The 72,089-nt window shown below is 39.3% G+C and overlaps 1 protein-coding gene across 3 annotated transcripts; it reads right to left on the bottom strand.

The window, feature by feature from the left end:
- Nucleotides 1–20,682: 20,682 nt before the first annotated feature.
- eng (endoglin) lies at nt 20,683–66,027 on the bottom strand. 3 transcript variants are annotated; one of them, XR_013936958.1, is made up of 15 exons: nt 65,937–66,027; nt 64,696–64,871; nt 47,933–48,075; nt 39,956–40,069; nt 36,472–36,649; nt 33,782–33,962; nt 33,594–33,696; nt 33,279–33,474; nt 32,912–33,078; nt 32,340–32,570; nt 32,027–32,093; nt 24,810–24,920; nt 24,687–24,734; nt 24,414–24,586; nt 20,683–21,795 (listed from the first exon to the last, which is right to left on the bottom strand). XR_013936958.1 is itself a non-coding variant. In XM_080510531.1 (14 exons), the coding sequence occupies exons 2-14, from the start codon at nt 64,751–64,753 to the stop codon at nt 24,465–24,467; spliced, it is 1,719 nt and encodes a 572-aa protein (XP_080366657.1). In that variant the 5' UTR covers nt 64,754–64,871; nt 65,937–66,027; the 3' UTR covers nt 20,683–24,464. The 3 variants fall into 3 exon arrangements, 2 of the variants coding, with proteins under 2 accessions (XP_080366657.1, XP_080366658.1); XM_080510531.1 differs by having other exon boundaries at nt 20,683–24,586; XM_080510532.1 differs by having other exon boundaries at nt 20,683–24,586; nt 32,912–33,063.
- Between the last annotated feature and the right edge of the window lie 6,062 nt (nt 66,028–72,089).

Raw genomic sequence — 72,089 nt, 5'->3', positions numbered from 1 at the left:
ATTAGGGCTTCAGCCACTCTCAGACCACATTTTCAGGCCACCTTAGAGATGGCTGCATCTGTGCGACCCAGAGTTTAGTTTTGATTTGGCACGGCCACACCAAACTTGGACCAAAAAGTCAACTATGTTGGCCAAATAAGGTCAGTGGCTAAGTCCAATAACTATAAGGCTTGTGCTATGGTGGATGATTGGTCAGCAATATGGAGATATGCTCCCTCCATTCTTCAGTCCTAAGCTGAATTGTACTACTACAAGAGTAAATAGAATTACCTCCCGATAAAACACGTAAACAGAATTACAAATAAAAGAATCCTAGGATGAATTACATGATGCCTCTTTATGCTTTAAATACTTAAAACTTAACTGACAGCATAGAGCCTCATATGAATCGTTTCTGTTCTCATACATCAACATTTCTATGTAACTGTCAGTGCTCAGGACAAGGTTCAGACATTCTGAAGCACATATGACTTCTTTTGACCTTCAGGAAAATTACTGGGCATACAGACACTTTTGTATTCTCCTATCAATTATCCAAATTGACTTGGATTTGCAAAAAGGCCAACGATGTCAATAATATATCTGCAGTATGGAGAATTTGAATTTATATAAACAACTTGGAGTCAGAATGGAAAGAAAAATCGATGCATTTCTTTTTTTTGACAGAGAAATGTGAAAACAAATCTCATTGCCACAGAAACTGGGCAGCCAGGTGCAAAGATGATGGAGAAGGAGTCAATTCCACCAGTATCTTATACAATCTCACAGCAGTAAACAGGAAATTTAAAACATTGTTCATTCTTGCTTTCTTGTATTATTTTAAGTACAAGACATGCTGTTATGTGATAGTGCCAACACAAATATTGGACAGTATGTACATACAGGGAATGCTTAATGTTTTGGTTTTTTTAAATGAAACTCTGTGCCAGACTAAACTTTATTATTTAAGGAGTAACACTGGAATACCAAAATAGAAATAATTATAACTGCAATATGTTTTGTACTTACAGCCATGGCCTGTAGACCAATATGAATCATGACTCGAAAGCGGTGGAGCCAATTGTTACACATTTGCAAAGAGAGAAAGAAATAGGCAGAGGGAAATTACTTCAAATTGAACCACACTGAACTAGTTAGTGAGGTTATCTTGGTGCATGTGATGATGTTGTTTTTTTTCCACTCAAGTAATTCAACATTTTCCATGCGAATAAGACACGTGATTGACGGAGAGGAGGGGACGACAATGTGGCTTACATCGCAGCACCCAAAAATTCATTAGGAGCAGAAAATACCCCAAGCCCCAATCCCACCCCACACAAAAATGACATCATAGGTAAACTGTGAAAGTGTGAAAAGGTTTTACACTTCAGGTGTTCTCTCATTCTGCAGACACAAAATCTCCATTTGCTGTGACAGTTATACAGCATGTTCATGTGCAAGTCATTAATTGGGTGTGTGTTGTATTTACATATTATTTGAAACTGTGAGGAACCTAAGATAACTAATATGTACAATACAGGAAGCTCAAAGTATATGCAACATCTCATTAAAACCTGTAAAAAAAGAAGTATTATGGAATACAGACTTGGAGTATTTCACAAGCACTGCTACATTTAAATAATAGGCAGTAAAAACAGTGTTAAAGATAATGAAACATGTATATGCAGTCTGTGCACGTTGTTTATTAGTTAATAGATGCAGCTTCACATAAAACTGTAGCACATCTAAAATGAGGTGGTGATGCAGTTGAATAATGGCTTTGCTAGTTGGCATTCTTCACTCTGTTTTTCAGTCACAAGCACTCACACACCCGCCTATCAGGTTTTTGGAAGCAGCTGGTTTTGGGGCCACAGAGAGATTTCCTCTGACTGGATTTTTGAGACTGTCTTCAAGGATTTGCTTTTTACAAACATGACGTTCTGTGACAGCAATTTTATTTTTTTATTTTTGGAGGGGCCGGACCATATCTACGGTGGAGTTGTTGAGAGACACTTTCTATTTCTTGGGAATTCTTGACAAAGTATCGAGTTTGAAGGCTTACTTTCGAACGAAACAGGCAGAAAACCTTGTGCGGCTGAAGTTTCTTCATGACAGATATGATGTAAAACTTTGCAATTTTCTATACTTTCAATGTGTCAGAAGTAGCATTCAGGAATGCATGTATTTGTCCCTGATTGGGACCAAGTTGAATTTTCCTAAAGGAAATTTTACTTTTCAATCTTCATGGCCTTTTCATTGTTAAAGATCAACTACAGTTTACCATAATTGAGGATGGACAGAGATGCTTTGGTGCAACTATACAGGCGACGCTTAAGCTTGAAGACCTGAAAACCTGCCAGAAGCTTAGGATGCAGGCTGACTTATGCCCTCATATTTTATTACCTCTTGATGAGCAGTCCTGTGGTGTCATTAATCAAACGCGCTATGGCAGACATATCCTCTTAAGCCTGGGCTCAGGCTCAGTTCCATCTTCTATCTTTCAGAAGCACCAACCTTCACTCTGCAATTTCCCTCTGAAATTAGTCTGCAGAAATATGAAATAATCTCAGCATTAAATTGTTTCACAAATTAGTCCATAAAATATGACAGCTACCAAGGCCAAGCATAGTAATCAATGCATTGGCTCATCAACAAGCAATATTTTATTGTCATATTAATTGCTACCGTTGAAATCTCTTCAATGGCAGAATTGAAAGTCACATAATCCCATTCAACAAAACAGAAGACACAATTAACTCAGAAAACAGCCTGTAACAAGAGTGCTGTTGTGCAGCTTGAGCGCTACAGAGGAAGAAAAGTATTTTCCTAGAGGATATGAAGACCATAAAAGTATAATGAAATTAACCCTATCCCATGAATGCTGCCTTTGCCCCACTTGAAACCAACATTGAAGGTCAACCTGTTTGAGATGCACACTAATTTCAATAATCATAATAATATCTTTAAACAATGTCAAAGAGCTACAGGAAAAAAATGTAAAAGATAAGAAAAGAAAGAAAGTAAGTAAGAAAAAGACAGTTAAAACTGTAGGTATGAGCTAGGTTTTTAGTTTATTGTTTAAAAGCATCTGTAGCTTTTTCATAACGCACTGCTCCTTCCAGCCCATACAACACACCTTTTAAAACCACCACTTGCCTTTATTGGTCATTCATATAAATGTTGCTGAAAATCAGCATCTATGCCCAAAAGTCCTTTTGTTTACTTTTATTCACCACTTTCAGTAGGTCTTATTTAAAGCATCTGGCACTGCTCTCTACTGCAGAATGGCCTCTCCATGATCAGTTCTTTCAGCAGCCTTCCATTTTGTCAATACATCTTACTGACCTCCATACAGTGGCATCTCATCTACATATCATTAAAAGTGCCTATTCTTCTTTCCTAACTCAATACTAATGAGTGTATTCTTTTATTTTTTATTTTCTTGGTCTTGGAAGAAACTGGAAATGGACAAAATCCCAAGGCTCTGGACATGTCATGAAGTGTAAAGGCATTTGTCACTCATTTGTCTGGTGAAAATGTCCTTTTAAAGACATTAACAGTCAGCGGCCATTGGCCTGCAGAGAGTCCTAAGGTGTCACCATTATGAGTGAGGAGTAATCTAAGAGTAATTCAGGAATGAGTAGAAATGCTGCCAAACTTGTCCCACTTTTCCTGTCTGCTAAAAACTATTTTGGGAAACGGGACAAACGTCGAGGGTTGTGTTTTTAAATGCAGACTTGGAATGTGCAAATACATGGACACATCAACCTTATGAATCAGCAGTCTCCAACCTGATGCAAAATGGCAACTATTGTATTGCCCCAAGCAGAAACACATAGCAGCAGTGTAGTGTTGGATCATAAAGAGGTACTTAATGGCAGATGTAGCACTGACACACCTCAAGCTTTTATCAACTGCTATCTGCACTCACCTAATTTTAGATGCAAGGCCTAAATCATCAGCTCTGAAAAAGACCAGCTTAAAAAAGAAATCATAGAAAACCCCATTGAGAGGAGCAAATGACAGGGAAGCTGTTTTAACAGGTGCTGCATGTCCATGTGATTTCATAAAACCAACGTGCTTGTGACAAACCAAGTGGGACATGGAGCACTCTTGATGGGTTTCCAGTGGTTTACCTCTTTCTGGTTCCTTTGTTTGATTGATTGGTGCCTCAAATAGTTTTAGTCGGCTAAAGTATTCTGCAAACTCAACCTGGCATGCAAACCTGGGATTGAAGAAGTCAATGACGGGGAGAAATACGTTATCAAGATGAATTGTAATGGAACGGTCATTTAGACATCGACTCGTCTTGACCTGCATGTCATCCCTGACTCCTCTCATTTGGACTCACTCAAAAGGATGCTAAGCTGTGTGAATCCCACCCCCGACAGGGTGCTGTAGCTAATATAAATGAATATAGATTAATACATCCCACAAGCCCTCTCAAAACGTATTGATTTATTCCTATTGGATAGATTTGCATGAATCCCAACCTATAGGGCACATGTGTCATGTTCTAATGAAATGGGGAGCAAATTAACACTCCAGGGCTCTCACAGAAATATTTACAAAGTGGAAATTTCAAGCCTCATGTGTTGATGAAGGATATTTCTACACTTCCAGACCTAAAAATCAATAACATGATGGGCCATTACATGAGAATTGTACTGTGAAATGTCTTGCAAAGCGATATAAAACTAACTAAGACTCTAAATTTGTTGAAACTTGTGGTTACAAGAAAGTTATCTGAATGGGCTTCAGCCCCCCCCATGAAGAAATACACAAACTATGACTTCCAAGATATTTATGGAGTCTACATTTAAAAATAGATACAATAGATCAAGTCCATGATACTGTGAGAAATACCTTTTTTTAGCAATGTTTTTGTATCGTCTTCACTTTAAAATTAAGACCTGAAGAAGTTGTAAGACATGGTCACTTGCCCAATAAAGGGTTAACAGTCTGTTAAAAGCAAATGGTATATAGAGGAGCAACTGCAGGTCCACACAAACTCCACCTTCCCAGCCAGACACACGGGCCTGGAGAGCCAGGGCCATGACAGAACACAACAGCAATATATGTTTTCCCTTGAACTAAGAAACCAAATCAAAATGTCCAGCATATGAACTGCATACTAACGGTTTTTCGCAGTGAAAGGAAAATCGTAACATGCCCATTATGAAGCGATGCGCCTATTTTCTTATAAAAAATAAAAAAAATGTTATAGAAATGAATTGAACAAGGTCTTTCAGTTTCATTGCTGTTGTCCAACATAATAGTTAAGTGCAAAATAGATCTTTTGTGCTTTCAAAATGAATTGATGCTCTAAATTCAGTATTATACTGGAGGGATTTTCAATGAGAGTAAACTTGAACAATGATGCACCCCCACACAATTCTTGAGCCTGATCAAGACATTATGGAGAGATAGAGATAGAGATAGATAGATAGATAGCTAGCTTTCTTTATTTGTCATGGTCCCGGGGAGTACAACGAAAATTGGGGGGTACTCCCGCAGAGCCACCGTGCACCACAGGACATACAGACAAGACCGGTAAGAAAAGACAGTGCAATACAGTGCTAAGAATATAAAGATATTGCCTGTGCTGGTTCGAGCTAATGACTTGGTGGAGCTGATCTTGGGGTTGTGTTTGAGAGAGCTGGAGAGTGGCAAGAGCTGAGTGGTGCATGAGTGAATGCTGGAAAACATGCTGTGGTTCCGAGCAACAGAAACCATCTTTTTAATAAAGTGTCAGTTTGCAAGGCAATATCTCGTTCTTCTTTTGGGAGTGACATGGCGGACACTACAAAACCAAACTCCCATGTGAAAATAGGTTAAGAACAGCACCATGCTAGCAGACACGATGCACAAAACAGATGGAAAGTTCAGTTTGAAAAACATTTGGATGGAAGTTTGTAAAATATGCAACAAAGAATTGACATTCAACCAAATCATTCAAACAATCAATCTTTGTAACACATGTAGGTATGAGCATGGATGCCTCTGCTATCGTTAAACAATGCACAATACAAAGTGTTGACATTAGAAGTTTAAAAAAAGATATTGTTGTCAATACATTGATTCATTTATCTACCAAAATCCGTTTCTGAAAAATGTTGAATAAAATATTCAGATGCGATTAAAATGTGACCAATTGCAAATTTAATGCGAAGGCTCCTGATTGATTTGATCAGTTTCCTTTTAAATAAAACACCTCAACTAAAAATCTCTTATGCCATTATGCACACAAGCTTACCGTTTTGTTTTCTTTTTACTTATCACTGAGCGAGTCCTGCAAGGTGTATGGTCAGTTATCCATAGCTGTCATTTGTCCAAGGAAGAAAACTATTCAGCGCTTGGGTATGAAGTATTTTAAGCATAGGTCATTACCACAGCAGATGAAGCGGTGTGAGCTATTGCTGGAAGGTAACATGATGAAATGGTGTAGTCTTCTGTGAATAATTTGAGGGCTATGTAGTGAAGTGAGTTAAGTTGACCTTTGAAGTGTCAGTCTGCATTGACATAGCATGATGTGAGGATTATATATCTGCATTTGCTGATGTTCCCTGGTGCATCATTAGGAAGTTCCTCGGTGGGTGTTGTAGCGTTGTGCGATGGCCATTTGTGATAGTTGCTACAGCCCTTCTGCATCGTTGCCAAGCAGTACTCTGTAGTTCCTCTGGTGCTCTGTGCTTCAAATATTTGAAGAATAATGGTGGTTTTAAACATGGAGCAGAACGGACATACAATTTTGCACTTGTGATTGTGGATCTGGACAAGGCAAAGTAAAACGCTGGTATAGTATTTCAAATTTTTCTAACTATATTTTAACAAAACGAAAGACCGCAAACTGATGTGCACACCAACTTCGATGTGACCAACTATGCACATTGATTAAACATCCAAGTATGATTGTGCAAGCTGGTCGATGCTCTATCTGATGCCAGTCAAGGGTTCACCGTCTCAATCACCTTCAGGCTGGAGGACCTGGCTGACACGCTCATAATTAGCTTCAGGCTGAATGCATCAGGGAAGGTCAAGGACTTTAACATTCAAGAAACCTGAAACAAGTCTATTATCAAGGTTCTTACAAAGGTGCTTTAAAAAAAATTAAATCCCATTCGCAAACTTTACTTGAACTAAAATCTCTTTTTATATGAAACAGCAAAGCAAACGTGTACCAACAACCCCTTTACAGTTACCTGCCATCAACATAAATACCAACAATCACTTTATTCCAACAGTGATGACTTAAACACAGTTCTCACACAATTTTCAGCAATCGTGAGAGAATTGTGGCGGTATCTTTAGTGACAGCCATTGTCATAGTTTGCAAACAATGACGACCTGCGATAAAATTCTGGAGGTCTGGGCGATCATGACTGTTGCTGCAACCAACTTCAACTAACCAACCAATATAAATGCAGTATGAAATGACATACGGATCAGCATCAGACACGGTCACTAAACACAAATAGACGCTTCGTAATATGGCAAAATCTTTTTTTTTTTAAAGGATGTGGGATGTAAACAAAAACGTTATGGCGATTTCTCTCAAAACACACAAATGCCACAAGGGCAAGGGCTCCATTCATGTTTCGGTGGTTTCTTTTTCGCAAATGGACATTTTATTATTGCACAATCACTTCGACTCACGGACATCATTGGCATGCAATTCAGCTCCCGTTTTCATCATGAAATCTGCACACAAACGTGAATTCCTGCCCAAAGACTCATGTCGAACAGTGTGGCTAGCTGTGAACTTAGAAGATTGTTAAAATCACATAGTGTGTCGCGTGTTTAATGCATCTAATTAAGTGAAGTTATCCTCAAAACTGAATGTCTGGATGTCATCGACCATACCTCGTCCTCAACCAGCCATGCTGATGGTATGGTTGTGGTTGTGGTAGTGGGACTAACCTTAAAGCACAATAAATCCTGTGACCAATTCAAAAATTAGCAGTCAAAACAAATATGATCTTCATATCATTAGAAATTATGGAGCAAATATTTACATAAAAAGCCCAAATCCATGTTTTTTTCTCACCACATGCAATCAAAATTTATTGAGTTTAGGCATTCCATCGCCCAGGAGGGAAGTTTTAAAAATGTGTAATAACTAGTCAAAACACATGTCCCAAGGGATAAACAGACAACATGTCAAATAATTTAACAACATTATACATGTGGAGTAGAATAATGGAGTGCATTTATTTTTCAAAAGTGAAGAATAATTGCACACAAATGTCTATGCTACTGATAATACATTTTGAGAGATTGTGCCTTTTACCCAGTTGAGCACCCTTTTGTTGGGATGGGATTAAAAAAAAAAAAAAAAAATCTACCATCAACAGTCATTCAGCACAAACATGGAGTATTTGCAATAATTACTGAAGGGTGTGTAAACTGGAGAGAAAACTGTTCACAATTTATCATAATGCTCTTACAGCAAATACATATCACCATCCAGGATTTGTATAGCGGTCAATGATCAGCCACAATTTATGAACGTTGACTAAAACTACAATTAGATGTTCGCACGGTATCTTGCATTAGTTTGAAAGGCTGTGAACATGCAGTAGACGAGCAACAGCAATGATAAATTATGCTAATTAACCTAATGGGAATGTTAAATGTCCTTTTTCGCACGGCAAAGCTGAATTATCAGGATTCTGCAAGTACCTAATGTTTCATATTGGCACATGCAGGAACTTGCATATTAACCAAAAACATATTAGTAAATCATACACAGGCTGCAATGAAATACCTATTCCAATCTCCTTTTTGCAATATTGGCGGGATGATCCTTTTCCTCGTGTTTGGATCATAGAAAGCAACTTTAAAAGCATTCAGCGAGCAGTGTGGTGGCGTTGCACAATGGTGAAAGTGTGACATGATGGATGCTCGGGCCTAGCGTTGTGGAAAACATGATTCAGCTTCGCACCTAATGGACTGACAAGCCAAAATAAAGGCCCGGACATGTGGCCAAGCTGACAACACTGCTGACATCAAATTAAAGCTTCACTGTCAGTCTCCACTGGCATGGGAAGACAAAGACTCCGGGCATGTTGGATAACAAAAGTATAAAGTGTGTCTCCCGCAAAAAAGTAAAACAAATCGTAATTGTTTTATAATGGAGAGTCTAACATCCAAAGCCTTAGGCCTCAACCAGGCCCACAATTTTTATTTTATCTCGACGCAGTGAGATTCACACAAGCGCACATGACCAGGAGGACACAGAGGAAAAACCAGACACAGCCACAGAGGCAGTGCGGCAAAACGCCATGCTGCTTCTAACCTTTTCTTAAAGCTCACCAACCCTGGGTATTTAGGCATCACAAACATAGAAGAGAGCAGTGGGCAAACAGGGAAGCTGCCCCATTCTGACCTCACTAGTAATGGGATGACTTTGATATTCCCTGGGCGCACGACACAAGGTACTCAGATTAAAAGCCTTTTATTCACCATGACCTTTCCCTTGCCGTCTTTCCTCTGAGAAATCTTTCCTCCTTCTACTGCCATCGCCGTGACAGGCCATCCCCACCAAAACAAAAGGCCAAGTGGTGCAGTGACATATAGTCAATATGGGAGACTGGTTGACGTTTGAGCACATCACAGTGTAACCTCCATCCCATTGTTGAACTCACGGGGGGGCGGAAAAGCAAAACCTAATATATTCAAAAACATTCAGAGCCTCATTCACTGGTTAAGATACACAGGATACATCGGAGTCAACTTTTGCACAGTTAAGATTTTCTGGAGTTTTTCCCTTTTTTGCAATATTTCTCAGTTTAATTGAAGCCATTTACCTTCAAGAATAAGCACTCTTGTAACTAAGCGCGGGCAAAACTGACAAGATTGATTTTGACACATACCTGATTGTGGTGCAGTCATCATTTCCGTCCCAAACATTGGTCGTTATGGTGGACTCCATGTGGACGTGACCGCTTGACCCCGATGTGTCATGTCTGCGGGTGGACATGGACTTGATGGATTTCTTAAACATGCATTTTGACACTTTCATGGTGCTAATATTACTCTCATGAAGCCGTGACAGTATATAGCCTACTGTATGTCTCACACATTGTGCTTCCACAATAAACACAGGTTACACAACATAAACACATTAGTATCAGAAAAGAATTTAAGCTATTAATACATGAAAAGCATAAAGAAACTCTCACCTGACGTGTGATTTTTATGCTTGATTGGCTTATATTATTGGTTTTAGTGAGCATGCAGTGATTTTACAATTCCTCTGGTTCTTTGTTCACTGCCTGTGAAATTCACTGTGATAAGTCATTTCCATTTAAGAATATAAACTACATTATACTAGTAATAAAAATTATTCTCAAAAACATTATGCTCCCCCCCGTACTGCTATACATGGGGTGAAGTGCCTCAGCAGGACTTAAACGGTAAAAATTACTCCACAAAAACAAATACATAAATGCACTCTTGCAGCTGAAATACAACCATATTTTCTCTCTTTCCTCCCTCTTACACACACAAACACAAACACACACACCTCGCTCTTCTGTGTGGTGGAAATATGGAATATAATCACAATAATTCGATTTGTATGCACATTAACATGTATGTTGTTCAGTTAAATTCATTACAGAGGTGCTTTTGGCTGGAGGCTCTGTTTGTCATTGTCCAATTGGTCCATGCCACCCGCTAGTAACTTTATCTCTCGGTCCAGCTTTCCATCCGCAGTGGCCAAGTCCTCTCTCCCTCCACCCACCAAAAAAAGAAAAAAAAAAAAAAAAACTGTCCTCTTTGCACAAGGCCCCCTCATTCATTCTAATTAAGCCAACTGAAACTAAATAGCAGACGCTTTGTTTACAAGCGGCGAGCTGCGCTCAGCATTCTGTGCACGGAGGCACTTGTCTTTACAGCCAGTCAGGGGTTTATCTAGAGCTACACTTACTGCTTACACTAATTTACATTTGTGTTTTCCTTTCCAGTTATTTCCATATCTGCCACCGTGGGCGCGGGTAGCTTTCACAGAGGAAATTTATCAATCACATTTAACCCTGGCTGCTTCAGTGCCACCGAAAAAACAAAAAAAAAAAATGGTGATGCAATAACCCCATCATCGTAAAAGAAAACAGTCATGTTTGATGAGGGCAAAAAGCAGTTTTGATCTTGTGAAAGATGACAAAAGTAGCATCGCAGTGGCCCAAAAAAAAAAAAAAACCACGACTTAAACCCATGATGCAAGTTCAAAGAAAACATCAGATCCTGAAAATGTCCTTGATGACTTCACATCACTGATAAGGGGTCAAATAGCCCACAGCATGGACCACAGCATTCTGTGCCACTCTACTTTGATCAAGCAAAACACAACTTTAAAGGGTTATGAAAACATGGACGATTCAAATGAGGGAGAGAGAAAAAAAATTTGTTTCAATCGCTCATGATTTAATGCCACAAACAAGAACCAACTGTTCCTGGTTTAACAACTAAATCTTGCCAAGTTATAACGTGGCCTGTAATCGAGACATCATTAAGCAGTGCTACATACCTCCAGTTTAACAAGAAGAGGTAAAAACATATGGCTGGATCAGGTGTCTGTATATATATATATATATATATATGTATATAGCTAGAGCTTTCTATATACCTTTTCATATATCAGTCTCACAATTTGAATAATGCAATAGAGCTTTTTGTAGTATTTTAAAATGAGAAAAACATCTTGCTTTGGTACACAGATTCATTTGCAAAAAACCTGAGTGGGTATGTGATATGTCTGCTAGGTAAAACAACAAACAAATCGAATTCTACAGTTGCAAAGATTAAAATATGTATAAATGCTCCTGTGGAAACAAAACAAAAAAAATAGCTGAACATGTCATTGGACAACCAAAAATTAGTGAACTTTATCATTTGCCAGTCACTCAGAATAAATTTGTATAATTCAATTTAAGTAGCTATTTTCCAAAACCAATTACTTTTTTTTTTATTATTATTTTTTATGGGAGGATGAGAAGAGGTCATCTTTCATTAAACAATAAATATTTCAATGAATGACAATTATGAGCAATTCATTCTACGTTTTAATACAGTCTGAGGCAGCAGTACTGCACTGACTATATATTTTCAATGTTTCTTAAACCAACCAGCATATAGTCGTCATCTAGAATCTTGTGAAAAGTGCCTTAATAACATAAAAATGCCCATGAATCATATGGAAATAATTGTGAAACTAAACCCAGCAGGTCCACTGGGGACAGCAGTGGCATTAGCTCAGGAGACATCAATCAGATTACGTCACTTCTAGACGGGGTAACCAGTACTGATAAGCATCCTCCCATGTCACTTTAACCGAAGTCGGTATCATGTAGCAGATCAAATGAATTATTATTTTTTTAAAAGCAAACAAGCTAAAAAAAAAAAAAAAAATGAATACATCCAAGTATTGACTAATAAAAAGCTGATAGCAGCCCAGTTACCCATTTGTGCCCAGCCAAATAAAATATAGCCATATTACCTGCTGGCGTTAGTTCAAACACAATCGCAGAATCAACCGGTATTGTAAATAATACCTTATGAAGTAAAGGGTTGCAGTAATGCTCAGCCTTGGCCCTCCGCATGCGTATCAGCTTCAGATGATGCCGTCAGATCATCAACTGGCAGCAGGACAACAAACCAGAAGTGATGCAACGTCGTCAGGGAAATTGAGAACACCTTGTGTGGCAGGCGGCTCACTTCCAAAAGAAAAACAAACAAAAGTAACTGTTGTACGTTAATATTATGCATTGTTAAAACAATTTCTATTTATTTATTTTGCTGTGATGATCATCTCAGGAATTTATTAAGATAGTTTTCCTGTTTTTCTTTTTTGCTGAGGGATGTGTTTGATTGGACTTGTGGAAGGGAGAAGAAGTTAATCCCCCCCCATCTCTGGTACTTTCTGTAGCATTTAGCTCCTGTGCATGGTGATTAAACTTACTTCAGCAGCAAGTTGGATCAGATACATTTATGTATTATCAGATACATGGATTCAAAGTTTTAGAATTTAACTAAAGCTGAGACCCTCATGTATTGAATATCAAAGTCATGACCAACTCCAAACTCACAAGGTGTGCCTTACACCAACTAATACATTTCACTTTTATAGTGGAGGTACAGCTAAACTAAGATGGAGAGTTACATGAAAGGTATTTGATAAAGCATATGGTTGATATCATCCTGATAAGTGAAGAAAATCTTAAAAAACAAAATCAAGAAATCTGTGAGTTTTATGACAATTTAACTGGGAAACTTAATTGTCATCACCAACATTGAAATATACAGTCTAAATTACAACTGAAGATGTCGTCAATGTACATTCAAACTTCTGGAAGATCTGCAGGTGAGCTGTGGGTCAGTCTGCCTCCATGCAGAACCGATGAGATAAACCAGCAAGTTTCACTCATGTCTGGATGATTATGATCATGATTGCATATGACAAGAAGAAACAACCCCTCGGCACTGCACTTTGTAAGTCCTACCTGGCTCAGCCCATTCTCACTAAAAGTTCCTGAAAAAAGCTCCCTGATAGCTCATCAGTACCAGTTAAAGGAGAAAGCAAAAGAAACACGAAAGCTATAATCTGTTGTGGCAGTAAGCAGGAAGTCAAGCCGAAAGAGAAACAAAACCCAATATCTGTAAAGCGTTTAGCAGTGGGCCAATTACACATCAGCTGGATCACCTGGCGAAAGGAGAAAATGCTTAATACCTACTGTGTTACCTTTAGAGTCGATTTTATTTAAAGAGTCTAAAGAACAAAGAGTCTCCCCTGACTTTTGGAACAATGTTGCATTACCTTCAAAACTCCACTCAGCGCTCACACAAAAGGTTTTTTTTTTTTTCTTCTTTAAAATCAGGTGGCAAGCAAGTTCAGCTCAACAGCACAAAGATGCAACTTTTCCCAAGATTATGTCATTACTAGTCTCTCCCAAAAAGAAGGCTACAGCAAAAAAGGTTCCTCCTAAAGTTAAGCACAGATTAGGAAGCTGATGAGGTGCTGTTCAATGTGTACAAAAGTGACACCTACTTTAACACCTTGGGAAGAAATCTCTGATGTAAAAGAGACAGAACCATTTCCAGTCCTGCCACTATATTGACTCAATCAATACATTTAACAGTCGTGGCTTTGCTCTGTCACACGGGGATGTCTGTCAGATGCACGCTTGCAGCACTTTAAATGCATAGCTCCAGGCACTACTTCTGGGTATCTAAATTGAAGAAGAACACAGTTGGCTCATCACTGACATCCTGGCAATTTTAGATGAGGAAGTCAAAACTTCTGCAACAATATGAGCTACAGTTCACTTATACAGCTTACTCTCTTTACTCATGGTGTTGATCTCATTTGCACACCGAGACAACTGGGAGAAGTATGGGAGAAGTGACTACTTTTCTCAGTCGCTGCAGAAACAACTGAGGATTACCAGAGAGACTAGATGAGTTGTTTATATCTTAGTAAGTGTTGCTGTGAAACAAACAAGCATTACTGAAACTTTAAGTGAATGTGCATGTTGATTTTGATCCAAACCACACAAACACCCACAAACACCCACAGAGCACCTGCATCCAGACTGAGACAATGGATTTAACTGTATTTTTGAAATGTAACAAAAAAAAAAAATGCGTGACCCCATGTGATCACATTCACATCAGTGCACAGTACACCCTGTTCATTTTAATTCCAAGTCATGTTAGCCCCAATAATGAAAATAAAACAGAAGAGGAGAGTGTCAGAATTGTGCTGATTATTCTTCCTATTTGTCAAAAAGAACAACATAGTCCAGAAACAATATTAAAAAAAACAAATTTTTTAAATACACTCCACAGTTGGAGTGAGAGATGGACCTGATATTAGATGTTATAATCCATAATGGGATATAGTGTCTATTATCTTTAGATTGCTGACTGGGTCACCATCATGAGGAAGGGCAGATAAGGTAAAGAGTGTGGATCATGATATGATCTGCTTTGGTGACTTTTGAAGGGAGCAGCTGAAACAAATTGAAGTCTGCTCTGATGTCCTGGATTATCTGACCAGCAGGTCACAATATAACTGCTTCAAAAGAGTCCTGTCTATCACAGGGACCCCACAGGGAATCATCTTGCTCTCCTTCCTCTTCTCAATGTACACATTGCAGACTGTCGTTTTTCATCCAAAGTTTTCTGACGAATCACCTATTGTATCAGTGAAGGACGTGATGAGGAGTACAGGGTGCAATCAAAGACTTTGCGGACTGGTGCAACCTCAATCACCTTCAGCTGAACATCAATAAAACAAAGGAAATGTGATTGATTTTTGGAGGAAGACGCCTAAGGTGGCTCCAGTCACCCTTAGAGGCTCTGAGATGGCACAGCTGCAAGAAACCTTAGGGTGCAGCTGGATCACAAGCTTGGTCGGTTGGGCCACATCAAGGCTGTGAGGAAGAAGAGTCAAAGCAGACTGAGAAGTCTAAACTCACCTTCTACCAGTGTGTAGTGTGCTGGAGGGAAGGGGGTTGCTCTGGAGACTGAAACAGAAGAGACAAATTGGTAAAGAGAGGGAACTCACTATCAAAAGTGAGCTGGACAGTGGTTCAGCAGGTGGACATTGCGAGGATGCTCCTGTAGCTGATCTCTATACTCAGCATTTTATGTCTCCTTGGTTCATGTAAATGTACTTTTCATTCACTTCCTCAATTCCCATTATGATTCTACAAAAGTACAGCAACAACCATTTAAAAACCACATTTGTTATTTATGACGTTGTTTGTTTTGTCTTTACAAAAATGACCGCATTTTTCTTCTAACCCCCAACATCTCAACAGTTGACAACAACAACAAAAAAAACTGTTAAACCGAGTGATCAGGCACAGACATGTCGTGGCCTTTTCCAAATAAAAACAGGACAGTGGAAAAACAGCAGCGCCAACCTAATCCAGAGAAAGTTTAAAAAAAAAAAAAACGAGCACTCACCATCACTTGTAGATTAAATCCATCCAGCGGTAAAATGCTGCACAAAGCCTTTGATGGTCTGAGTTCGCTCATCCATTTCTTCTTCTACTACTTACAATTGAAAAGGGTCCCCGAAGCGGATCCTCTATCATATCATCCGATCTTGCTGTTAAATTACCCGCCATCATCACTCCAGAGTAGCAGATAATAACAGTGCGTCATCACGCACCTGCCCATGGGCCAATCAGTCAAGCTCAATTCAATGACGACAGCAAGACCAGCGCTCGAAACTTTGCTCGCCCGAAGGCGACCCGTCAGTAACACATCAAAATCTGATTGGCTGATGATACTGTCACTCAACATTTTAACCCAATAGCAGCGTCCAGCTTCGATTAGAGGGTATCAATGAAGTTACATTTGGCCCCCAGCAGAGGAAAGGAGCTGTGATGCGTTTAGAGGACATAGGAGATTTTGTGCTCCACAAAATGTGACCAGTAGTCTTCTGGATGAAGTTGCTAATGTCACTAATTGATTCCAGACACAGATTTCAGAATCACTTTTTAATAGTTAAAAATTAAAAAAGAAAGACAAATCATTTTTGACAGGGCAAGCAGCGCTAGCCCTGCTGCCCCTGACTGCACACCACTGATACTGAGCAATACCTCTCACCCACTGCAACATCTGGAAGTGCTTCAGGAAAGCATTTTGAACCACAGACTGATCCCACCAAAGTCTATCTTGCCACCTTTAATCACAATCTAGTAATTCATATATATTACATAGAGTTTTGTACTTTTTATTAATGAGTTCCAATGTCTGTAGGGATGTGAGGTGTTTGGGGGCTGCTGAAACCAAGCAATCTCCCACGTATACAAAATGTCTAGTCCATATAAGATAAGGTAACTCTGGATAAGATAAGATAAGTCCAGATAAGGTAAGATAAGACTAAAACGCTATATGATATAGAGTTCTTGTCTCACCTTATCTAGACTTCTCTGTTGTAGCATATTTTCACTCCTTCTGCAGTCTTTAACTACTTTGCACTGTCACATTTATCGCATTCAACACATCCTCACACTCCAACATATACCATGCTCCACCTTGAACTCTTCCACACATGGACATGGGGGGGGGGGGGGGGGGGGGGGGGGTCATTGTATTTGGAAGAAATTTGGTTTTGTGAAATTTGTATTACTTTTACAGTGAATGTGCAGTCAGCAAAATATTTTCTGTTTTCACAATCAATTATGACAATGCTGTACTGAGGATTTTATATAACAGCTTTTAAATAATGAATTTTGAAGAAGTGTTTTCAGGCACGACTATGTGGTGGTACAGCAGTAAAGTTAAGAAAAAATATATAGCAAAAAAAAAACTCTACTGCTTCACCTCTGAGGTGCTCTCTCTGAACATCGGCTTCAGAGGTGTCTCAGTCTGAAGGAATGGGATTTGCTGGGAGCACACTGCACTGCCTATAAGTTAGAGGATTACCCTCAGCCAGGCGATAGTACTCGGTGAGGTGTGGGCAAGTACGTACACGGGTGCTTGTGAGAGAGTGAATGTCTGAGTGTGGGTGAGAGATGAGTCAAGAAGCTGAGCCTGTACACAGTCTTGAGGAGTGTAAACAACCTTGTGTGCAGCACAGCGCCTCGGGGTGTAAAAGTCTGAGGGAGAGATGGCTTACTCCGAGCAGCCTTAGCAATGCTCAGATGTAGCTTCCTGAATCCAACATGCCCCCAAGGCTTTATGGGCTTCATGTCAGGATCAGTCACAGATTTGTAAAACTGACTCCAGGAACAGTATTTAAACACACATACGTATAGATGTGGAATCTGAAAATGCACATTTCATATCAGATAACCTTCACATGGGACTTAAATGTTTTCAACAACAGCAGTATGCAGTATTTCATTACTCCATTACTGGCTTCACTCAGAAGTGTCTCAGCAGATGTGTTTTCCAATGTGCCTCACAATGTCTTCTTCTGTTCACAGGCAATACAATCTATGTATTCAGAAAAAGAAAGGACAAAAAAAATGGAGAAAATATTGCACCATCTAGTGGTGGCCAAAGGAAACCCATTCATCAGGGTAATTAAATGAAATGGGACGTTTCCCTGCAGCCACTCATTATGCGGTGTTACCACCAAATTTAACACTCTAATGAAAGCTGTACTGGGATAGTTTATCTTTTTAATTTCATCATAGTCACTGGTCACCGCGACTCAATTGACAGTTTGCTGAGTAGTAAGGCAGTGCTGGGGGACATACGATTAAACACATGACCTTTTTATTATTAGAGTCTGTTAAACTAAGAAAATGTGAAACCTATCACCGTTTTATCTCTTTTTGTAATCTTGATTTTCTATTTGGACATCTATGAGGCACTTTCAAAACTTGGAAAGATGCCACATAATTAGATTTTTTTTTTTTTTAATAACGCTAAAGTACTGAGATTTAAGGTTGCACATTGGAATAGTGGTTAGTACTTTCTATATTTTCAGTCCGAGTTGTGTTGGGGGGCCATTTTGAGGTAGATCTGCATGTTATCCCTGTGCATAGTATATGGGTTTTCTCTGGCTACTCCAATTTTCTCCCACAGTTCAAAAACATTAATTTTTTTATGTGCATTGTATGTGATTGCTTCTGTGTTTGCATTGTAATGGACAGGTGACCCGTCCAGAGGACCGTGCTTCAACTGATCAGTTGGAAAAACAAATGGTCAGAAAAAGTGTTAAAAATTTATATATTATTACCACATTATAATAAAAACTGTGTATGCCATTTAATAATTTCAAGGTAATGTAAGAGACATCATGAATATGTTTCACCTTCATACTATGGGAATACATTTCTTTCTTCTGTGTGTATACGCAGTTCATTATTAGAAGATGATAGTGTAATGGTATCTCACTGGACGTTTATTAATTTTAATATTTTTTCATGATGTCTTAGTTTAATTGCAAGTTCCTATAATTGGTTTTTCCCCATTGAAACTCAATCATGTAATTTTTACATTACATTAGGAGTTAATAAAAATCAATAAGAAGTGTAATCAACATTGTAGTATTCACTAAACTATTAAAGAGAATGATACGTTTCTTTTCAATTATGCAGGGTTTTTTTTTTCCCGGTTATGACTTGGCTGTCCTTGAACACCTAGCAACACACCATGGTGTACTGGACAGAACTGGTGTGTCAGACCTTGACTATTTCTTCAGGAAATATATCTTTTCGGCAAACCGCTCCACACAACACTGACAGTGATTTCTTTATTTACATATAAACATACAGCCCGTGTGATGCCACTGAGAGAAAAAGAAAATGTTTCTATTTCCCCCTCTTCACACCTTGATTTTTTTTTAAGAAAGGCATTCTGACAACTAGTTTCATCCAGTGGCCATTGTTGCATGCTTTATGCACTGATAACTCATTTCACCCAGCACAATTTTGCAGAAAAGTACAGATTTGCCCTGAGATGCAGACAAAATTGAAAAGCCAAAGAGCCACATGGCACACAAAGGCGTGCACAGGCAGCCACGGACTTCACAAACAATTCTTGTGCAAGGCCAAATGGTTTCATGGTCACATTTTGAAATGAAGGCTCTCCATAAACATGTATTGTGTGCCTTGGCTCCGGTCCTGAAAATACAGATTCAATTTGTATATAAAATGCAAGACTTGAAATCAAAGAAAAAACAACATAGATGATTGGGGGGGAAATTATTTTCATTATTTCAACAATAAAGGTTATACCTGACTCATAACATCATGGGAGCGTGATGTTTTCCATTCTTTGAGCTCATTGTATTTCAAATCAGACACGAGTCAAGCTGTACTGAAAAAGGATACTGAAGGAAGTACATTATCAGACATTCTGCACGCACATTGGACCCTGCAATTTCCAATCTGTATTATAATATTGCACAGGTTTTCACTTCTACTCTGCTACAACTCAGGGTGGGATATGACATATGGAACAGCTACACGTGAAATAAGAGATCTCAAGATTTCACCAAAAGATTGATGCTTCGGTTCAAGGGCATCATGAATACAATTTTAATAATAAAACATTCTATTGGCAAGGGAGTTGCTGCTATGTATGAAGGATTTTCTTTTAAAATGTAATAATTAGAAGTCCTTCATGAGTTTCTAAGTGTCATCCTTGTAGCTGAAAGAGTCAGAAATTCCAGTGATCCAGGATTTAATCTTGTTTGCGGTAGTGTGAGCTACACAGCAGGCTGCATGCTTATGACACCCCGTTGGGATTTAATGTGTTCAGACTTTGGTAAGCTGTGACAGTCCCTGTTTTTAGGATCGAGCCAAACGGTACACGTCCACCACTTACATTGAAAAGCAACTGAAGTATGTGACATTTGTTATTATATAAAGGCTCTGTACCATAACGCAGATTATCTGAACTCGTCAAACCAGGAACAAAAATGTCAACACAAGAAAATGGAAACTAGTGAAAATGCAGACGAGATTAGTCAGTTTTTAGTGATTGCATGTTTGACAAGCATTACACTTACTGACAAAAGTCTACACAATACAGTATTTTTCACATGTTCAACATTCTCGGGGAAAAGTAGTGTGTCTAACTTTTTATTCAGCACTCAACCAAGAATGGTGCTCTACTACTATTTGAAAATATTCATCCAGGGGATGTGGGGAGTTTTCTGTCAGCAGCACTACATGATAGTCTCGGTTCACTTGACAATTTGTTAGAAGGGAGAAAAAAAAACACAAGGAGTGTTTATCAAACTCATTTTATTAAGATAATTCAAGACAAAACATATATTTCTATGAGACAACACAAACACACGCGGCAACAGTCAAGCACTGTCTCACTGAATGGACCCATTTTAAATGGCAAAACGCTGGCCACTGCAGAGCAAGAAAATAAAAATAATAACATTGCAGTTCATACTAAAATGTAAGAAGATATTTTGACATGTTGTTAAAACTTCTAACTTCATGGTTAGATGTCAGAATTTGGACATAGGAATCTGGGGAAGATAACAGCTCACATAAATGGAATTTCTATAGTATACATGCCCACACCTAGACACACAGACACAAACGCTCACATATATATTTATTTTGCTATGTAGAGCATCTGAGGTGAGAGAAGCTGTTGTCAGAGGTAACGAATGGATCTGCAGTGCCAACAGGTGAATTAACTGACAGTTTGTCTTATTATAGTGTCTGAACTCAAGCAGTCACGGGGGCGGGTTTAACAGAAGCCTTGACATATCCTGGAAAATAAAAAAGATGTCTCTCTAAAATTAAAAGGGAAACATCTCACTAATCACTGCATTTTTTATTATTTCAGGTCTGAATGTGTCCTGATAACTGCCAGAATGCTGCATATTTTAACGAAGACACTACTCTGGGGTGAGACATCCTGTCTTCACAATTCTGAATGCTCTTCCCCATCACACCCACTGAAGATAGTACAATGAACAAAACACAATGTCAGGATGTCAGCCTGCAGAGATGTGTTGTGTTTTGGACTGCAAGGGGAATTTTAGGGTGAGGGCAGACGTTAAATGGGGTAAAATCAATAAACCAAATGTGCCGTCTTTCTGTCTGTGACTGCACACTCCAAACCGGATTTAAAATAGAGACAGAGATTGCTAAACAAAGCAAATATTGTGCATTCGATAGGTGGCTTGATTAGGTAATGTCCCAGTTCTTTAAATACATAAAAGAACAAATCAGTGTAAGAAATTATCCAAAGAATAACATACAGCATTTCAAATCATACAACCCAAACAACATATAGACATTACATACATGTTCATCTCATCATATTGCACAAACACTCAAGTGGTAAATTGTACTGGCCCCCTTTGCTCCGTCTCTGCAGAAGATACACACAAAGATCAGACATGCATGGATAAAAAAAAGTGCATCAGAGGGAGAAGCATGAATACGCTACATTACTCACATACAGGAGAAATCTTACAGATGGTTTGGAGCATTTTGGAGATTACGCTTAAAGGTGACTATTTAAAAAATCCAATGTTGGAGGTAAATATATGTTTGGACCATGAAAATATATATAAGAGAGAAGAATAGCAGTGTATCACATGTATATAAACAAGAGTTTTAACATCACAGTTTTGGTGCTTGTGTCAGTGCTGTATACTGCAGATATAATTTCTACTGCTTCTTACACCATAAGACTTGAAGTGAGACTGGAGTATTTAAAAGAGGTAAAAAGAGCGGGAAATTTAAAAAGAAAAATATTTAAAAAAATTTACATTTGTACACTGAAATAAAAAGTGGGTTTACGGATCAACCGTCACTCTACATTTGTAGCCCTTCTGAAAGTCCCCATCGTGCCCCAATGCAGCATTTGTCTGGCATTGGCACTGCAACAGCAGTGTAAGAAAGCGGAAGGTAATCACTATAAAAACTGGCTGATCACTCTCAAATGACTGCATTACACATTGTGCAACAGATGACGAGGTAAAGCCAGAGTAAAACTATTGCTTTGAGGCTGAACATGCGTTAGGATGAGCTGTATACAGAGCTGAAGTAAATTGGTGCTTTAAATGTAGAGGTTGCCGTCAAAAAGCCATGGAAGAGGTTTCTCGAGGAAATTTCAATGCAGGCACACCGTTACACCATTGTAGGGCATTCATCTTAAATGACTGCTTGTGATAAAAAATATTAAAAAAATTTAAGTAACTACAATTATTCATATTTCAGTCACAAGGAAAAAGTGTGGTTACATCAAGGAAATGCCTCCTGAGCAGAGGATATCAAGGATGACTCGCGCCTATTCAAAGCAAATTCTCTGAATACAATGATGATTCATATAATTAATAAAACTTCAAATTATCTTTATCTTTTTTAATGACAAAATATGGTCGAGCTGCACTCGCTGGAAAACATTTTCAAAGAGAGACATTGAAAAATCACAAAATAGGTTGGGCTTAGTGACATGTCCTGATCCTAAGCAGCACAACAAAAATGCCAAAGGCTGGAGTGTGAAAGAAAAAAATACATTCGTTTCCACATATGCAGGCCTCCTATTTAACACTGTAATGAAAAGAGACATTACGCAAAGGAAAAGTACTGGAATTCAGCCTTCACACAGACTATTTTGGGGAAACTCCACCCTGCGGTTACAGCTGTATGCGTAGCACTTCCGCCCGTGTGCCAGTGTGATATCTGAAAGGTGATGCACAGAGTTTTGGATATAACTCCTCATTATGGGCACATTACTCAGCTCTGAATACAGCCATACATCTCGGCATGTCGCACCGTACATTAGAAAAGTGACGATTTACGATCTGGCATATTAAAGTACTTTTTTGCCTTGATGATTAATAATTTGTTGCCACCTTGAAACCATAAATGATACTGTGGATTGGTTTCATTGAGTAATTAGGAAATTAAGCATAGTTTTGTGTGACTTCCAACAACAACTGGGGGGGGGTGATGTGACAGCTCTAATACACCTACTGGATGGCATGAAAACGGCACCTTTGTTTTGTGAGCTACAAATAACCCAGAGGTTCACGACAATATTCACCAAAAGTGACACAAAATAAAGCAGAAAATATTCTTTTCACCAGAGAAATCTAGTTTTAAGTTCAAACTTAAGGCCAGACTTCGATATAATAGGACAAGCCTCCCCAATTCTGGGCCTTGAGGTCCGGTGTCCTGCATGTTTTAGGTTTCTCCAAGTTGCAACACACCTGAATGAAATAAGCGCCTCTTAACTTGGCTTGTTTACAAGCTTGACGATGACGTCATCATCAGATTGAGGTGTGCTGAAGCTGGGAGAGAGCGAAAACCTGCAGGACACCGGACCTCGAGGCCCGGAATTGGGGAACCCTGTAATAGGAGGTAGCTGTTAACCATTAACATTGAACTCCAATTGAGACAAATACCACTTAAAGAGAGGAATGTACTGACTAGTCTGAGATAACATTTAGGTTGCCTCAGTCCCTACGATGTTGTAGGTATATTTCTGGGCTGACCTAGCCAATAGCTCTTGATATTTTTGTAGCTCAGATTGTGAATGCAAAACAGCTTTTCATCTGTTTTTCAAAGGCAGTCTTTTGAGCGGTTTGTCTCCTGTCTCACTATTATTGTGCTGCCATCACAGAAGCACAATTCATTCAAAGGAATGCGACGAATTTCCTGTTAGCTCTTGGGGGATATGGTTTGTTTTTCCTGTTGCTCGGAGCCAATTTCTTTTTTTTTTTCTTTTTTAACTCTTGCCCTCTTTAACTTCCTGTCTGAGAGCTTGACTTTACAGAGAGGCTGCAAAGGTGAGCATCAGAAGCCCGTCATCCAGGCCCACTCGCACACATGTACTCCCAGACATCCACTTCAGATATCATATGTCAAAGACAGGGGTTGTGCTTTTTTTTTTTCTTAAAACAAGTATTCAAATGAGGCAAAGAAGGGAGAAATGCTTTTCGAGCATCAACAAAAAGAACAAAAGCACCAAACCCGTACAGCTGACTTTGAAGGGAGATGGCGGCCCTGCTGGTGGAAAACATGGTAAACTCATGCCATGCTGCTGGTCGGTGTGCTTTGGGTGCTTCCAATGCTTGCGTTGGCGCTGCTGTTCTCAGATGGGGAAGGGTTGGTAGAAACAGGTTGTCGTTTTGCTCCTGAGCAGGGACATCCTGGGTAACAAGAAGATAAAACTCAGTAAGAACCCAAACAAAAGGAAGACTAATTTAAAAAAAAAAAAAAAAAACCAAAAAAAAGAGGAAAAACTCTCACCAGGAAGACTGGCTGCAGTTGAGCTCATGTCTAGTCCAGTCGGGTACCCTAAATTAAGGAGAATCAGATTTTAATCTACTCCGTCAACAATTAGGCAAGCCGTGTAATCAGTCAAAGATTTACCTGTTTTAATTCTGATAAACCACAGCGCTCCAATAAGTAGCACTCCAATGAGGAAGCCTCCAAATGCAATGCCCAGAACACCGGGCAGGCAGAAATCAAAGCAAGGTGGGGCTGAAACATAAACATGAAAAAAAAAAACAAACAAAAAAAAAAGTTAGGACACAACAACCACAAGCACACAAGCTGAAAATGGAAATAAGTCTGCAATGCTTTGAATTGACATCATAATCTTAACCTGGTTATGTGAACGGGTGAGAATATATTGATACTATCCACACAAGAGTTATCAAAACAAATATGTAATATGATTTATCTGGATATTAACAACAAAAATACCAGGAACCTATAAAAATAAGTTGGGTGGTTGGGTGGTTTTTTTCATGTTTCTGTTGGCAGTTAATTAATGCACCAGTTGTAGAGTAATCAGTCCCTTTAAATACCCAGATTTTGATCAAAAATCTACAAAGTGGGATGGAAAGCTACTAAAGCTGCCATCTCTCCAAGTTAATTCCAAACACTTCATTATAGTAAAATCACAAGCGAAACTTTTGTCACTGAGTCGCATCATAAACATGTTACTTCTCTCCTAAATCAACTCAGTCCAGCAAAAAATGTCCACAGCTCAAGCTTTTTAAAATCATTCAGCCGGAAGATCTCATCACTAATTAAGTCTTTTAATTGATCTTGTAATGAGCACAAAAGCATTCAGTCTTTGGTCTGCAAGTAAATACGTTGTGGTATTGATGTTGGAAGATTTTGGAAAGACCAATAAATATGCACGTTTGTATGATAGCATTTACATGAAAATCAGGAAGCAGAAACTGGAAGAAAATCTGCTTCCCTGAAGGTGCAGTACTGTGGTTTTTATTCATCGAACAACATGTTTTTAGTTGCAAACATGCTGCAATGAGGAAGACTTTGTCATGTGCATCTTGATCCATCCACCCACACACAAACCTATGAAGTAGGTCTTAGAACTGTGGGAGGAAGCAAGAGAACCGGGACAAACCCTTTGCAGCCACAGAGAGAACACGCAAACCCCAAATTTCTTGTTGTAACATAACACAAGCTGCACTTTAATCTGCCTTACATTTCAATATTAGTAATTCAATATGACAGGAAAACTTTGATGAGCTTACAAAGGATTTGACAAATCTCTCTCCAAAGTTGGAATTCATCTCTCCAAATGAGTAACAAATAATCTGAAACTTCTTAAGAAAATATATACAAGAGCTACGCGTAAGTGTTTAATAAAAGATAATTACGAAGAATGGCTTTGATATCACTGATAGTGTACAACAAGCTCAATTAACTCCAGATAAGATTTTTAAAAAGTGCTTAGCTAATTAACAATGAAGATTTATATTATCTGATAGACTGGAGCTGGTTTAGAAAATAATTGCATTTTATTTCAGCTTCCACAAAACTGTTTGTTTGCATAGCTCACAGCCTTGTTCTACAGAGTTGAATAATGTCCATACAAACAGAAAGCAGATACAGTAAACTGTTAAGGAAACCAAAACTTGTTAACAAGAAGAAAGGCAACAGGCACTTGATGAATAAATGTAATAATATTGCAAAACATTCCAAAAATTTTCAAAATGGCCAAATCCTGTAGCACATATCACATTTTTGGTTGCTACACATACTTCCTGATAGTTAGCAAAACATATATAAAAAAAAAAAAGTGAAGCATGTCCCCATGTTTCTGATTTAATTTCATGGTGGCAAGAACACAAGATGTCAGTTTAGAAGAGAGTTCATTTTTTGGTGCACGTGTCGTAAACTTCCATCGTAACAAGCTGGAGTACGACTCAAGAGACATCTTCGAGCAGACCTATGGGGAAGTTGAAGCAATCAGACAATGTGCTGAATAGTGCACATTTAATGACTGTGATGCTGTTGCATTACTGCAATATGTGAGGTAAAAACAATTGAAACTAATCAGACCGTCAGCAAAAATTAACAACTTAGATAATGATTTTGCGCAAATTACCAAATAAAGGCACATTTGAGACTTCAGTAATGGGCACTGTGTCCACTGATCTGCAGGAATGTGGAAAATATCCAGCCGAGCTCTCCTTGAATGGATGAATGTGTGACATACAGCAAGAGACATGACCCAAGCCTGAAAAGCTTGACCAATCAAAAAGCTTGATCCGTTGGCGCCATCATGATGTGGGGCCATTTTGCTCTCAAAGCTTGAGCCCAGTTATCCCCCGAGAGGCCGCAATCACTGCCAGTCAAAAGTTGTTCAGAGTTATTATTCATTCTACAAAGAAATGTTTCTATCCTGATGGGGATGGTCGCTTCCAGGGTAGCAATGCCCTCATCTGCCGGACATGAGAGGTCACTAAATAGTTTGATCAGTGTGAAAACTATGTGAATAACATGCTGTGACCTTTGCAGCCAACACATCTCAGCCCAGCTGAAAGCCGATGGGATGCGACATCATGACAGAACACAAAGGCCCTTTCTCTATTTTGTCACCGCTTTATAAATACGTGCTTTGGGAAATAACAATGACTACTCAACCTATATAAAATATTAAAAAGAAGGAAATGTTTACTCTATAATTTGCTTTGTACCAATGCAACACCAATTTAAGTTCACAATCGAGTTTGCCATTTGTGATGTTCATTGGAAAATATTGTGCCGGTAGGACCTCTGGGTTTCGTGACAAACAAACTTAATAGACAATGTAAACCTTCATTTCCAACATTGTACAAAAAAATAAATAAAAAAAAGCACTTTCCCTGAAAACGGGCGTGAAAGTGCAAGAGAACATCTAAAGATGAAAATTCACTTAAGCCTCAGACATATAAGACTGTGACGCAAGCATACTGTAATAACACAGCAAGGCCATTCCTATTTGTTTCATTCACTGTGGTGTGTCAAGGCCATTAAGAGATCACCTTGAGCTGGGCACCATTTTAAAAATGTTGCACAATAGATCAATGACAGTTCTTTCAACACTCAGATGTCACTTTAAGCGCTTGTGGAACATAGCTGTGTTAGTATTAATTAAGCAGTATTAATCCCTGCTTTGGATTTTCATTATAAAACACATTGTCGATGTCACTGAATCTTTGAAAACCATTCCACCAAAATCAGCCTTTAAACATATTAGATCATCCAATCTGGCTTGTAGAATGCATTTGCATCCCAAAAAAATTACATAAACTGAACTTTTTCAATAAAATAAAGCATTTTTCCAAATATGTCCACTTGAGGTTTAAGTTCCAGTGTATTGCCATGTGTACAAGTGAAAACGTGTTTCCTTGCGCAATGATATTCTTTCTCTGATGTTCACAGAGAATGTTAATGTACAGTTAACATAAAGTACATCACAGAACATTGAAGTGATAATTGTTGGAAAATGTTGCGGTAAAAGCTTTCTACCTCTCTCAAGCAAAATGACATTTGCATCAAATCCATAATGTCAAGAACTATTTGTGAAACCTCTGTTCTGAGAAGCAGCATGCGTTTGCGAACATTAGTGTTAACAGATACAACTTTTAAAAAAAACATATGAGATTATGTTTTGTAAAAAATACATTAAATTTGAACATTTCCAAAACCTTCTTTGCACTAAAACTAAGGGAAACACTTGAAATTAATCTTATTTATAGATAAGTATCCTATGATGTTTCTGGTCCTGCCCAACTGACCTCAAATGTAGCAGCATGTGGCCCCTCAACGTAAATGAGTTTGACATCCCAGGTTCGAACTTTGACAGTCTCCGGTTGCTCTGTATTTGATTGAGCTGAACTGATTTTTAGATTACTTTTAGATTTTCATCTGTAGCAGAGTCTCAAACAAGGGCTGTAATTTGGCTGTCTAATGCTTCATACATTCAACTTTATCCCCCCTGGAAAAAACTCAAGCTTCTAACAAATCTTCACAAAGCAGTGATGGCGCATGTATGCCCTGTTGGTACCAAATAAAACTGTGTGACCACATCCCTTCTCCTTAATTTCTGCTACCTGTAGAGATCATCTTACAAGCATCCAGAGCATTTGGAAAAAAAACTAATCATCACCTTTGCATGAGTTTCTCTCACCTACCTCGGCTGCCTCCTGCCGCTTGTTGGAACATGCGAAGGTAAGCGTTACGCCACGATTCAGTCAATACAAATCTCCTGCTCTGAATTATGTTAAATTATGGGCTGAAAAGGGAGAAAAAGCTGAGCCTTGTTCGTAGAAATGTACTGCTACTCAACACAAGCATGCATTGTGAGAACTGTCATGTGAAAGATAATTCTATCCATAGTGAGCCAGATGAAAGCAGCTACATCTGTCTTCATGATACATCTCATATAGGCTTGACTGAACTGTACTTGACAAATTAAACTTCATACAGTGCACGTCATGGAGTTTTTAACATTTGAAACCAAAATGTAAAAGACAACATTTATTCCTGACATGTTGAGATCTAATCAAGATACAAGAAAGCATCAGCCAAACCAGAAAATGAAGCAGAGCACTGAAACAGTGGCATCTTGTGGAGATCTGGGCAGACTGCATCAGAGACAGCTCATGTAATTTGTTGATCTAACAGCAAGGGACATTCCTTGACCCTGAATGGGACAGAAACATCACAGCAACCCGAGAAGGCTCTCTCCAGAGACTTTTTATCTGCAATTAGTTGTCGTGTTAGTTTGTATAAGTGAGGCTTTGACAGCAAAGCTGAATAAACAGGGGCAGGAAGCAGAAGCTCCAGCGCAGGTGGAAGAGGAGGGGAGAGACAGCAGGCCTGTGCTGCGGCTCCCTGTAGTCCTTCTGTATGAAAAGTACCAAACAGGAAGGATTGCTGAATGGGGCACTCAGTCCTGCCCACTGACTGCTTGCAATCGGCAATCCCGCTGATGTACAACGACCCTTGTATCTCTGCTACTGACTTAACGAATTGAAGCTCATAAAGAGACTTGCCAAGCCAGCATGTAACTCTAAAGCCAGATCAATTCCTGTTTCAGGAATTCTCCCGAAAAAAAGAAAGAAAAAAAACCTCATTACGTAAGCCAAAGAAAAACAACAGGGGAGGAGGACAAACAGAAGACAGGAAAGCATGGATGAGTAGTTCTGGTCAGCTTCCCCATCACCAGTGCAATGTAACGTAACCAACTTGTATCAATCTTTTTCTTCCAAAAGGAAAGGAAACATAGCATATAAACAAACCCATTATCAGTTTCACAAAGAAACACCACATGGTCCCTTATTTAATCAACATTTACTTCCTCGTGTCTACAGTTCCCTCAGAAGTTGGATCATCTTTGTCTGTTTTCAGAATACTCCATCATGTCTGGAGACAACTCTTTCTTTTCAGACAGCCATCTTTCCTTGTTTGAGTCAACTGTGTTGATTGGTTCAACAATAGCACCATGGCCCAGTGCCTGTGTGTTTGGACAGCAACCACTTGGAAACACAAAGCACCCCCCCCCCCCCCCCCCCATCCCCAGAGGGCCATTACTTCTGATTGTGGCCACAAGGTCAGCCGGCAGGCCTTCCTAAAAGGACGAGGCCCTGCCTCACAGCCGCTCACTGGCTTCACTGCATATCCTGAGTCCACTGCTATGACAACCGCATACAGCATTTATTGTGTGGAAGAAAAAAAAAACATTATAGCACCAAGCAGGATCACTTCGGTTAAACGCGCAAGTAGCAATTAAAGTGTCCCTGAAATAATTCTATTAAAATACACCAGTATTTAGCATTATTTTCCCCCTTTCGAATGATATATGACACACCAATGACAATCACACCACTATCTTGCTCTTGAGCGCCGAACGTCTAAAAATGCCTTTAAATCTCCCGCCCTGTGAATCTGACCTAGTTTTCCCAACTTGCCGTAGTTTTGCGCTGTGACGTATGAGGGGTTATTTACTTCCGCCCACAACAGCTGATCGTAGCGTCTTGTTTACATGTGCTCTGCATTATCGCGTTATTTAGCAGTTTTTTAGAGCCATGCCTAAGCGTTGTGTTGCGGCTGGGTGTTCCCAAATGCCCAGTCCGTCTGTAAGTGTCCATAAATTCCCAAAAGATCAAACTTTGAGGAGATTATGGACAAAACAAGTGCAGCGCACTCGCTCCAACTGGACACCAACAGAGGCCTCCTATCTCTGCAGTCAACATTTCACAGATGACTGTTACGAAACAGCACCCGCAATCCGAGAGTCACTTGGTTTTGCTGTGAAGAGGAAACGTATCCTGAAACCTGGTTCTGTCCCCACCATTTTTAAACGGCTTTTTAACGGATTTTTAAACCCAACCTTCAGTAAGTCTTTTTAAAACCTGCTAAAACTTAAGACAAATAGACCAATAAACTTTGCAAAACACCCACTCTGACACAAGGGTAAATACCCGGTCACGCACAATATGTGCACACGGGTAAATACCCGGTCACGCACAATATGTGCACACGGGTAAATACCCGGTCACGCACAATATGTGCACAAGGGTAAATACCCGGTCACGCACAATATGTGCACACGGGTAAATACCCGGTCACGCACAATATGTGCACACGGGTAAATACCCGGTCACGCACAATATGTACTCACGGGTAAATACCCGGTCACACACAATATGTACTCACGGCTCAAACATGTATGGTTGAACGCCTTGATTTTCTTCTAATTCTTCCTCCGATGATTCCTCTCCTTCATCTTCGTCCAAAACCAACGATACGTCACTTAAATCTTCGCTAACATCGCTCCTAGGTGCTTCTGTATCGCCAAACCCCTCCATTCTTCAATCAGCTGATGTTGTTTTGGCTGGGACATATAACCCCTCGTACGTCATATCCGGTCTAGCTCAGGCGGCTCACATTTATGGCCCGCAAATATACCGTCGTCTGCTGCATCATGTAAAGTCAATTAAAAGGGTCGGAATTCGGACTTTTATCTGGGAATGTTATATACCTTTCGAAAGCATATTTATTCTTCTTTCTAAAGATGAAATATGATAAACATTTCAGGGACACTTTAAGTCCTGAAGGCATAAAAGGTAATTTAAAAGTTGCTCTTGTGAGAGGAGTTTGGTTAGTTTATTGTTAGAGAATTAAATATGGAACATTCATCTCCACTGAAAACTTCTTTTCAAATAAAAATTTGAAAAGTCAGGCCCACGCTCATGACTATTTTCCCCTACAATTTTCGGTGAGGGATGTTATGAAGCAGTACAAAATAATTATCGAGTCAAAATTTGAACTGAACTCACTCGATGGTTGCAGAGACGGATGGGTGACCTCCAGATTCCTCTTCACTCTTCCTCCTGCACCACATTTCTGACAAAAAAAGAGGCCAATGAAAAAAAGCATATTAACACACAAGGTCGCATTGTTGTCAGTTTATCATACACTGCATTCAATGTGATGGCATGTCCTGTCTGAACCCTCCACCCTCAAAAGCTGTATGAGCACATTCAAGGAAAAATATTCTTAACCAATGACAAACAAAAATCTATTGCTTTTTTTTTTTTTGCAATTGAAATGCTTCAAGTGCTATTTCAATGAAGTTTGATAAATTCCTACCTCACTGTAGCAAAGTTTGACATTGCACTCAAGGTCCCATGTGGTGGATGTCAGCTCTTGGAGCTGATCTAAAGAGAAGCTGAACCGAGTGCTGTTGGTACAGGAACTTAAGGAGCAGGGTTCGGGAATGAAGGGCAGCTCTTTCACCACGGGGCACGATCCCTTGGAGCGCACGAAGCAGTTGATCACCTTGATAGTCAGTACAATGCCGCCCAATGTGTTCCCAGAAATCTGCCATGAAACACAGAAAAAATATATAAAATAAACTGTAAATGAATGGAGGAAAGAAAAGGACAAATCTTTCAAAGAGCATTGTGCCAAGGTGATATTTTTTTCTTTTTTTTTTGTTTTAAACCAAAGAGGTGATGTTCTTTTGGGTTATATGGACTTGGTTGTATCCGTGCACTACAATCACAGCAAAAGGCAGTTACACATTAGACAAAATCCACCACCAGTACAGTGATGCAACAGAGCATTGACCCTAAGTTGAATGAAGCTATACAGCTGATGGATGGACACAGGCCAACATCGATAGATTAATTAGAGGAAATGAACTAGAAATGGCTTCCTACCTCTGCATAAATTCTCTTGTCACTTTGCACCTTTGTGTTTGGGTCGAGCGGTGAGCGGTAGTCGGGGGAGGTGTAGAGCTGCATCAGCAGCGGCATCTGATGCGGCGAATTGGTCGTATTGGGAATGACTGGTTCTGGTGCTGTGCCTGTAACTGAGGTAGAAATCCCTAAAATGTAAATAGATGAATAAAACATGAACCATTTACAGAAAGTGCATTTAATGTAATATTGAAATTAATAATTAGGGATATAATTGTATCATTTGACAGTAAAAAAAAAAAAAAATCTTGCTTCACATGTTATGGGTTCGGCTATTTTATAAAGCTCAATTTACCCTCTCATAAAAAAAAAAAAATCCACATCTCACCATCAGAGTTGTCATTTTTTCCAAGAACCAGCAAAATCATGCCGTCTTTTGGTCTGATTTCAGTATAGCTTGTAAATGTGCTGGCTTTAAAATGATCTAAAGCCTTTTTCTGCACATCCTCTGCGTTGTCACTGCTCAGCGTAAACGATGGTGGGATTCTGTGTGCGATGGCCGGCAGCAGGATGTCATTGTTCGACTGTCAAGAAGAAGACAATATATGTATAAAGACAATATATATGTACAAGTACAAGCTGCATCGGGAGCAGATTGAAAGGCATATGTACAAAATATTGCATTTCTCTTGAGTGAGCTTACTCCAAACATGGTGTGTTGTGGATTGATGAAAGTCCATGTGGTGCCCTGTGGACCTCTCAGGAACACACTAGTCTTCTTTGTGTCCACGCGAAGCGACAAATTGCTGCAATATAGAGACTAAAGTATGAAAGGAGAAGTTTTTTTTTCCAACCAAGAGTACAATACACTTATAATGGCTTGTCGTTTACCGAATGGTGGAGCTCTCTGGGATGTTTATGATATGAAGCTCAGCCTCATCACTCGGGCTCTGCGGCTGTGGGGAGCAAGATTTGAGCGCAGAAGCCGAGAGTGATGTTTCAATCTTGATGAAGTGCTTCTCCAATGCGTCTTCTTGTTTAAGTACACAGTTAGGAGGGCCAGGTTTGATTCCTGAAAAACAGCACCATTTTTTTTCCTTTTAGGGTTGATTCATTATGTATAAAACAAAAATATAATTGCTATATTCTAAAACATAATATTGAATAAGGCCTTTTCGAATTTTAAAAGTAACAAAGGAGAAGCCATGTTGTGAGTGGTATTTAAGTATGAGTAAAATTACAGACTCGGAAAACGCACTAAAGTAAAAGTACTCCAAAACACTAATTAAGATAATTTGTTACTTCCATTGAGCCATTGCAATACTTCGAAAGGTCTTTTGAGATCCATGAGTCCAATAAAAATAAATAATCTACTCTCAGCACCTTTCAATTTATGTATTTTTTTTAAAAACAGTCTAGTCTCAGTATGCCTGAAGAAACTATTCTTTTCAGTATGATCGGTACCAGAACAGACATTTCACTTTGCAGTGTTTTGTTGCCCAACACTGGGGAGTCATAGCATTGGCTGCAACAGAAGACCAGGCCACTGTGGCAGACACATTAGTACATTTCCCTTCCTGCTATGAAAGGGGCTCCGGGAGCAGTTTAATGAGAGAGTACACTATACGCGGTCCAGTAATGGTGACTGGTGGTTCACAGGTGTGACTTGTTGAAGTGGATGTTTCACAACACCAAGTTAGAAATGCAGCACCTCACACGGCGTCATCACACCAAAAGTCACATAAAAAGAACATTTTGAAAAACAGAACAATATATCAAAACCATTGCTCCACCCCCCCCACAATGAAAGTGTTTGGAACAAAGTGTGCACATGCTGTGGATATCGCAGCCAAGCTAAAATCGAGCAGGCTGCTGCTGTCACCCTCGCACAAAGCTACGGTTGCAAAAATACAACTCCAACTTGTCACAGGATAACCACAATTTTGGTTTAAAAAACAAAACAAAAAAAACAGAGGCTCTACAATAAATTTGCAGGAAACCTGAGCAAGATGCACTATTTTTTTCACTCAGCTCAATGACCTTTAGCATGACAACATGCCGATGTGTATCGTTGCATAGTTTTCACCAACTACCCCAGAATGGTGACGTTCTATAGCCAGAGCAATTATAGCGCCCTTGTGAAGTGTAAGCCACCTAAAACATCATCTAAAACTAAATGTGTGTGATAACGCTGCTTTTTCCTCATGATTTTAATTAAACATTTCAATGGCAAAAAGTGTCAAATGTTGACGGAAAAGATCTGTCATCTGTAACACGCAATATTTGATAGACCCAAAGAAGGACAGTCAACCATTAAAAGACAAGTTATGAGTACATTTCTTCAAAATATTGGGGGAAAAAAAGAAAGGAAGGGGACATAAAAGCAGCCACTACCTTTTCAGTGTCTGCTCTGTTCATTTCGTTTTAAAAACCCATGTAAGAGCTCTGCCTTGGATCCGGCTGCCTTAAAGAAGCTTTGCTAGGAAATAATTGTGCTTCCGCTGAGCCTCCCACTGCTTCTTCTGATGGCAATAACATCCCATAATATCCTTTAATGTCCGGCTTTTACTCATCCGTGAATGCTCACTTTAAATCATGGTGTTTTTCTGCCTCCATCTTCAATGACCATTTGTCCAACGCTTCTCTTTCCAAACGCTCTGTCATATCCAATGACATCTTGTCAACACTAAAAATGTTGAGTTGGCTCCTCCAGCACTTTGCTTTACCCAAGCTGCAGATCTTCACTGACTGCCTTTAGAATTATTATTATTATTATTATTATTATTATTTTTTTTTTTTTTTTTTGGGGGGGGGGGGGGGGGGGGTATTTTACTGTGCCTACCTGTCAAATTACAGGTGTGATGTTTTCAAACATCATGCATTCTGTTATGTTCACTCAGATTGAAATTCAGAAGAAGCAGCTGCTTACTAAGCTTTGAACTCCTCTGGCTTGTTTTCCAGAAAACATGCATGGAAATGTTGGAAATCAATGAATTGATGGCATTCAGCAGAAGAAATACTCCCCATGAAAGCGAAAATATAAAAATCAAAAATGCAGCCTGTGGGGCTTCATCACAGACAGTGAGTTTTTCTGAGAGCGAGTCTTTTTTTTTTTTTTTTTTTTTTGTCGTGCCCATTTCAGATAAGAGAAGGTAAATGAAGAATATTATCGAGAAAGCTTTGAAAACACCACTGCATCCATCCTTGATTACTACACTGCAGACTCTCTCCTGGGTTATGTAAGCCTGAGCCGCATGGTGTGCTGACTATAATTACTTTGTTCTCTTCAACACCAAACATACTGTTTCAGACCAAACAAAGATGCAGATAGCATATCCTAGATAAAAACCATTGTGTCGAGGTTGATAAATATGTAGTACTTATAGGAAAGTACAAAATCCTTTACAGGGCTGTTGTGATCTGATGGAGTTTGATGATACCGTCACCCTCTGCAAACTCATTTCCTATGTATGCATATTAAAAAAAAAAAGGCCTGCTCAGTACAGCAAACATTTTTGTGTGAGAAGGTTGTGAAAGTGTTAAAAAATCAAGTATTTCCAGGACACATAAATCTGTCTCACCTTGTGCTCCTGTCGATGAGATTGTTTTCAGATTTCGAATCGTGGTGAATGAAGTCACGCCCCCGAACGTCTGTGTAGCCCACTTGACCAGCTCCTCGTCTTGAGGCGGGAAGTCTCGCTTGTGCACATTGTTGCGATGTTGATTGGCATGCAGTGAGATTGTGGAGTTTGTGCTCAGCTGGAAATCAAAGCAGTTGAGTTTTAATGTCTAAAAATAACCAAAAATCACATGACAAAAACCGAGTGAGTCAGCTTTTATGTGTTCATAATTAATGCAACATCAACTAGGACTGGGTGTTTTCTTCAACATGCTTGGCCATCCCTGTCATTCTCCTATATTACTTTTTCATACCCTCCGCCCAACTCCCTCCCTATTCTCTTAGCAGGGTCCTGTTAAAAAGAAATGTTTATTATGGTTAAGTGTCCACGAGCCCAGTTGCACAACCCTGTTGGAGCCAAGGTCTTTCCTTTGTTTCCTGAGTGGGGCCAGGAAATGGGACCTTTTTTAGCCTTGTGCGTCACTGCAGTCGGCTGGAATCTGGCTCCATACAAGGTATAAATATATACATCCATCCCATCGACTAGACACTGCTGTTTCCTCGTCTGCGCCATTGGGAAATAATGGAGTTTACATTAAGCTCTGAATGAATAAGAAGGCAAGGGACAGCTTTAGTAGTGGAGAGTGGGAATTTGATATAGTCTGCTTCAACAAATGAGCTCAATAAATGAAGATTTGAGGGGGGAAAGAAATGTGTGCTTCATTTTTACTCCAGCCTCAACATTTATTGATTTTTTTTTTTGTCTGACTCTATGCTGATTTGTACTTTTCTTTTTCAGTCTTTCAAAGCCTTGAGAAGGAAAACAAAGTACTTCATCTCTGCATGCTGTAAACACTTAAACCCACTGAAGCTCAAGAACACCTCATTTAGCTGAAACACTTTAGCAGGACAATGCAATAACGAACTGGAAATATTTTATAATATATCGATTCAGTTTTATTCTGTTTGATTATAACCTGACGAAAAAGAGCCACATAATTTTACTTGTTCCGTATGTTAATTAGATTCATATGTTTTAAGCTTTGAATTGCGCAACACAGGCAGGCTGATGCACAGCTTTACTGGATTCTGACTCAATATTTATTCAGCCTCCTTTTCTGAATAAATGTTGGGTCATAAGAATGGAACAAAAACCAACTAAACGGAAAATCCCAGGACTTCTGTAAACCCTGTGATTTTCCAGAACGATAGACGTTTTGCCGTTTGGTATGTGTGACTATTTCTGTGCATCCTTTTGTGTCACCAAGCAAACCAAGAGAAAACAACTTGAAAACCCACTAACCCTGAGGGAGTCATCGGTCTTTCAGCATAAATATTTGATTGACGCAAGATCAAAAATAGTGTGAAAGGAAGCTACAAATATAAAAGAAGGAAAGCCAGTCACGACAGAAGCAGGCAGACAGGGAATGCCTTAACAGACAGGATGGAAAGGAGAAGGGGAAATAATACTGTTAATCAGTTTAATCCTTATACAGGAATTAACTCGCATTGTTAAAGGGGCTTTATTCAAGGGGGGGGAAAGAGCACCTCTGACATTTCTGTAATTTCCTATAGACAGATTGTCTGTTGCATCTAATGAAGAACCTGAGACTACTCACTATATGTTTTTTATATATATACATTGTGTTTGCTATAAATGTTACAAAAAATGTGAATATCCTGTTTGGGACTAACAAGCAGAAAATGATGTTCACAAGACTCTGTCAACAAGATTTGCTCTCCCCATGCTGCTGGAGCAACTCCGGTCAGCTTTGGGAAGCCGACACGGAGCCAAGCTGTCAAGCTGGTGACGTTCTCTCTCAGATGCTGAACAGATGCTGATGCTCTCACACGGCAATCTGCAGTAAAGCACTATTATCCCCCAGTGATACAGCTCATCCCACAAAAACATCCTGCAGTCACAGCTGATGTTGTTTCGGCTCCCGACAGGACATGACACAGGATGCTGTACCACGCTGCTGTCAACACGTCACTAACTGTTGGCATCTCATCCGTCTGATTGGTCAGCTATAAAAAAAAAATTTTTATGTTTCTGTTCTTTGCAAATTTTGACTCATCATTTTTTTGTTTTTTGTAAGGCCAACACAAAAAAGGTTTGTAAGGTTGTAAATACACAACCAAGCTGAAGAAAACATCTCTTATTGTTGAAGGCAGCAAACTATCAATGTTTTACTGTCCCTAAGACTACTTCTGCAAATAGTTCAAAACTACCAATAGATCATTTGAGTTTATGTAAAGAAGTGAAAGATGATCAAATGTTCATTATGGCATGTTCTCGAGGGGCATCGAATCTTAATTCAACAACCATGAAAATCACTCACAGGTCACATTGGATGATGAAAAATAATAATATTGACACCTATGATGATTGATATCTGGAGTGTCCAGATTCAATTCATTGGAGAACATGGGAGACTGACTTTACAAGCTACATTTTTTTTGTTTACATGTTGGTTCTGAAATTGCAGTATCTCATAAGTTCAAGAAACAGCTGAGTGATAACGCCCTAAAACAAGGATTATAATAAATGAGACAAGGAAGTTTAACAATAGTAGATGCTTAATAGTTTTAATGTAGGTTTAATCAAAATGATTATGACCCTTCCACAGTTATTTTAGTTTTATGTTAGCTTACTTTTTGTTTAGGAAGTTTGCAGTTTTATCAGTCCAATTTCAGTTCAAGTAATTTATTTGGATCTCAACTCGGCCCCCCACCCCCACCTCTACACATTGCCCTCATAACATTATCACTCCTCTATTTGCACTTTAACAACTGAATAAAACGTTTGTGGCCTTCCTGGGTTCAATTCACAGATATAATCTGATAGCAGAGTATGAATGTCGAACTCTCCACTTTTACCGGCACATTAATTTTACAGCCGATGCAATCAGCCCCTCCCTTGTTACTCGCTATAATAAAACTTTTCTTACCAATTTTATAATCTGAACAGTGAAAAAAAAAAAACATACATAAACATCGACGAGCTGAGAAGCCATTGGGGAGTACCCGTAAAGAAATGCATGTGGCTTACTGTCTCTCCAAACAGAAAGCAGCACAGCTGTGTCAGATTAACTGTATGTAAAACAGCTGGCACAAGACAGCAGCCAAGTGCATCTGGAGAGATAAGAAAATGATACATTGCTGAAACACTACCCACCAACACTGGGGCCCCCCTTGACCCGATTATTTATCATGATTCGTAATTGTTGAACAACCTCTTGTTTCGATAACAACTCTGGTAAAGTATGCAAAAACCACACATTGTGCAACAGTGTAAGAAATGGGATAAAGTTAACATTCTGTTTCCCATTAAAAAGAAAAGCAAAAGTGCTTTGTACACATACACAGAAAACTTGTGCACCCAGAAAACTAAACCCAAGCACAGAATGAACAATAATACAGAGAAGTAAAGAGATATTACTCACATAGATATTCACGTCGCTGTTGACAGTATATAGACCATACACGATGTCCGGAGATGTGAGGATGAGGTTCATGGGTTTAGCGTTGGCCATCTCAAGTGTGAACATTTTGGGACTCTGAAAGGGAAAAAAATGAGCTCGATCACTTGAATGTGAGCAACAGTTGAAGCATAGAAATCAATAATTGCATATTTTCCCCCTGAAGATACATACTTGATATAAAATTACTAATTTATTTCAGTGTGTTTAACAACTGTTTTGCAAAATTTGGGAGGATGTGACTCCCGACTCACAGAACTTAAACCACATTCAAACTCTCACACCACACGAGGTTTGTCTCATGTCCAACTGATTTCCGATGCACTTCGCATGCATTATTATTGTTAGTAACTGTTGAAAACCACAGGAAATAAAGATTAAAACAGTTCCCCTGTAAATTTGATGCATTTAATTATAAATACAACCATATAAAATAAAATCAAGAGGACAATGTTTAAACATTGAATACTAGTGACACCATATTAGTCTCTATGCATTGACAACAGTGCAAGTGATGGTATGTGAAGGTTTTATATAAATGCTGGTTGTGTGTAGAAAATCCAATTCATGGTCATTTTAGTATTTTGAGTAAAGTCTATTAGTTTCAAAGAATGAAACTAAAGACTGTATAAGACAGATGTTTGGTAACTGCTTTGTCCCATTTGGACACTTTCTGACCATGTGAATTATGTGTTTTTCGTGAATTTACCATTTTTCTATTGCGCATACATGCCATTTAATTCTTTTTTCTTTATAGACTTGATACAGTCACAAAACTAAAAGGGTGAAATATAAACTTCTCAAATACTAAATAGTGCCATAGAGGTTAAACATTGTTGCAAGTAAATACAGTTTGGAGGTGGTGCAGCTCTCCAGGAGGAACATTGGGACTGATTAGGAAGACAAAGCAATCAAGTGGTATAAATATTCATTAACATTGTAAAGCCATATGGGACCATCTGCTGTGTTTGTATTTTTCCTGGCAAATCTGATCTGTTATACAATCACAGAACAAACATTGAAGAAAATGTTTCAAACACTTCCAACAATGCCTCTGGCTGCTTTTACACCGTCTATCTCTAGCTGTGCTGTCATACACCAGAGCGCAGGGACAAGTCTGTGTGGTCTTGTCAGCTGAATACACAGCTATCATAAATCTTTCTTTGCGATGAAGACCTTTGGACAATGAAAAAATACGCAGTGATGAAGGGAAAAGAAATGGCCCTCGTGGCAGGCAAAATTAAAATGTAACATTTTGCGGCGGTCCGTGCTTTACTGCCAAGATTAAAAATTAAAAGCGCCATGAATATGTGATTTAAGCATTTTGTAAAAGCTGCGACATCGACGATGAGAAGTTTGGAAACGCCATCCATCACAAATAAAACACAAGAGTTGACAAAATGACAGCGCAATTATGATGACCTTTTTGCTGAGAATGGTCCCAACCATCCCAGCTTTGAGACGGTTCTGCGTAAAAAGCTGTGTGCCAATTTGCAAGCCTCCCCATCTGTCATTAAACTATCAGACCGCAAGTTGACAGAATAGGGAGACATTTTGCTCGCAGCACTCAGTATAAAAATAGTTCCAACTGCAGTTTAATTCCGCACCAGTTTTGATTTCATTTCTATCTGCAAGAAGTCAGCGGGTGGGGGATGTGACAATCCTTCTTGTTTTTACAACTCCGAAAAAACGTCAACACACACATCTCTCTGAAATTTTTTATTTTTTTTTTAAAAGCAGTGCCAGTCATGTGAAGGGGGAGGAGGGCTGCTCGCAGACAAAGCTCGAAGAAAGCCGCTTCTGGCTGTCTGCTAGCGTATTGACACAGACGTTAATGAGGTAATGCATCTCCAGGCAGGGTGAAGTGGAAACAAAAAGTTGAAGGCAAATGAAAAGCTATCAAAGTTAATTAATTACCTGATGAGAACCATTTCTTGTAATTCACGCTGAATGTGAGCCTATGAGGAACGGTGTGTGGGGAAGCCAACGGCTGCTCAGAACTTCAGCCAACAGCTTTAATATCATCACTCCGCACATTTTGAGCAACATCCAACACATCGTCTCACATATGGTGAAAACAGTTTTTGTTATTTCACTGTGTACTGTAAGCATAACCCCATTAATGTAATTCAACACATAATGCAAGATCTCATTAAGCATATTTCAACCATTGTAGCACAATAATGATTTGATTTGCTAATCACCACTGCAGTCGCTTTATGAATCAGCCCTAATTACTATGCTCCACATGAGCGTGGGGTAAAGCCGGTACCGCTGAGTTTTATGGATGTAAGTGGTGGTGAGTAAACCTTTTCACTGTGGAATAATAAGTCTGAGTTTAGAGATGGTTTTTCAAGACCGACTTAATTCCAATAAATCCTGGTTCTAATTACTTTTACTTCTGTAATAGCCCCGGGATAATTGGGTTTAGAAAAGTGAAAGAGTCATGGATTTGCAATCAGTTCAATTTTATGACTCAATGCATTAGAAATGAACAACAGCATTTAAAAAAAAGAGTAAAGAAAAGAGAAACCTTAAAAGTTTAGGTTTTTTTGCCAGGCTTCCGTGGGAAGTTACCATTCACAAATACAAATTTGTGCCTTCATCCATCTGTGATGCCTTTTGACACCAAATGCTTTCTTCTGTTATACTGTGTTTATAAGAAGGTGGATTGTTTCCAGATCGGGCCTGGTGGGGAGACAATGAGCACGCTGGTGTATCAGTGTGAATCCCAAATATTAAATTCATTAACTTGCTACCTGATGTTGCTAGAGAGCGATCCAACAGAATTGCGATGAGCTCAAGCCCCATACTATGGAAATTTTCAGGCGCGTTCAGACCAAATTAGGTCTAAGGAGACCATGAGCAAATTGCCTACAAGCCAGACACAGATGCATCTGAGAGAGAGGCTTGCAACGGACAAGGGGATCTGTCATCACACACACATACACTGGCACGCACGATCAGTGTCTAGTGCATAGTGTGTTTTGCATAATGACTTCTGCACCTCATAAATGTGTTAAGACCCATCTTTGAAAGAAATGGCTGAAGGGACTAGTGAAGTCTCTGGTGAAAACACGGTGGAATTGTGTTTGGTTGATTGGGCCAGTGGTCCGGTGCACATGTAAAAGTGGCATGTTGATCGTTTCTTTTTTTCCTGAGCTGTAAAAATAACAACTCTCTCCGGGAATCAAAAGGGAATATTCCTTTCTGAGACTGCTCAGTGTTCAAGTACTACACCCTGTCAGTCATGATAGCATAAGAGTTGTATGTCCTGCCATCTTTGATGCACAGATGAAGCCAATCCTGCATCCTAAAGGAGAATAAAGCAGCCAGGAAAAACAAAGGCGATGCATATTAGACAGACAAAAAGGGTGTTGAAAAATAATGGAGTAACAGATTACCCTACAGTATAATGCAGCTTGCCCATGACATTGGAAAAGGTGACCATAAAACTGAAATATTGCTATATATGTTTTCCATCTATCCATGTCTATGCATTTATAATGTGAGCGATACTGTATGAATGTGACAGGGCAAGACCAAAAGGTAATCACATTTTAATAAGGTACTTGCTTTCCATCCTCTGTGCAGAATGAGATGGATAGATAGATAGATAGATAGATAGATAGATAGATAGATAGATAGATAGATAGATAGATAGATAGATAGATAGATAGATAGATAGATAGATAGATAGATAGATAGATAGATAGATAGATAGATAGATAGATAGATAGATAGATAGATAGATAGATAGATAGATAGATAGATGATAGACAGACAGACAGGCAGACAGACTTTGGTTTCCTTAAATACTCCATCCAAATGAGCTTAATAGCCGTTGGTATAATTTCCCTTCAGTCTTGTGAGGCTTTCATTCTTTAATTTTGAACTGTGACCCTGATCACTCACCTTTGCTGCTTTTGTTCCTGTACTTTCAAGATACAATTGTTTTCCTTTTTTGACTTTCTTTTCTTTTCCTTTTTGTCGCGAGCATTTTTTGAAGGGCTGCTGCTGATGCAGTTTCCAGTTATTCTTTTGGCTCTCTCCCTAAACTTGAATTGGCTCCGCTGGTCTTGTCTCGGCCCAGTGCCGAGACCCTGACTACCCAAGCCAGCGTGTGACATCAATGGGCCCTGAACAAGCAGCTCCTCCCAATGAATTGTGCCTGCCCTGTGCAGCCCCCTCGACGCTCCCTCCATAATTCTTTGTACGGTCAAACTGTGAGAGTCAACCGTCTCTGGCAGGTTGTAAATCAGTATGAAAATAAAGGGATCGGGAAGAAGGTGATAAGCAAATTTAAAGGACAAAGAAAGGGAGAGGCAAGCGCAAGCCTCCCTTCTGAGAAGAGAGTTTGGCAGGAGATGAATATGCTCTTCTTCTGTGATTACAAGGAAATTCTCCCTAAACAGTCAAGAACAGATAAGAGGTCTGTGGGTAAGAGATCTTATGTCCACTTTCTTCTTTTCATTTGAGATGATAAAACGTGTACTCAAGGTTGGAACTGGATATGCTTTTTGTTCACAAGGTCCACTTCATCACAGACATCTTGAGCAAAGCTCTCTTATAGGATTCAACGTTTACCACTTTTACTTTGTGTTTTTTCCACCCCACAGAGGATAATGTGTCATACTTCAGGACTAATAAGATGACTGAGGGGAAGCAAGTCCTTCCTAATATGCTTTAAATCTGTTTCGACATCAAACTGCACTTTCCTCTGATTTACAGTCCATTAAATGAGAATAAAGACTTGGCAGAAGAAGTTCAGCAACATTTATGCCAGTAACCCTGTCTGTGAGAAAAACACAATGATCTACTTGCACAATGATCGTAGTGTTACTTAAAACTAAGTGAGGAAATACACCTCGTTCAAACTGAGGCAGCTGTGAGACCAAAACATGTAGGCTAATATGTCTTTGTGTCGCATTAATATCTAAATATTTCCAACAGCACATTAACTGAATTTAACTCACTGTTGAAGACTTCCCTTTCAAGAAAAATGTGAGAGAATAATCCAACTTTCCAAGAAGCAGCGGAAGGCAAGGACCTCGGGTGCTCTTATTAATTTTAAAGAGGTGATGGATGGGCAGACAGGCATTGTATTGCACCCCCCCCGCCGCAGTGGTTAGCTTGACGCCACACATCTGCTTTCCTCCTTATAATCTCCACAAAACGAGGCACAATGCCCAAATGAAGCAAAAAATAAAAACAATCGATAAATGGCAGCTTCCTAAAAAAAGTTATGTGAAAGTATTGCATAAATAACCAACTTAGAACAGGAAGAAACAGAAAACAAACACAGTGCACCGATAAAGAAATGACTAATGTGAGCTGACCGACAAATTTGGACAGTGAAAAATGGGGTCTGACACAGCAATAACAGCATACAGATTAAAAGTTTTCTGAAGTTACTTTGTGGTGTCAATCCCTTAAAAATCAAAGCAGAGTGCACTATCTGTAATAATTATGGTATTTGTTTGTTTAGCTGGGGAAAAATGAATTCTTCACACCCAGACACCCTCTTGCGACTCGGCTGAAAAAGCCTGAAAAAAACATAACATACAAGATAGGGGAAACAAATAACAACATTCTATCAAGTCTGGCATCTGGCAATCTCTTGCTTGTTATTTGGTGGATTCAAGTGTGTGCTTTTTACATGTTGTAGTGTGGAAAGTTGGATTTGGGACTGACAAATTTCAGAACTGAAGTGTTAAAATTACAGAGATATGTAAATAAACAGAGCGCTCCCTTGTTACTCTGCTTTGTGTGACGTCTTAAATCTTCAAGCATATGCTAATCTCATGTAATAGTAGTTTCAACTTGGTATTGTTTTGCTCTTGCCTGCCGACATCCGTTTTGAGTTTCTTAAAAATGCCTCATCTTCTTGGTAGGCATTATCACAGATGTGTCATAGTTGAAAAATATAGTATTTGTTCTGTAAAAATAGTTAGAGTAAGTGAGTGAGTGAGTGAGTGAGTGAGTTGAGGTTGTTGAGACTGCTGATTTATTATTTACCATTTTTTTTATGGCACAAACTGTAACCTAATCACAGTGATATGGATTAAATGCTATACAATATGGGTGCTGAAGTAATCCACATTGTCATTTACAACCCTGTACCATGGGGGTACCACAAGGCTCTATACTTGAGCAATTTCTAATTCTACATCTGTGAGTTACAGTGGTGACATCTTCTATGCAGATAACATTACCATGTAGTTTCAAAATTTGGTTTATATGTATAAACAAGACAAAACTGTAAAGCAATGAACCAGATGTTGTTTTTTTCCTTGTTCACATTTCCCAGGCTGTTGTGGACCCATCTAACAAAAGATCATTACTATTAGTACGGTACGATTATTACCATGATTATTATCACTGCTTCACAAATGTCTCGTGAAAAATTGTTACGTTGTATCTCACTTATGGTTCTGAAAATAAAGTTAAACAATCCATACATTCACTCTATGTTTCGGCAGCCAGGATATCTGCCAGAAAATATATTTCCCAATGACACCGATTAGTGAAGGTAGCAATTGAGCATTGAGAAATTTAAGGCTCCACATATCCATTTACTTTTCATACAGAACTCCCAACACTGCAGCTCCACCATTATAAAGCTTTGCACAACTTCACTCATCTCGAATGATCAGAGCATCAAGGTCAGCTGCTGGGAGCGAGTGTTGAATTCCGAAAAGAAGCTCTGCCTTCGCATTTAAGGCCGTTAAGGAATAGAACAAGCTCTCTGATGTTTGAAAACATGTACATTGGTCGTCTTTTTCCGGTGATACCATGAAGAAGTTAGTTCTGTCAAGGTTAGAAGAAAGACAAAAGAGAGGAAATAAATAGAAGGAGGGCTGTATGCGTTAAACCTTTATCAGGCAAGTGACTACACTCAATAAATTCCACATTTCCTGAGACTTCTTCCAGCCTAACAATGTTGAAGGCAATCACTGCATACACAATTAAACAGCTGTGCTACATATCGAGATTGATGCTGTTTGGACATGATTTCTAGAATTAGTGAAAATGTTGACACAGGCCTTACTTGTGTTTTTCCCTTTTGCTGTGGAAATGCCGACCATCCGCTCACTCGGTGGATTGAAATGTATGAAAATATGATCCAAACAAGAATAAATATGCCACTGTGTAAATATGGCATAGGTCCACTTTTGGTTGTTCAATATAAAAAAAAGACCACAAAATAGCCCCAAAATAGTCATAGGTGCCATATTTAATTGCAGTTATCACACTTTTTATATTTATTTTCTTAATCGCTGTATTTTTACCAATTCCCATGTTACTGTTTTTGGAGTATTTAACTATGTGCTTGTGGATATTCACCTGTTTTAATGTGCATGTTGGTTTATGTGCAGATTTTTCATAATGGACTTTGGGCAGAATTTTATGTGATGAAAGGTTATCATTACTAAATGCACTAAATGCACAAATTAACACATTGCATTTCTTTTTTTTCTCTTACCTACAAAGTAAACAGGAAACAAGGCACACTAAATAACTGTCTAAATAAATAACACTCAATTTGTATTTAACATCACGCTCCGATTCCCACTTTTGTTAACAGTGAATGACATATCTCATTATTAGAAAGGTGTGAAAAGCAAGGTACAAATGGGTCCACTGCTTCATGCTTTTCAGCATGATTGAACCTGACATACAAAACTTTGCAACTAAAAAGTATGATTAATGTGCAGACAATAACATACACATCGCAAAGTGACATATTGGCTTGAACTGACAAGTGGTCTGTGACAGATAGCTGTAGCATTATTATTATTTTGCAGCAGCTTTACATTTCAATAATACCTTTAAAGTCTTTGAGAAATATTAAACTAGTTGAAGCAGCAGAGTTGCCCAGTATCATATAGTGCAGATATGTTTTTTCTGTTGTTGTTTGAATAACCTTACAATGCTTACCGTGGCGTCAAAGTTCAGGTTAAGGATGTGGACCTCTGCCATATCATCTCTGATGAAGCTGGTCCAGCATCCAATCAGCATCTCGCTCACGTACACCCATGGGTTGTCATTAACCTCCTTTGGATCGCATGTCTGACTTGAAGCTGAAAGGAATCAAGTGCAAATGGTTAAAGCAATGTGAGCGGCAATCAGTCAAGTTATAGTAAATAATTCATTTCCCTTAACATTCAGAAAGAACCTTGTATTCTCTACTGTTACGCTAAGTAACTTCTATCCATAATAATATTGTCATAAATCTACATGAACAGCTCATGAATCAAAACTTATGTATGAGGAAGCTAACAAGTCATCATTTAGCAGAGAGATAAACCCTGCAATGTTACAGATTCCTTGTCTGCGCCAAACAAAATCTGTTATTAATCATTCCAAAAAGCCTTTCCCTGGTTTCAGAGTCTGGATGTTAAATGTGTGGGTAGGACTACATTGTTTAAGAACAGATCCACTGGTTCATGTTTATCAGGCATGTCAGGACACCAGGCTGCAGTCATCCATCAAGCCTGCTCACTGTGCTCTCTGCCATGAGCCTGCTGTTTAACCTGGGGATCCGTGTCTCGGGAGGCTGAATTAATTGAGCTGAGGCTGTACGGTCATGGGTGAGGTTTTGGTATAAATGCCTGGTGTTTGACCTGGGTAATGTGTCTGTGGGAGTAGGTGTATATATATTTGTGTGGCGCTCCATTGTGTTGGATCAGAGTGCGTGCACATTCTTACTTTAACCTGCCCGAAGTTGCCAGGGACAAAATATTTTCTCCAGCAAACTTCCTCAAGAAAAGCAGTGGAGGCAGAATTTAGTGTGGAAGGTCAAATATTTTTTCCAGCTTAATCAAGGAGTTTTTCCTGGCTGATCTTTAGCTGACTGGTGATAACAGAGTCTGACTGGGGGCATTATGGGAGCTATAGTCAGTGGCATATTCTATAGTTTGGATTTACTCCTTTGAGTAAAGCCAGCTTTTTTTCCACCCTTACTATGAAATGAGCTCTCTCGGGATCACTCAAAAGCCTGCCTTGCAACTAAATATTAGATAAGCATATCTTCAGAAAGATGAATATAGGCAATATATGCTCCAGCATCCACTATGCGTGCTTCAATCACCCCGAAAAACAGCTGGTGCTGAAGCATATATGCGAGCAAGTGTGATATCATATCAGAAACAACAAATTTAGTAAGGAAATGCTGCATGACACGCCGCTCCACTAGCTTTTGTGATGCATTTGGTGTGTTTACCCAGCAGGCCACAATCCATCAGAGAGATATGTGGGGTAGAGTAAATGGGATGAGACAGACAACAGAAAAGAGTGGTAGGCGTTAATGAGGAAACTGGAAGAGTACCCTTGCATTGTTATGTGCTTTAATTAAGACACTAATCAAAGGCTTTCAGAGTGAAAATGTCAATGATAGCCATCGGGGGAGAGCGGACTGAGAGAAAGCATATGGGATCGAAATGTGGAGCAAAATGGACCAAGCTTGAGATACGTTATAAACTACAACAATAAAGTTCTAACATTTTTTTGGTTTTCACAGTCACACAAAGCAGAAGTGGTCAAGAAACTAAAGGTGCTTTCACACCAGTTGTACTTTGATCACCTGCAAACTAATGTCCTGCAACAAGTATGAGCTGTCCAATAAACAAAGCAGATGACTTTATAACTACATAGTTATTTACAACAGCCAAGAATAGTGATGCATATGACGTGTTCAGTGAAAGCCTCATGTAGAGGGGCTTTAATTAATCCAGAAAAAATCTGGAGTGGCTAAAGGTATAAAAAATAAGAATAATCTGTGACCATGGCATTCACCATTCTGTCATATGTAGTAGTCATTAAATAATTTGGTCTACAAAGAAAAGTTGGTATGAGAGCAGAATCACCAAACTATAGCAGGTAATTTACAATTTGATCGACACCAAATGCACAGTCTGGTCCACAGTAAGTGGTGTGAAAGCCCCCAAGATGGTGCTCATGATGTGTGAGAAACATGCATGGCAACTGTCTCCTAAAAAAGTATCAAAGTTTTTTGGGTTTTTTTTTTAATCTTCCATCAACTTTAGTATTCTTCCCACTAAAAAAAATTCTAACTTGACCCATGGAGTGACATATCATTTTGTGTCAATATAAGATCATAATTTGTAGGTACTGAAGTACAGTTCAGTATCATGTATGAAACATTTCCACTAGTTGTGTTGTGCTCAGTATTCAACAGCAGCTCTTCTTGCAGTCGAGATGCTCCTTTGCCTTCTCCTAACCACCCCCTCCCTCTCCCTGCCTGCACTCCAGAGGTCAAGGCTGACTTCCTGTTATTCTGCCTCTCTCTGTTAATGTCTGTTGCTCAATATCCACATCCATAAAGTTATTTCTCTCTTGTTCTGCTGTGACAGAGTCAACGGCCCATGACTGCCGCCCCAGAGGTCTTGGTATAAATCACAATGGCTCTGCAGGACAGCCCGTGTGTTTGTGCTTGTACACGCACATGCATGTGTCACTAGTCTCCTTTTTTACGACTCACTATAGGATATGAAGGAACATTCATTTTGCCCTCTTGACCCCGGAAATGCCAATGGCCTCGCTAAGCTGTTTGCTGGTAAATGAGGTATAGAAGAGCCATTCAATTCCCTGTCCTCTTTATCTACTTATATCAGTCCCCGCCATTTCCTATTCCAGAAGAAGACATGTTTATGGATGCTGGTGATTTTCTATTTAGATGTTAGGTATCAGGGGCAGACCTGAATAGAAAACATTAGGGAGGACAAAAATGGGTTCAGCTCAGGAAGTTATACGCAATCTTGAAAGGTGCATGAATCATTAAAGGAAATTATTTTCTGTAGTTATAGATGTCTAATCAATAAATTTATGCTCATGAGTGGACCATTTCCAAACACTGTGCAAATAAGAGCTGAAGAAACTTCAGTAACTGGAAATATAAGCACATATAAGCAGAAATGTATTGAATGACCAGTTTTGTATCATTTGAGCTAATATCTGAGCATTACATCTTTAATGGAGCACGTTTAAGCAATAAATAAGGAAAAACAATCTGATTCCGATCCATGAAAAAGGAAGGGATCAGATGCTCTTGCTTCCTGACTTCCAGGGAATTTTAGCAAAGGATAGGAAACAAGTGACATACATCCATTTGCACATGTGTTCAGTTGCACGCAGTGCTATTAAGTTACAGCACTACAACTGGAGCTATTTTAGGGCATTTCAGGATCATCATTAATTATGTTCAACTTCAGTCAATAAACAAACCTATTGCGTTTTATCTCATTCAACTTGCTGCAGTTCTTAATGTCACACTTTGCCTGTTTGAGCTTTAATCTGGCTCAGGGTAAACTTCCCCGGTGCTTCATGTAAATATGTCACAACACTAGCGTGCTGGAGTGGATGCAAAACCCGTCAACCAGGCAGTGTGATGGATGAGTAGGTAAGCCTCATAAAGCACGGCTCGGACTTTTAAATGTACACCATCACCTATGATGCATGTGGCGTTTTATTTTTGTTGCATTCATAATTTTAATTCCTGTATTTTATGAACTACAGCTAGCCTGACAAATAACAACCTGCTAAACAGATTGCCCGCGCGCGTCAAAGTCTTATCTCAATTGTTTCACGACTTAAATTAAAACACTTTGTAAAAATCTAATTAATTCAGGATGCCAACCTGAACCTCTTAAATGAAGTTTCACTGTCCACTAGGGACCGACACAATTATGAGGAGTGCTCTGTGGCTGAACTGAAGCCAGTGGCTGTGTTTGGTCATTACTAAAGACTTGGGGTTGATTGATCATTTTCAGGAATCAAAGTTACTGTACTGCGGAAACCTAGAATTAGGACTGAAAAGTCCACGATGGAAGACATGCAGCTGCTAACCAGTATGCTGAAGCTGCCTTTGAGAAACCAGGAGTCGCAAAATGCCAATGTCAGGTAGACTGCATTCACACAAAATAAACTCTGTGAGGAGCTCAAACACTATTATGTTGTTACAAATGCTTTAGGAAATATGTTTTCATAATTCAGAAGCCAGTGTCAACATTAACAAGGCCAAATAGTCATTGTAGAGTATATGAATGTCCCCATAAGCATTGCCTATTAACAACAGCCCATTTTACAACACTCCTGGTGCAAGTGGAGAAAAGTGCAGCACTGCAAGGAGAAAACCTGGAGTGGTCGGGAGCAGAGTGATAACAAAACACCTAAAGCCAGGAAATGAAATTATTGTTGCTCAACCCCATTTACATACTCAGAAGCATAGGAGCATAACAATGAATGTTTCCTGAGTTGTAGACTGTGTATCTCTCTGGCTACTCTCAAATAAAATCTATTCCCCTCCCATTGTAATCATTTTTGTCTTGCCCTGCTACAATTTACCCCGAACCAATCATCACTTATGTATGTTGCAGGTATTTCAGTGCGAATGCTTTACTCGCATCATAAGCACTGGAAAACTGTTGACTTCAAAACCACTGCGAACGGTAAAGAAAATCAGAAGAGCCAATATATAAAAATATAGTTAGCATAACCATGATGCTAAAAGATGTTGAAAAAGGTACTTTTAAATCACATTTGACATATAGTGGAATACATTTTATTCCAGATTGATCTGATTTGCTGAAGTTTGGTTTTTCAAGATATTCTGCTGCATACATAAATGGCATGGAAATGTAGTTATATTCAGTTCCCAGAGAGGTATTTATTTATTTATTTATTTTGTCAGTAAATGTGTGTAGCCCTGTTTGCACAACTTTGAGCAGCTATAAAAATGCAGAGGACCGACAGCCGATGGCAAGCCTTTGAATTTAAAATGTCCATCACACCTCGACTAAATGTTGATTCAGCTTCAATGGAGTGAATACTTTCGGCCAAATAACTTGCCAGATTTTCAGCCACCCCGGGATGGCCGAGCCAGCAGGTTTGATTTCATGCCCTGTCTTTCATGCCCATCTTCATTGTGAGTCACCTCCGAAAAGACCATCAGCTGCTTGCCTGGAGTTTGGATGCAAAAGACTTGCAGCTGAATGGAATAGTAGCATTTCAAGAGAGAGAGAGAGAGAGAGAGAGAGAGAGAGGAAGAGAGAGGGAGAGAAAAGAAAATGAAGGGGAAACCCTGACAGCAAACAACGTCAAGACCAACTGTCTCCCAGGGTCCCTTGGGGGAGAGTAAACTGTTTGTGTCCAGGGTCGGGCGACAGAGTCATGATGGGGAAGGGGGAGGGCGGGTCAGCAGTCCTATCAGCTTAGTCAGAGAGGGAAAGGAGAGCTTCAAGGCTCGCTCAAGTTTTTCTCCAGGCTCCACACACACACACACACACACACACACACACACACACACACACACACACACACACACACACACACACACACACACACACACACACACACACACACACACACACACACACACACACACACACACACACACACACACACACACACACACATACATACACCTATTGTCCCGGCGTTTCCGCAGCTGTAGATTGAGGTCTGACCATCCACAGGAAGGTAAACAAGCTCTTATCAGTGCTCTGCAGGGGCCAGCACTGTCCCCTGGCCTCTCACCCCTACATGCTACACATTACACACTCAATGCAACACACAGGCTTCCTGACCATCTCACCTCCCTCTACGAAGTCCTGAAATTCTACCCCCACCCCCACCCCAAAAAATTTGCTGATTACTCTTGTCAGTTTAATAGCTTCAGACTGTAGTGTGCGTATGTGTGAGAGACTGTGTGCCAAGTCCTGCTTCCAGCCTTTGCTGGAAAGGAACTGAGGATGTGATAGCGGGACTGGAGACAGCCTGTCTTCACACTCGCTCTGTTTACACCTCTGGGAGCCATTCGTCTGTTGTCTCATCGTTGTCGGAAGTCGGCTGAACAACAAGTCCAACAGTGGCACTGTTCTCCTAACCACTTTACGCAGTCATCCCACATCCTTTGCCTCAGATAATTTGATCATATGGATTGCGGTTCTTCATAGACGTGAAAAATAAATCATAATTTATATGTTGATGTGCAGATATTCTCTCAGGTAATCTATTATACTCCAGGCTCCATCAGTTAATGGGAACCGTGTGTCGTTTCTAGACATACCCGGTAAGATCCTCCTGCATTATACGAAAAAAAAAACTCACAGAGAAGCACAATTAATCATCGGAGTGGTAATTGGTGAATAGACAGACTAATTTCGCAAGTTTCAGACTAAATGCTTGCAACCGAAGCAGGCTGAAGCGTTAAGAGATTCATTGCACAGTGGCTGCTCCCAATCATCCGAGATTGATGTTGCTTTGCAAAACATATGCTTCATGTGGAACTAAGAGAGATTAGACTGTTTTTCTCGACTGATTCTTGCCAGTAAATATTAATGCTTCTCAATATGAAGGGGACATAGTAATACTAAAAACCCTGTTTTGGTTTGTACATTTTGAAGTGAGTGAAGTCAAAAGCCCAATGGTCCGCGACCTGAAAGGGTCAACAGACTACCAGTAACTGAATAGGATTGTTGAGGTATTCACTCACTGTTTATATATATATATATATATATATATATATATATATATATATATATATATATATATAAAGTTACAAACACTGGGCAACAACTCTATATTATTTTGCTGTGAAGTTTGTTGAAGTGAAGGAAAAAAAATGAAACAAATTCTGCACTCGGCTCATCTGAGGAACACAAATGGTATTTTTTCTCTTTATTTCCCTGAAGGTAGATTTAAGTGGTCACAAAAAAATGTTTCTGAATCATTTTATAGGGAAATATGTGAGACAGCTTCAAGTTTATGTTTTCATTTTCACTGTTTAACTAATGAAAGTGTCTGAACCGGGGAGATGTCTTTGACGGAAGCAACTTTATTTCCTACAGCATCTGTGAGGGGATTATTAAGTACCCCAAGTTTGACTGTTGGATTTGTTGTAGTAACAGTACCTCAGCAGATTAAAATAATCTGTCACATGTCTCAAGGCTTTTCATTTAAGTCACGTGTTCGCCTCTCTGAGTTATCGCAAATATACAAGCAAATGAGAAATCCAGAGTCCAAATCCATAGAGGATTCTCTCATCACATCAAGCGTACACACAGACTGAAAACGCACAGTCCGCAGACATCGAAGGGAGATTTCAGCTTTTTAAGTCCCGATTGACTAATGTGGCACCTGAATCTACAGGAAAACTACCCAACCAGCACTTGAATCAAGAGGCTCTGCCATGATATGACACTCAACAACACATAGTGCCAAATTAAAAATTAGTGCCTGCATATTCATTAAGATGGAATGTTCTGTTTAAGAAAATATCAAATGCCATTTTCTACAGCTACATCTCTCTCTTTTTTTAATCAAATAATAGTCATGATTACAGAGATTGTGTTTGTTGGAATTTCATTCAGGCCAGCGTGTTACGCATTATTTTAAACCCTTTTAGCAAAGAACATTTTGTTCAGATTGTAGATATTCTACAATAGATAATTATTTGTCAAAGCCACAAATGAATAAAGTTTGTCTTAAATGAGAACATGTTGAAAAATGTTTTCTTCGCCAGAACCACCCACAACCTTCTTTAATTCTACTCTAACTTTGCACATTTTTCTGTAAATCAGAGTAAACCAGAATCAGGAAAACCATTGGTCTCTTATTGACCAATGGTTTTCCCAACATATTCCGTCTTAATGTACATGTATATATTTCCTGCATTTGTGTGGACCCCAGACTTGACCCGGGGAGACAGAATTTCAGCCGAGAATACATAATGCGACACCTTATCTCCGCAGACAGCAGACCATGTCGACATCGGCACAACTGGCCGCCATGCTGACGAGGCGTTTATCTCACCCACTACTAATGAGCCATTCAGTGCTCATGGCGCTGCATAATGAAAAGCAATGGGGCCAGAGGGCGCAAGACCTTAAATGGTAGGTGGTACAACTTAAAAAGCCTTATTTTACTGCTTCGAGCAGTCTTAAAGCATTTCAACAAATTGATGCACCAACAGTGCAACGTGGTTGGTAAAAACCGGCAGGTACTCGAGGCTCGATGCCTGGGCCAAGGACACATCGACACATGGGCTGAGGATCAGAGCTGCTGAAAGCATTCTTTATTGTTACTTCATTTAAAAAAAAAAAACTAAATCATAAAAAGTACTGGTTGTGAAATGTACAAATGAATTAATAATTAATATACAGTGTGTTCTTGATGATGATGGTGGTGGAGGAGGGGGTAGAGGTCATGAGCACATATGGATGCACACATGCACACACAGATCATAGCTACTGTTGGCCAGCCGAATCATGAGCAATGGTGCAGCTAATACCTCAGCCGGTACAGTAGTTTTGAGTCGGACTAGAAATGCTTCTAATCAGACTGAACTTTCTAAAGAAATAGAAAGGGAAAGAGGAAGTCTTCACGATCACTCTGAAAAATTCATCAACTTCTGCAACTTCAGTATGACTGTTAGCGTTAGTTGCTTCACTGTGACTGTCATTCATCAACAGTGGGTGAAACAAGGGAATTTTAAGTAATGGAAGGAGTCGGAAATCCAGATTTTTGGGTTTAAAAAAAAAGACAAATGGAAAATCAACTTAAGTACAAATACTTTGTAACTAATCACCTCTGCTGTGATCGAACCTCCAAACATTAAAATGGCCACATGTCGTACAACCTGATCTCCCTTGCCTTTTACATTTAGAAAACGATGAGTTACAAGAGTAACTTTTAATTACTACAACGAAAGGTCAATATCTTGAAATTCTATTATAAAACATGATCTTATGGATGCTCTCAATGCACATTGTGATTAGACTATGGAATGCAGCTGAAGCAAGATGTTATGTTATGTAGCACTGAGATAAATGCCATGGCACAGTATAAGGCACATTGTTTTGCTTTGCAGATTCTTCGTCCCAAACAGCTTCTTTATACGTTTGTTTACTCCAAGAGGACATTGTTCAGCTTCTCAAGGACAGTTTAACCGCAAAGCAAAATGAAAAAAAGAACAGAACTCCACAAGGAATGAACTTACGGGATTATTGTTGAGATTGAAAACATGATCCCACAACACTATTCGTAGGTCGTGGTGCATGCAGCAACTACCCTGCTAATCAGTCAAGTGTTGGTGAAACTCATGTGGGAACAAAACAGAAAGGAGGGACGTAACACGAGTGCACCCCCCCCCCCCCCCCCCCCACACACACACACACTTCTGTCTGCATTCAAACAGAGGAAAAGCGAGGCAGTCAGAAATGGATTGTTATTTGGGAGGGGCATAACAGAGAAGGAGATTGAAATCGGTCTGAGGCAGCGACAAGTGGTCGCGTCTCTCTGCCACCCAGTCTGACTGCAGGCCAAGCTGGCTCACTACAGTAAAACAGGGGAAGTGGACTGTTTTGACTCTCAAAGCCATTTTTAACATGATGTTTTGTTTTCCGCTTTTCTGAGAAACCTCAGTCATATCTTTGTGCATTTATCAACTGACAAATTCCTCTTTTCTTTTTTGAGTTAGTTTTTTGGCCTAATAACTCACAGTGTTGCCATTTCCAACTTGTGATTTCACTCCACATCTTCCTGTCTTTATCTCTGTCTTGTCCCTTTTCCTATCTTAGTGTTTTTTTAATCCCTTATTTACCTTCCCTCTTCCAAATCTTTCTTCTGAGCGACTTATCTGCTCTTTGACAGTCACATCAATTTGACCCCCCCACTCCCTCGCCGTCTCCATGAATCAGCCTTTATGAATTTTGCTATCTCTGTTTGTCTGTCTGTCTCCCTCAATTTTTCCACTCTTGAAGATCCATTTTCAAACAACACTCCTTTCCTTCTCCAGCAGTTCACTAATCACTTTTGTACTTTTTTTTCCAGTCCATGGAGGGAGACTCTGAGGTGGGCTGGGGGGGGGGGGTACAGCGGGAGGTCTGGCAGTTACCGTCATGATGCCCAACTCCCACTGGGAAAGCTGCTGCAGCAGGGGGCATATTCAACACCGTTTCCCTGCCAGGAAATGCCAGCCACAGAGTGGATAAAAATCGCTAAATACAAAGACTTCAGTCAGACGCAAAGATAATTGTTCATGTGTCCAACTGCCACAGTTAACTAAAGTGGTGACTGTTATTGTGCTCAGTCTGGAAATAATAATTCGAAAATAATTCTTCTAAGGAGGTGGCATTCAACTGCTCCCATGTACCAAACCCCTAGTAAGACACGATCTGAAGAAAACTGAACGGAATATGTGCTATAGTTTCAATGCTGTGTTGTCTCATTGGTGGGTTTTGACGTTTGAATGCAATAAGCTCCCATAACTAATAATGAAGAGAGTAGAATGGTCATTCTATGATGGCCTGTGAAGCGAGTTACATAACGTCCTCTGCGTCCCAAGGAGCTTGGTCAAGTGTGGGAAAATAACTGATGACATCAGTTTGGCCTCGGAGACCACAGATTACAACAAAAAGTCTGCACCGCAAGCTACACCGAGTGTGGCGGGTGGTTGTGTTTACATTGAAGGAAATGTGGGCATGTATTTTGGAGCCTTAACAATTCCACCGAACAATTCCTTGCTGTTTATGTTAAGCTTGTCTTTTTAATGATAAATCCCAACTTTATAAACAAACAATACAAAATCCCAGCAGAGACACGTTGAGAAATATATAAAGCCCATCCTGTATGAGACGCCAAAGAGTAAAAGATCCATTTTTCCTTAAAGTATTAAATCAACACAACTGAAAAAGCTACATAATCGCAGTGCAGTATGACTGAAAGCACGGCATCGAAAATAATTAGGGTTTTCAATTGATTGGAAAGAAAATTGTGAATTGCATGCAAAACCGATGATTTATCTCAATTACCATATAAAGTCACCAATTTAACGCACATAATTTGTGTTCATTCTCAATCATTTCATTTTAAGTAGAATAATACAATGGTACTCAATTTCACACAAAAAAAATATAAGTGTTGTGTAAATAAAGAACCAGTCTGTTATGAAAAATAAAACAACTAACCAAAATAACTTAGGAAGAGGCTTTCAAAATAAATCAATACATTCAATTTACAGTTCAAAAATGACATGAAGTTGATGTATGGTCGCTATTGTATACATTTGAACCTTTAACAACGATCCAACCAGCAGCTTAGGCTCAAAAGTCTTTGGATTATTGCTGTCCGGGTTAGTTTGAATAGATTCTACCTCGTCCTCTGGACTTTAATCAGAAGACGCAAGAAAGAAGACGGGCATCTTCACACCACTGCAGACGCCACAAGTCATCAATGAAGTGAGCCGTGACGACGCCGGCAGAAGTCCAGTCGTCACAAAGTATTGTGCCGTCTCCTGCAATCCCATTTTCACTGGCCTCTCTTTGTTGTACAATAAATTATTGCTTTCCTGGTGAGCAAATGATAAGACGAGTCCCCCAGCAGCCACCTGAATCACCGTCCTTTGGTCCAGCGTCCTCAACACTGTTAATAGGACAGCAATTTTTCACTGTCCAGCTGGCAGTGACCTCAACCACTTTGTTGTTTGTTTGTCTGAACAGTGGCCCATCTCTCGTAAAAAGGGAGCCCCCCCCCCGCCGTATCTGTCAAACCCTCACGGTGTTTTGCTTTCAGATGATCCGTTGACAGTAAATTCCTTTTGTGAGTTCATAAAGCACATCTATAACTTTATTCTTTTCCAAAGAAGCTAGCGACTTAAAGCACAACTGTCCATTTAATAGTGTACCCTCGTCCTAATTGTTTCAGTCTGCAGCAGCAGCAGCAACAGAAACCAGGAATGTAGGAGGAGGTGGACCATTACATCAAATTAACCATTCCCAAGAAGAATATATACCACCCTCAGACTTCAAACCGCATCGAGGGCACCAACTCTCACGTCACACGTGCTTTTTCTCAATCTAAGTACCAATTTTGGGTTGAATGCCAACTTTCTCTCAGAAGCTTTTCATGCTCATTTGATGTCTTTGATTTGGATTATCTCATAACCCATCACAGTCTGCCACTGCCAAGAATGTTCCCAAACAGTTTATTTTATTATTTCAATTCATCACCGTTAGATTTAAATTCAGTTTAAAAAAATTGGTTTTCGTAAAGAAATAATGGGATAAGGCAACAACACCACCCCAATTCCAAGATTCCTTCACCTGGCTGTTCAACATTAATGACAGTAAAGATCCACAAAGAGGAAAAGGCTCAGGAAGAAAACAGATATATTTAACATACAACCTTATTTCTATTCATCCCAATTGAGTCAATTAACACATTTCAGGTTCATCAATAAACATATATCTAAGGGGCGCACAATGAATAAGTACAGTTTTACAATTCTGTTAAAAATCACATCATTTTGAATGTCTTCACATGGAAGACATTTACAGAAAGACAATAGTTCTCACATATTAAAATCACATTTGTATCTTTTTTTTTTTTTTTCTTTTTAATTCCCTGAAGGATCTTCACAAGGTGATAGTGTACGAGCACTTTGTGGGCTACACCTGACATAAGCATTTCATTTAAAGTACATGACACATAATTCCTTCACTTTTCTTTTTTCTCATTTTTCTTTGCCAATCTAGGTTTTGTTATTGTGCTTTAAGTTATTATTCTATATGGTTTGGTTTTTGGGAAAAATCCACATTAAAAATATACATAGGCTGTCACCAGACCGCAAATAAAGGTTTTTGTTTTGTTCTTTTAATAGTGAACACAGAAAAATCAACTTGACAAAAAGAAAGACAAGCGCCTTTCTGTTTGATCTTGGCACGCACGAATAACCCCCCCGGTCCAAATGACAGAAGGGATTCGGACAAATTGTGGCTCCACAGGTGTGTAGAGATAAACCTGCAGGTCCGACCACGTAAGGCTTTCCAAACAAACAGCAACAGTTTTAACACAATTAACCTCACAGGGAGGCAGCGTGCTGAAACTAAGACCAGTGTGATGCTGTCTGTTTTATTGGAGCCTGACAGAAGCCCGTCCGGAGAATAAGGATGAGCTGCAAACAAGAAAGAGAGGCCTGACTGATCCCGGCACAAAGAGAATTTTAACAATCATGGTGTAAGGTGAAAGCAAGAATACTTCTGGGCTTAAACAACAGTAGGGGAGCAGGGGGCCGATTTAAAGAAAATCCAGGTCTGATAAAAACAAGTCATATTTATCTTTTTTTTTTTGGTCAAATCTCAAGGTAGATTAAAAGCTATGCCTGGATCTTTTTGCCTGTAGCTTAAAAGAACAGTGAAAGTCCTAAGAGCCAAAGATATGTCGACTGGGCTTAAAAAGATAACCAGTTTCATTCTGACACTGATGAGCACATCCCACAGAGTATGTTCTAAATTGTACTGGATTAGTTAGATAATGTAATCCTAATAAATACAAAAAAAAAAGGAACTGCTGCAATACAAATATTTTCATCTTCTGATATAAGAACAGCACAACAGCGCATTGATAAGCAGTGATGGATCAGATTATATATTATACACGGTTATGTTAGTTCTCACAGTGTTGGCCAAGTGTAAAACACTCTGAAAAGACTATTCCTGATTGATCCAATAATAATCCTGCCTTATAATCAATGGAAACAGACCAAATGAGAATCAAACTTAAACCATCTTTCAATTCAGTTCACGTAGGTTACATTATTTTGTCCTCATTCTCATCAATCTGGTATAGAAACCACATGTAAATGGCCCAAATTTCTCAAGCCATACCTACGCTTCACAACTTCTGGATTCTTTAAAAAAAATAGAATAAATACAATTTTAATTAAAAATGCATCTATTCAGACTGGTACAACCCACTCAATCTGCTTCTTGAGGTCAGTTGTAGTCATGTTGCTGATTTTAACCCTTTCCGTTTTTATTTTATCTAGATTTAATTGTTCTGAATTAGTGTTTCTATTTACTGAAATAGGGGTTGTGTGGTAGGGGAGTGGTTAGCCCTCACAGTAAGCTTTCTGTGTGGGTTTTCGCCAGGTAGGCTTGTGTCCTCCCACTGTCCTAAAACACACAGTCGAGGTTAATTTGTGGCCTGAGGTGGGAATGAGGGTGTGCGTGGTTGTCCGCCTCTCTGTGTTTGTATATGATGCAATTGTAACCTGTCCAGGGTGTATCGTGCCTGCGCCCATGCATAGATGCACCACACCATCTTCTCTTTCTAGCCCGATGTGTTTTGATTGTGATTATGAAGCATTTTGTGACTATATTACCAAAATTGCTGTATCAAATCAATAACCAGACTATTTCTTTTAGCGCCACTTACATTTCAGTACCACAGAACCAAACATCCAAGTAAAATATTAAATAAAATTAACTGGGGTACTTGTGAAGGCTGTGTACCCTTGATACTATATGTATATTATGTATGCAACAGATCTGGAAATACAGCAAATCTCTCTGTGGGGGTTTAAGTGTGACGCTATTGATTGCGGTACATTCAAGCATGCAATAAACATCACAGGCTGATTGCATAAGTCTGTTATCTGGAAGCTGACAGGGGTCAAAGCTATAACAAGCTTAAATAAAGCTGAAGTAAGACTGGGCTCAAGCACAAAACACAATATGCCATTGCTCGCAGTTGGCCAAGAGTGTCCTGGGATTTGTGGCAGGCTGCGGGCTATTTTCGATTTACTTTTGCTTTTTTCTCTGTTTACTTCTTTTGAGTAACTTTCACATCAAGTCTGCTCCCACAGTGACTTGCAGCTGGCTCGGATTTCATTAAACAAACAGACCTCGAGTCACACAGCGGATGTGCCGGAGATGCATTTTGTCACATCACCATATTCAGCATCAGTCTGGAAATGTGCAAATTTGATTTCATGTGGAGAGTTACTGCTGGCTGTAGTGTGTCACACCTCACGGCTGTCGGCAGATTTGTTCAGCGGAGAAACAACACTAAGCCCAGGGGACAACCTGGGAGAAAATGATGAATTAAAGTGACAATACTGGCCTCCCTCCAAAAAAAATAAATAAAAAAAGACAAATAAACAATCTGTGAGATGGTGAAAACCATACATGCCATACTACCATTTTGAATAATCCTTCAAACATGGAGCGCAGAGGGTCAGACTAGCCTGCTGTCTGAGAACAGTGACACAGCTCCCGGTGGGTCTTCCAACTGCTGGAGCAGTTGCCAAAATAAGAAAAAGGAGAAGAAAATCCTTGGAGCCTCATCGGAGAAAGAAAAAAAAAAAAAAAAGATCATATCAAGAGCAGAGCTATGCGTCACGGCAGCAATTAAGGCTGAGCTAAACAGCTTCTTCCAGACTCCACAAGCAGACAGCGAGACCGAGTTCCTGCTGTGGGAGCTTCATAAGGTCAACTCTCCACAGGTCTCCCAATGGGCCCAGAAATACTCTGATATCCCCGCTGCCAGCACGCCTGCTGAAAGGGTGTTTAGCACTTCTGGCAATACTGTGATTTGTCGTACAGTAGGTCACAATTAAAGCCTGTACCGGCAAAACTTTTCAGTTCTTCTTTTGGCTCATAATTTTAACAGTGATGTTTTCCTGCAAGAGACATTTAGCCTCATTTAAAAAAAAATGCCACGCTCTCTGTTTTTGAGTGATTTGTTTAAAGCCCTGCATTATGAAAAGAGGTTATTTTGCAAGCTACACGTTTGTACGCTATTGAAAAATAAAAGTAAAGCAGGGCCGATATGGATTTTCTTTCTTTCTGACATTTCATTTTAAAACAGTCTTAAATACAAGGAGGGTGTACCGTGCTTTCTCTTGTGACATTTCGAGTAAAAATGTTACTTTATGTTCCCCCTTGGCTATTAAACAAGCATATAATGGAAAGCGTATGTAGTGTATATATTATAAAATATAGGCCTGATAGTGATTAATATGTCAGTCAATCTATTGTTGAGAAAAGTTCAAATTAAAAAAAGAACATTTTTCAGCAAAGTTGCATTGATTGAAACCCATGGAGTCATCTCAATTGCCATTTTGCTGCAGGGTAGTATGACACAAACACCCTGCAGTAGCTTTGCAGAGCACTGGCAAGAGTGTGAGGCTGTATTATGGCCTGTGGGGAGAGAGAGAGAGAGAGAGTTTCTGATTCCTTCACCACCTTGTAGGGATTACAGGCTTGAATTTGATATGGGTGACCACATGCAGCCAATAGAGCGAGGGTTAGAGGGCACAACAAAAGAGGAACACATACAATTCATAAGCATCCACCTCTATCTTTATTTATTTTTTGGTCTATTTGAACCATCTTTAAAAGACGTTTTTCTATCTCTAACACCTGAAGAAGTACTTTCCCGGGGTGAGTTGAGGATTCAATACTCTTGATTTCTTTTGAACTCGTGTTGGGTTTTGAACAATTCAACTGAAATATTGTGGACATAATCTTTGACCTGCAGTGAGGGGAAAGTATCACCACACACTTCACAACAAATGTTTTCCACATAAGCTCTGTTCTGTCCGTCGGCTGTAAAATCACGATTTACCGTGAAAGCAAAACCCACCAGAGCAAATGATTGTCCTTTATGTGTGGAGAACAACACTGACGTCAAAACACAGGAAAAGATAGGATTAATATCTGTCTTTGAACTTTTTTTTTGGGGGGGGGGACACAAATTTGCCCCAGAGGCTCAAAATCTAAATCCACTGGCCTGTGCTCAGTTGTATATTGAACAGTTCAGTAAATACAAGTTTCAGCTCTAAAAAAAAAACAAAAACAAACTTAAACCCAGAAAGCAAAAAATTCAACTGGGAGACTTACCAGAGGCTGCAGCAGTGATGCAAAGAAGCAGGGAACATCGCGTCACAAAACGCTCCATCTCTGTTACGTCTTAACTTTTCAGGTGTAGACAAAAGCTGGATCTCAGTCTCTGGGGCTGGTGAGGACAACTCGGTCAGCGGTGGAAGTGTCCTTGTCTGGCAGCTGAGCGGCAGTGACTGTAGAGGTGTGAAGAGCAGACAATCCCAGTCTTACAAGGCTGAAAGGTCAGAGGAAGAAAAGAAAAAAAAAAAAAGAAAAAAAAAAAGGAGACAGGAAGGGGACAGTGAAGAGACGGGATGGCTGATAGGGATCTGACGGATAGTCAATCTCTGGTGTGTCAGTCTCAAAGTCAGCTGGCAGCATTAGAACAAGTATTGTCTTCATATCCAACACTGTGTCATAACAAGGATGCTTATGAACGTCGTGGACTGACTTGTGAAATACTGCATCATTATTAAATAAACACTACCAAGTCAAAGATCTGCAAAAACCTTTTCAGCTCTAATTGTGAGAGAGATTACATTTCTGAATTCCCCCCACATAGGATGGCAGGAATTTCCTCATGAGACAATCCCCTCAATGCATGTTGTCTTCCTGGCGCACAATGAGGGTCTGAACCCAGGGGTTATCTGCTGGTCACTGTACTTCTGGTCGGCCGTTTCAGGAAGCGCCTCGGCATCGCTTGCTTTAAATAATATCACAATGTCGAGATCTGATAAGGGGGAGACTGCGCTTGTTATAGGATTCATATAGAGGGAGAGGAAGAGCCTGAGTAAACTGTTTATGCAACTCCAAAGGGAAGCAAAAAAAACCCTCATTATTTCCCTGCACAGACACTTTGTTTTAAAACTGGCAGCTCCTACAAAAAGTGCATTTTTAGGGTTAAAATGTAAGCTTTGTTGACGAAACTCTTATTTCTACTTCAATAATGAAAGAGTAATAAACTATTAATGTTTAAAAAAGTGGCAGGTAAAGTACGTTTTTTAATCCATAATTATTTTTTTTTATAGGCGTCTACTTTTTGATAGTTTCGAAGCATTTTTCCAATAGTTGTTTGACCTTAATCATTTTTAAAGCAAACATATACCAGACTGGGGAAATAATTGGCTGCTGCCCTCTAGGCTGTCAGAGAAATAAAACAGACCACACATCCCCGAGATTTGAAAGAGAGCGAGAGAGAAAGAAAGAGAGAGAGAGAGAGAGAGATAAGTGAAAATAAAGTTTAGAAAAACGATACTTACTTTTTAAACGGGTGTCTTTCTTGATTGAAGCAGGCTTTATAATCCACGGGCGAGGATGTTGTGGTTGTATTCAGCAATGTGGCGATGTCAGGACTTTCTAAACTTTTGTGCTGCCTGGGCGGCGCACAGTTTTTCCTGCACCCCTCCCACAGGAGACGCTCTTTTTTTTTTCCCCTTCTCGAATAAGTGAGTCCATACAATGTCAAAAAGAAGTAAATCTCCTCACAGTTTTAAGAGTTTGTTTTGAAGAAGAATCGATCCAAACACCCTTTAAATGTGCTTTAAAATGTGCTATATTTAGTTCGTCAGTATTTATTTTTCTTTATGTCTTTGAACGCATCTTTACAGACAGTTTGGACCTGAAGGACGTGGGTTCGAATCCCACTCTGGGCATGATATTAATATCAAGCTTTACTTCTTGAAAGTTTTGTTGTACGTGTTGTCAGACAAATATATAAAAAGTAGGAGTATCAGACGTTTTATTAAGCATTTTTCTGAAAATAAAAATTAATAACACAAACACGTTTTATAGTTCAGGGGCAAAGGGACAAATCTTGAAATTAGTTTTCCTCTGTTCCAGAGAAGCTTTTTTTTTTCAGTGTCATTACAATGATTTCATGTAAATCATACACACCTATTCACAGGTAAATGTAATTATTGTATTTGATGGTCTATGCTTTCAAAATGATGAATAGTACGATCATATTAGCAAGTCCATTTTAGTGAAAATAATGTACCAGGTGCTTCTCTGTATGTACACAATTTTTCAACTAATGGCTTCCCAACACAGTGCATCAAATTTTATAGACGCAAAAAAAAATCTAATGAAATGGCGTGACCTCACATCTGTCAGCAATAATGATGCAAAACAGCAAAAATCTGCAGCGTCAAAGTCCCAATGGACAGTTTGTTTTCTGTTGCAGTGGACAGCAGAACAATAAATCACATGTTAGGATGGCATTCACAATAATATATCATGAGCTATCATAGGATGGAAACCGTGTTACATGGACAATCACTATGGTTTATTTGAGTGGTAGATTGCAGTTAAAATCATTTAATTCATCAATAAGATGTATTTCTTCTTCATGATGCAGGTAAATCAAGTCTGTCTTGATGGAAGGTCAAACCAGCCAGGAAGTAATAAACTAATGATTATTTAAGAGGATTTTCTTTTTCTTATTTTGTATTTCAAGCTACGCTCGAATCAGATTATTGTCAAAAAAGAAAAGGCCCATTGCGGTTTACAGAAGCATGTTTACAAGACTGTCACATAGAAAGAGTTGCAAAGAGTATCACAGCATATTTTCTGTGCTGAAGCGACTCACAGGAGTCATCAACTCATCAAATCAAGTCTCCACGCAAAGTGTATTGGCAGGACAGAGCAGCCGAAGGAAAAGAAAAAACAAGACACATATTTCAACGATCCTACTCCAACAAGAGCACTTACAATAATTACAAAAGAGCAGCAACAAAGCAGATAAAAATGAACTGTATGTATTACAAATTATTTCTTGTGTGAACAAAAAGAAATACAAGAAGCTATTTTACAGTAATTTCTATTTTCAATGTTTTGTTAGGACTGTTTAACAACTTTCTTTCAAAAAAAAATGAATATAATGTTATTGTTGTTATTGTTATGTTTTAGAATTACTGGATATCATCTGAGTCACTACATGAGTTCAAGTTTGTGTTCAGTGTCTTCTCGGCTTTTTCATGAATTAAAATTTTCTGACCAAATGACCCGAGGTGACATTTGCGTGGATCAGTTTATGTCTGCGACTCGGTTAATCGCTCGAGGCGGCCTGATTTCTGTTTTACAATGAATACATGAATGAATAATGACATAAATACCACAAGTATAGCAGAGGGAGGAAGACCACAAAGCCCTCAAGATTTATTTGACCTACCTTTAGGCAGAATAAGTTGTTTAACAATTTATTGGACAATTTTTACCTCAGTTCCTTACATATTATTCTCAAAATATTACCAGGTTAATGGCAGTCACAGATGAAATAATTATTATTGTATTATTATTATTATTGCTACTTAAGCATCAGTTTCAGAAGCTTTCTTCACCCAGTGAAGTTTTTTCCCTTTTACATTTTGTGAAGAACTTATGATGCAAAGTGTAGTATACAACTATTTTTCAATTTTTTTCCGACTTAAAGGACACATTTTCATTATTGTTTCGTCATGATGAAATATAATTGTAAAGTAAGCTCTTGTATAAGTCTAACACAAAAGACAGCAGATTATTAATTAAAAGCCAAGAACTAGTAAAAGCTCAGACATGCTTTTTATTGACCCAGATCACCCTTAAACATAAAGCTACTGTGCATGTCTTGGCAATAATGTCTTACAAAAATGGACTGTGGTATATAACTTATACTGCTCAAACAAATCTTGCATTTTGTGGAATAAGTGTGATAAAATGTATTTCATTTTCTATAATTAGCATAAGCTGATTAATTTGAATCCAAATTTAAAAAGTCACAAACAAACAAACACTACACTATGTTTGCTATGGGTTAAATCAAGTTTAATTATGAATTCAACTCAGGCACTTTTGGAAATTTAAATTAAAAAGGTTATCAACAGAAATATGAGGAAATTACACTGTAACTTCATTTTAGTTATATTGCCAGTTAATCTCTGTGTTGCTGCAGTTGAAAACAACCACTAAGACTCAGTAAACACCTAAATTCCTTAAAACATGCACTAAATAAGTGGAAAAACACCTGTGCTGCAAGATGAAAGATGAAAATGGTGAAAGAGGACCACATCACACTTATTTGAGTTGTTTCTTTACCTGCTGGAACATGTCACACCTGCAGGGGAAATGGCAAAGTTGCAGGGGGAAAAAAACATTGTTTTTCTGGTGCTCTCTCCTGATCCTGTCGCTGAACTGGTTTGAGTTGGAGGTTCATCAGGTAATGAAGCTCACCTGGACCTGCTTAAAGGCTCGTCCACATCCTACTGCTGTATGAGACCACTGATGTACTTTACCATCCAATATGTATGTCGGTTATATTGTTTTGGTCCATTATTGAATAATACAGAATTTCTGCGATGTAAAAATGATTAAAATCATCCTTATTTCAGAATTCATGCTATATCAAGTTAATTTCTTTCTCAATTTGTATCAAACGTTATAGAGTCCAAACCTCCAATAATTCTGTATGTTATTTGTAAAAAAACAAAAAAAACAACAACAAAACAAACAAACAAAAAACATTATGATAAGTATCACACTACGGGTCATGGGTGATCACATTTTTCAAACAGTGTCAACAGGTTATAAGTAGTGGGAAAACAAAGTACAAAATGACAAAAGTATTTGTGTGTTATTTGAAGCACCAGCAATCATCAATTAAAAAAAAAAAAAAAATCTTACAAAACAGACCCACACTGCATACTTCTCAATATATAACACAATCTTTTAATGATCATGTGAAGAATTGAGGACGTTGCCAATTATGGTAACTTGCCTAGATAAAGGGTTAAAAAGGCACCAAACCAAACTGCATTCTTTCTTTAGCTCAGCTTCAGACATGCCGGTGGTCCTATTCAGTCTTCACCTCAACACATTTCAGCCAGGGCGAGCCCGAACTCCAGTACTTATAGGTGTGGAGCATTTATGAGCATCACTCGTTCCACTTAGGAGAAGAAGTTCTGAATCCGACCGGCAGAAAATAGGACTTAAATAACGTAATAACTTTCACTTTGATGAAAAAAGGTCAAAAATAGGAACTACAACTTTAAAAGATATGGAAATGTATCCAAATGCAGACATAGAGATGGATTTTGAATGAATCTTTACATTACTACATTTCCTTTATTTCCTTGTTAATAAATGTTTAGATGTGTATTTTCTCATATGGTCCCCCTTTTTGCCACATACTCTGACATACTGCCGACGACATGCCACACTTCAGGAGCAGTGAAGCTCGTTGATATTCTGTGTGTTGACTCTATACACTTGACATCATCCTTTCAGGCAGCGCGAACAAAGAAATGCACATGGGACACGGCACTAAGTGGAGACAATTTTATGCCACTTGCTTTCTCCGAGCCTTAAATGCCTGCAATCCTCTGGTAGTTTGGATGGCTTGCTTTTAGCGGCTGTTGAATATGCGCAAGTTGGCATTCACCTCAGGTACTCGATCACATCTGAGGCTGGCCAAAGGACACTTTTACAGTAGCAGTCTGCTTCAATGGCAGTCCTTTTTATTGGAGCCTGCCCCCCCCCCCCCCCCCCCCCCCCCTTGGCCCCTCCACCCCCGCCCATGAGCAGTATTTCAATAACAGGAAACAATCGGCCATCGTCTTTCATCACAGAGAGACGTTGGTTCCCGCACGGTGCCACTGGGTCTCTGTGGTGCCAGCCAGCCAGCAGACCAGTCTATAGTCCAGCAGACAGAGAGAGAGAATAAAGAGGATGTGCCGGTTTACTCGTTTCCTTATCGTCATCTAAGGGGTGTGTGGGGGGGGTGGTCTGACTCATGGCCTTGCACTGGTAATATCCCCGACTGATACAAGATGAACATAAGGGCTTATCAGCATTACAAAGTCATTTAATGTACATCTACTTTTCCCCAAGGTTGCTAATCGACGGGACCCTCATTATGGGAAAGTCCATTTTTGCAAAATCATATCTCATTTTTAAATGTAATTTGCAATTTTTGCTTGGAGTGCAACTTGGCTTCAGTGAATTGAGTGTTCCTGGTTAATTGTAGCCTCAAAGTCGCGAAGTAACTTTCCACCGTAGTCGAAGAAAAAGGGTTGTTTTCTCAGCGGGTTGTTTGAGGCCATGAATGTCTCGAGACGGTGAAAGTCCAGGCTATATTAAGCCTGTCTGCTTTTTCCTTGAAACCACAATTGTGATGGTTAATTTCCCACTTTTCCTACTCAAGTGCAGTTCGCCATCCGGCACATTCGAAGGTGTTTTAGAATATGAAATGTTCTGCTGTGTTTTCTTCTGACTCAGTCATCCCAGGTGAAGAGAAATTCCCACATGTAGAATAAAAGTGAAATGAATCTGGGTTACGCTGCAGTATCAACAACCCTTTCAGTGCCTGATTTTCCTTTGAGGGTCCTAAAAGCCTTTATGATGCTTGATTCTGATTGGTCTACCTTCAGAGTTTCTTGCAGGGGAATTGTCCTTTCTGTTAGTACAAAGGAAAATACCAAAGGAGATTTCTCCATCCGTTTCTCCATTCATGAATGCACATCAACAGCGACGGGCACCAGTTGAAATCAAATGCATTCTGAGTTGGAGAAGACTTGAATAAACCCAAGTTATTTCAAGATGTTTTTCAATGTACATAACCAAATACAGTTGTATAAAACCATTGTGGGGTCACCTCATCTCACTTTGTAGAAATACTTTCTTTGATTAATTAGGAATTTACTCACACAGCTAATTTATTAGTTGGTCTATCACTTTTCAGGGAACGTAGAAATAACCTCATTTAGAACTCATTTAATAGCTTTCCTATTAACTCTCCGTGTCAATAATTAACCATTAAAGCACGGATAAAGCAGGTATAGAGGAAGGATTGTTCTGCAGACTAGAAAATGTGCTGCATTCACTGCTCTGTCACAAAATCTTTTTTTTTTTTTTTCAAATCTAGCACCCCTGAGATTACATTTTCCAGCCAAATACACCGGCGTTGAGAGAGTTGCCTTAAAAGATCAAAATCTGCTCCTCTGGGTAATCCCTTGAAGTATTCTCCAGGCTTAATTCACGATGTGTTAACGGGAGTTTTCTGTGGATACATAGATGAACCTACAAACACACACACACACACACACACACACACACACACACACACACACACACACACACACACACACACACACACACACACACACACACACACACACACACACACACACACACACACACACACACACACACACAGAGGCCTCTTGTGTGCAGACATGCACCTCATTCCGCCTTTCTCTGTCGTACGTGATGATTTCCACAGCCGCCCTCCTTTGTTTCGTGCTTTTATTAAGTGAGAGCAGCATTCCAAGCATTCAGGCAGTATTCTCGATGACTTTATGAAAGCGCTGGCAGATTCCTTCGACTGACTTTCCAATGGACACATCCTGTGTGCACCTTCAGAAGCCGTTTTCCTCTTCCTC

Source organism: Blennius ocellaris, assembly GCF_963422515.1.
Source record: "Blennius ocellaris genome assembly, chromosome: 15".
Taxonomy (NCBI): Eukaryota; Metazoa; Chordata; class Actinopteri; order Blenniiformes; family Blenniidae; genus Blennius; species Blennius ocellaris.
This window is presented reverse-complemented; position numbering and strand designations above follow the sequence as displayed.

Bases quoted from the DNA above. Each gene is read 5' to 3' on its own strand.
- eng (XM_080510531.1), bottom strand. From the start codon at position 64,753: ATGGAGCGTTTTGTGACGCGATGTTCCCTGCTTCTTTGCATCACTGCT. The intron at 40,070-47,932 runs GTAAGCATTGTA...TTTCCCTTTCAG, and splicing joins ACCTGAACTTTGACGCCACG to AGTCCCAAAATGTTCACACT. The intron at 33,963-36,471 runs GTGAGACAGATT...GCTGTTTTTCAG, and splicing joins CTCATCGACAGGAGCACAAG to GAATCAAACCTGGCCCTCCT.